Source organism: Pyrus communis, chromosome 5, assembly GCF_963583255.1.
Source record: "Pyrus communis chromosome 5, drPyrComm1.1, whole genome shotgun sequence".
Classification (NCBI taxonomy): domain Eukaryota; kingdom Viridiplantae; phylum Streptophyta; class Magnoliopsida; order Rosales; family Rosaceae; genus Pyrus; species Pyrus communis.
Genome location: NC_084807.1, coordinates 17,239,531 through 17,311,619, shown reverse-complemented (window position 1 = coordinate 17,311,619; position 72,089 = coordinate 17,239,531). Strand labels below are relative to the sequence as shown.

General features: G+C 38.3%; 3 protein-coding genes and 1 non-coding gene across 5 annotated transcripts; 3 read left to right on the top strand and 1 right to left on the bottom strand.

Moving 5' to 3' along the window:
* Nucleotides 1–33,727: 33,727 nt before the first annotated feature.
* LOC137734764 (uncharacterized) lies at nt 33,728–35,757 on the top strand. Its single transcript, XM_068474049.1, has 5 exons — nt 33,728–34,141; nt 34,220–34,425; nt 34,517–34,615; nt 34,720–34,793; nt 35,258–35,757. Exons 1-5 carry the CDS (start codon nt 33,847–33,849, stop codon nt 35,481–35,483), a joined length of 900 nt encoding a protein of 299 aa, XP_068330150.1. The 5' UTR covers nt 33,728–33,846; the 3' UTR covers nt 35,484–35,757.
* Nucleotides 35,758–50,175: 14,418 nt separating this feature from the next.
* Nucleotides 50,176–50,286, top strand: LOC137735817 (small nucleolar RNA R71). Its single transcript, XR_011068721.1, has one exon. It is a non-coding gene; the product is annotated as a small nucleolar RNA R71 (small nucleolar RNA).
* A 3,610-nt stretch (nt 50,287–53,896) lies between these two features.
* On the top strand, nt 53,897–59,079 carry LOC137734144 (ascorbate transporter, chloroplastic-like). Of its 2 annotated transcripts, XM_068473438.1 has the most exons (12): nt 53,897–54,191; nt 54,833–55,121; nt 55,227–55,425; nt 55,790–55,897; nt 56,180–56,335; nt 56,745–56,960; nt 57,385–57,594; nt 57,815–57,952; nt 58,056–58,157; nt 58,259–58,324; nt 58,534–58,618; nt 58,724–59,079. In XM_068473438.1, the coding sequence occupies exons 1-12, from the start codon at nt 54,137–54,139 to the stop codon at nt 58,819–58,821; spliced, it is 1,722 nt and encodes a 573-aa protein (XP_068329539.1). In that variant the 5' UTR covers nt 53,897–54,136; the 3' UTR covers nt 58,822–59,079. The 2 variants fall into 2 exon arrangements, with proteins under 2 accessions (XP_068329539.1, XP_068329538.1); XM_068473437.1 differs by having other exon boundaries at nt 54,833–55,425.
* A 300-nt stretch (nt 59,080–59,379) lies between these two features.
* LOC137735214 (cytochrome P450 86A8-like) lies at nt 59,380–61,597 on the bottom strand. Its single transcript, XM_068474619.1, has one exon. The coding sequence runs from the start codon at nt 61,358–61,360 to the stop codon at nt 59,750–59,752; it is 1,611 nt and encodes a 536-aa protein (XP_068330720.1). The 5' UTR covers nt 61,361–61,597; the 3' UTR covers nt 59,380–59,749.
* Between the last annotated feature and the right edge of the window lie 10,492 nt (nt 61,598–72,089).

The window sequence follows — 72,089 nt, the reverse complement described above, 5'->3', positions numbered from 1 at the left end:
ATGCTTTAAGTTACATATTCACCAAGAAAAGCTTAGGCCGTCTCTAACCAATCTGGCTAGAGGGCAATAGGGCTAAAAATAGCCCGAAATGACATGAAAGTCGTCTCCAACCGAAGGCTAGGCTAAATGGCTTGTGGGCTTCATCGGGCCACAATTGTACAATTAGGCCAACCGACTGGCCCGAACCAGCCAGCCAGCCCTGGGCCGGTCTAGAAATTCAAGCCCAATAGCTGACGCTAACTAGCAACGGCTAGCTGACGTCATGTTGATGTAGGTAGGCGTTCGATTTGAATTTTTTTTTTTACAAAATAAAAAAAAAAATTAAAAATTCTAATTTTTTTTTTCCCTATAACTACCTAAGCCAGTAAACAACTTTAAATAACATTAAATAACATTAAACAATATTAAACAATATTAAACAACAATAAATAACATTAAACTTAAACAACATTAAAGAACACAATATCCACCCTAGTACTAGTTGGGGAAGTTATTCAAACTTAAACAACATTAAAAAAAAAACATTTAACAACATAAAACTTAAACGCTTACTTTATGCTTATTTTGGCCCAAAGATGTTTAATTTAAGTAACCATATTAATTTAATAAAAATAATAAATTATCTTTGGTCTATGGCCCTTTGACGCCTTTGGTTGGAAATGGTTTTTTGTCACAGGGCTATGTTTGGTGACACACCCCGACCTAGAAAGGTCAAAGCATGTTGGCCATGGGTGCATATTTTCATATATTTTTATCATATACTTCCTTTGGATTTTGTATATATGAATGGGTTAAATGCACTAATTTACATTGTTTTAATTTATAGGCATTAAATACTGGAGTTATGCAAAAATGAAGTGAAAAATGAGTTTTTTGGTGTCTAGAGTAATTCCAGTGGAGCAAGAGGCTAATTAACTGCACCAAGGCATATGCGTTCCAACAAGAAGATGAGACTGCAGCAATTTTGGAAATCAAATGGACATGGGAGTGCTATTCAATGGATTTAAGAAGAGACATAATTATTATTTTTTATTATTTCCGTTTATTTTCTTTTTATTTAATAAGAACTTAAGGTGCAATAGTTAGGATTTTAGTGGGGTTAAATTAGTTTTGTTTTTGTTTTTTTTCTTGTCTTTGCCATGGGTGTTATAAGGAGATTTCTTCTCTTTGTGATGCATTACTAAAAGAAAAACATCAACAAATTTTCCCATGGGGGGTTGTTGCAAGGAAGGGCGAAGAGGAAGAGCTACATTGGAGTTTTTCTTGACTAGGGCTACGATGTAGCCTAATCACGAATACTTAATTGCCTTGTGGCATTGTTATTATCAATTTTTTCATCTTTATTGAGTATCTTTTGCTAATCCTAATGCGCTTGATTTTTATTTAGATGCTTGATCACCATCTAGGTTTAAATTGGGTTGATTTGATGCAAGTTAGAGTAGATGCCATACTTAACTTTGGTGTAGCTTCTTGCAATTGATACCATAAACGCCTATTTGTAGATGCCATGCAATTAGGGTTTGTGTGATTTTCCAATGATTTCCATAGAGCTTAATGGGTTCTTACTTGTTTAAATCCATCTAGATGCCATAGAGGGTTAACATGTAAGGATACTTTTGATGTAACAAGATGCCATGGTTGTCGAATAATTTAGGGAAAATGGATCATCAATATTGGGGAACTACTTGAACATAACATATTAAGAGAATTAAGTAGGATTGGTTACGGTGAATTCGGATGCCCTAGTTCTTCTTTTCTTATGTTTTCAATTTATAATTTACATGCATTTTATTTTCAAGCTTTATTTTATTTTAGTTTAATTTCAAAGTTCCATTCTTTTCCATTAAAGCTTCTCCACTATGATTTGTTTCAATTTAGTAAGTAAGACTTTAGAATCAATTCGATATCTCTGGGACGATATCCGTGCTTATATGCTATACTGTCATTTGATTTGTATACTTGCGAGCACAAAAATTCGAGACTTAATGAGCATAATTTCAGTTATTTAATTTTCGCAACAAGTTTCTGGCTCCGTTGCCAGGGATCAAATTTGATTCTATTACTTAATTGGATTGTTACATCTTTTAGTAGGTTTAGCTTTAATGTTAATTGTTAGTTTTTTTTTCAATAAAAAATTATTCTCCTAAGTCTCTTGTTTAGCTTACCCATTGTTTGGTGTTTTTGTAGAAAACTAGAGCCACCTAACCATGTTGCCGGTAGGAAAATTCAAGTTTGGGGGTGGATTGCCATCTACATCTTGGTTTGCCTGTCTCCTTAAACCCGGGAAGTTTCCTTGTCCAAGCGCTTTATTTCATTTATTTTCTTTTGTTGTCTATGTTCGTTATCCTCATTTTTTTCCTTTCATTGTTTTCGTTTTAGTTTTGGAAAAAAAAAACAAAAATACATACAAAAATATAAGACTTGAGAACCCAAAAATATTTTTCTTTGAGCCTTGTTTTTTTTGCCTACTTCCCCATTCACTGATGAGATACGATCTTTACGTTTTTCATAACTTTCAAGAAATTTAAGTTTGACATTAGTTCTTTACATTATCTTTGTTTAAATTATATTTTTTTGATGATCATGACTTGGAAAAACAAATGCACATAGCCTTGTTGGTGTGAAACTAGAGCATGATTTAAAGTTTCATATGTGAATCTAGTGAGCTAATGTAACCATTGTGAGCTTTTGAACCTATTTTATGATTGAACCACCATGAATCAATCTCGTTTATTCTTGTACGCATGATCTCATTTTTACATGTATCTCTAGAACTTGCTTTATACCTCTCGTTTCATTCATCAATTCACATAACAAACTTGGATGTGATTTAGGCATTTGTTTCTTTCGTTTGAGCCTTTCTAGACAACCATTTTAATTGTTTTCCCTAGTTAGCCATTTTGTGATTTTTTTGTTCTTAAACCTAAATTTTCCCTACCTAGCCTTGTAAAAATTTTCTTCCTGTCTAAAAAGCTTGTAGGGTAAATTTTGTTTTTTTAGAGGAGAGAATTCCAAGTGTTGGGGCTTAAATATTATCATAGAAAGGAAAAAAAAAATGATGAAAAGAAAGACAAAACCTCATGAGAAAAAAAAATGAGAAGAAAAAAATAAAAACGGTTGTGTGCTTGAAAAAAAAAAAAGAAGAAAGAAAAAAAAAAGAGAAATGTGATGTAAAAAAAAAAAACGTTTCAAGATTTAACCAAATGATCTATATTGGTGCTCAAGTTCTAAAGTGCGGGTTTAAATTTTCTCTATCTCTCAAATACAATTGTGATGCTCTACAAGTTGTTTAGATTTTGTGTTTTTCCATACTCTTTTCTTGTGTAACCAATTAACCCCTAACCTCGTTATAACCTTGTGAAAGACCTTTTGATCCAAGAAGTTACTTGATATTGATACCGAGTTAGGTGGACAAGCAAGCATATGGCGTCATGTATAATGAGATCATTTGAGTGAAACACATTAACCTACAAATATGAGTGAATGAGTGTATGCCTTGTGAGAAGCTCACATGTATGCATAAGATGATTTTAAGAAGCTTGGAATTGCATTGACATGGCTATTACACACACTACACTCCAAGTTGGTTCATTAAAATTTGGTTAAAGCTTGGATAATGTCTTGAACTACTGTTGCTTATTTCTTGAAAGTTATCTCATGGTTGGTGTTTTCTCTAAGATTAAAATTAGGGAATTTAGCTAAAAATTTGTTGTGTTTTATTTTCTTTTGTTTTGCTCGAGGACAAGCAAAATCTAAGTTTGGGGGTATTTGATGGGTGCATATTTTCATTTATTTTTATCATATACTTCCTTTGGATTTTGTATATATGAATGGGTTAAATGCACTAATTTATGTTGTTTTAATTTATAGGCATTAAATACTGGAGTTATGTAAAAATTAAAGTGAAAAATGAGCTTTTTGGGTGTCTAAAGTAATTCCAGTGGAGCAAGAGGCTAATTAACTGCACAAAGGCATATGCATTACAATAAGAAGATGAGATTGCAACAGTTTTGGAAATCAAATGGACATGGGAGTGCTATTCAATGGATTTAAGAAGAGACATAATTATTTGTTTTTATTATTTCTATTTATTTTCTTTTTATTTAATAAGAACTTAAAGTGCATTAATTAGGATTTTAGGGGGGTTAAATTAGTTTTTTTTTCTTGTCTTTGCCGTGGGTGTTATAAGGAGATTTCTTCTCTTTGTGATGCATTACTAAAAAAACAAAACATCAACAAATTTTCCCATAGGGGGTTGTTGCAAGGAAGGGCGAAGAGGAAGAGCTACATTGGAGTTTTTCTTGACTAGGGCTACGATGTAGCCTAATCATGAATACTTAATTGCCTTGTGGCATTGTTGTTATCAAGTTTTTCATCTTTATTGAGTATCTTTTGCTAGTCCTAATGCGCTTGATTTTTATTTAGATGCTTGATCATCATCTAGGTTTAAATTAGGTTGATTTGATGCAAGTTAGAGTAGATGACATACTTAACTTGGATGTAGCTTCTTACAATTGATACCATAAACGCCTATTTGTAGATGCCATGCAATTAGGGTTTGTGTGATTTTCCAACAATTTCCATAGAGCTTAATGGGTTCTTACTTGTTTAAATCCATCTAGATGCCATAGAGGGTTAACATGTAAGGATACTTTTGATGTAACCCGATGCCATGGTTGTCGAATAATTTAGGGAAAATGGATCATTGATATTGGGGAACTACTTGAGCATAACATATTAAGGGAATTAAGTAGGATTGGTTACGGTGAATTCGGATGCCCTAGTTCTTCTTTTCTTATGTTTTCAATTTATAATTTACATGCATTTAATTTTCAAGCTTTATTTTATTTTAGTTTAATTTCAAAGTTCCATTCTTTTCCATTAAAGCTTCTCCACTATGATTTGTTTCAATTTAGTCAGTAAGACTTTAGAATCAATTCGATCTATATGGGACGATATCCGTGCTTATATCTATATTGTCATTTGATTCGTATACTTGTGAGCACAAAAATTCGAGACTTAATGAGCCTAATTTCGGTTATCTAATTTTCGCAACATAAGGTGACATGAACATTAGGGTAAGTGATGTGAAAAGTGGATAAATTTAAAACTAATTAGAACTAATTATACTAAACAATGAAAGAGTGCGCAATCGTGGGAATAACCCACTACAATTATTCAAAGCATAATAGACAGTACGACTACCGTAGAGTAGTCAAAGTAGCTAAGTACACTTATTACACAACAGTGGATAAGTTCATATTTCTAAACCAAAGAGAATGTCAGAACTACCAAGATACCTCGAATGCCACAAAGAGTACAACTATCTAGGTCCTGGAGGGATGAAAAACAAAGTTGAGTGGGTAAGCAAAACAATGCTTATACGAAAACCTTTATTTTCGAATACAGTAACCCATTGCCGTAAAAGAAGTATAGTTTCCTTAAAACATACTACGTAGGTATGTAACAACAATATAACCAGAAAATATGCCAAGTCATGATATATCAATGCCACAGTAATAAAAATCATGTGATAATCAAGTATAGCTAAGTGCTCATCCATTTAAGCTGACACACGAGTTCGAACAGATAATCTCTAACACGAACAGGACTGGGTGTAATCAATACGCTTTAGTACTACGATCACGTGAAGGTTGGTGCAAAAGCACAGTCAAATACAAGTCGGATTGCCTAATGTAATCTGCCCGACAGGACTGGCACCAAACTTGGATCCAAGGTGAGTGAACTGTGCGATGTGAACATACACGTGAAGGACTGGCCCTGGCCCTGGGGCGAGTACTAACACCGGTGCAGCAAGATAAGCATGTACAAATATGTATGAATGTCATGACAGTAATATCCCAACCATATAGTAGCATTTATCACATTTAATATCACAATAACGAATACTTGGCAATATAAGTGTAAAAGTGAAGTAACTACGCATTTAGGGAAACTATAAATATGTATAGGTATAAAATAAATTGTCCACTCACAAGTACATCACAGGGTCGTAGCCCCCGAGTCTAGCTTGGCCCCGTAGGTCTTTGGGATACGTTTCCCCTATATGTGAAATAACTATAATAGAACTAATTAAAGCACATATACAAAAACTTAAATCAAACCCTCATAATTTGCTCAAACCTAGGGTGTAAATACATGAAATCAATTTACTCGAATTTACTCGACATCACGAACCTACACAAATTTTCAGATAAATTTTTGGACCCCATGAGTAGGCACGTGCCGTCAGTGTGACTGACGCCGTTAGGAATATTCCGTTAAAACCTTAACAGAGATTAACGGAATTACCTGATGCCGTTAGAATATTTCGTCAACTTTGATGGAATATTCCCTGTCTTCTCCGGCGAGCTCCATCGTCCGCCGTCATCCTCCGGCATCGGTGCTAGCGCTGCCGTTTGCAACTCGAATTTCGCCTATTTCTGGAAAAAATTCAAACCTGCTTTATATGGTTTTAAAGCTTATAAAGAGTAGAATCATGTTATTCCTCTTTGGAGTTCAAAAAGAGCACAGAGGTGATCGGAAATCACCTCGAAAGTTCCGGCCAAAAGTGAACTCCTCGAAACTCGGTTGTTTCGATGCCCAAGCTTCTTCAAAATTGTCTTAGAGGTCTCAGGAAGTTGTGGGAAACTTCCTCAACCTTCAAAACTCCTTTACTCGGCCTGAAATTTGATGAACTCAAACTCACTAAGTTTGGACCTTCAAAGTTCGACTTCCAAAACTCGGTCAAACTAAGGTTGGTTGGTATGGTTAAGTTCGTGAAGATGAGATGAATGTAATGGTGAGGTTTTTAAGCTCGATCTATGAGCTTTGGTGCTCGTTCATGGCAGTTGCAGAGAAAAAGAGCTTCGGGAGGGGGAGAGAGAAAGTTTTTTTTTCCTTTGCTTTTCTAATTAGGTGCCGTGATGAGGGAATGGATGGGATTGGTGGGAGATTTGAGGGAGTTGATTGGTGAGGGAGTGAAATAATGGGGAGTGCACTGGTTGGCTGTAAAGAAAACCAAGGATAGGGTTTAGATTTTGTACATAAAAGAGAATCGAAAATCTATCCAAAATAGTGTTTTCACACTGATAAAAATTCTCGTACTCTCGCAACAACATGTACAATTTAAATGCGATATAAACACGTCCACGTCACTTGCCTACAAGGGCATAATAGTCAATTCACATACCTGTGAGGAATTACATAGAAAATTAGGGATAGGTCGTCACATTTGGCCTATGGCCCTTTGGCGCCCTCGGTTGAAGATGGTAAGAAATATGGCATGACATTGTCCATTAAAATATTAATTTCTTGGAGGACTATAGGGCTAAAAGAAGCTCTCTGGGCCTCATTCGATTGAAGATGGCCTTAGTGAGAAACATAGCACGATTGCGATTGTGAGTGCTTCATAGATGGTGTAGTCACTTCATGGTGCATGAGTATATATGATTATACTAGCCTCCACACACGAGCTCACGCGCGTTCAGAAGGCATTTTTTGAATCATGACGTGCTACGCGCGATTTACATGTTTTAAATGTATTTATCAATGTAGATGGAAATGAATGATAAATACATTTAATAAAAGCGGTCTTTTAACTAATCAAAGTAGCTGAATCTATATTAATAAAAGCGGTCTTTCAATTTCCATCTACATTTTATTGAATTTACATTAAGATTGAAAAAAATAATATTTAATAAACAACTGATTGCTAGCCCATTGTGAGGCTAAGCCCACTCCCTCCTCTTAGTGTAGATAACATCGTTTGTTCAAAAAAAAAATGATCATTTGACAACTAATTGAATCACATTATTATGTGCGTGCGAGAGACTTTTTTATAACTAGCACTACGCACCTCTTAAGTGTTTAAAAATTGAGAAATAATATTTAATAAACAACCGCATGCAAAAGAAATTTTTTGAATCACAGCGCGGCACATGCGACTTAGACATTTTAAATATATTTATATGCGTGAATTGCTTCAATATTTTTTTTTTTTCATTATTTTCTTTTTTTATCACCTGCTCCATGCGCCTCTTAAGATGTTTTGAACACAATATTCATGATTTTTCTTATTTTTTTATTATATTTTTCTTCCCCATTATGTGAGCACCATCAAATTTGTCATTTGTTTATTCATTTATCTCTTCCTTTTCATTTTTTTATTATTTTCTCTCTCCCCATTTATATTTATATTATATTTTATGATGACCAAATTACCAACTTACCCTTGCATGATTTGATATATTATTTTGTGCAGGTTTTGAATTTTTTTGGCTACGGGGCAATTTGGTCCAATTCTTTTTGTCGAAGCCGGTGACGCCAAATTGAGCCTCCGGCTTTATTTATAGATATTTGGTTCTTGTCGCATAATTAGGCTAATAGACACAGAGAAAAACTGTTTTAGCCGTGTGATTTTAAAAGACAAAATTCAGTTTTTCTTCACTGTTCTTATTCAGACTTTAATTAAAATCAATTATGAACATGTGCTTGTGATTTTTATAATTGGGTAATTTTGAAAAATCATTTCACCTGACATATATTCTACATGATTGTGTCATTCTCTTACAAAGTTTTAGGAGATAGTGATTGACGGCCGCGTTAATGTCATGCCACTTTCACTCGAAGGCTGACAAGAGATCAAGTAGCAAAACACGGAGACAAAACTGCCTATTAGTATGCATGTCTAGTTAATGATTTTTGTAAGTCTTTCTGTACTCATTTCTTTTAGTGTTTGTCCAAGCTTGGGAGTTCGAGAATTTTTCCAGTGGTGGGCCTTGCCTCGTTAAATCCTAAATCCTGTGTGCACATTTTATTTATCATTTTAATGCATATGAGTGATAATTTGATATGTATTGTGGATATAAAAATGAAACTGAAAATTGAATTGGATTTTTAAGTTGGAACCTATTCAGCTCCCTCTAGGTTAAATTAGTACCCATCTTAGAACTTTCATGCCTTCCTCATCCCACCCTTTCTCCTTGTCACTTTCTCCCATTTCAGATGAAACCCAAAAGCCACTATACTTTTCTCCGTAGAATATACAATTGCTCTCTCTCTTAGTAAACGGGGTTTTGAGATGGGTTGGCAGGATGAGCATTTTTTAAGCAAGTCCTCAGATACTTTCTTTTTAAGTGAGTCCTCCTAAATTTTTCCTAGCTTTAATAAAAGGGCTTCGACTAAGTTTAATTCAACCAAAATCCATACTATACTATTATTTAATCAAAAGGGCTTCACATGTAATCATAAGGACAAAACAAATCTATATCAGACCCCACAAACATTTAACACACATGGGTCGAATTAAAAGCCCAAGTTACTCCAACTTCTTGTTATCAAAGGATTGTCACAGATGGGTTAAGTATGCATTAAGTTTTTTTCTTGCCTTGTAAACAAGGACTTTTAGTTCATAATCTTGTATGTTCGAATGAAGGGAGTCCAGAGCCCCTTAAGTTATTTGTTTGGTCCTAGACTGCTCTTAATGAAAACATATCCATTAAACTAACCGCATCCAGATGCAAATGAAACTCTTAAAATAGAAAAACAGGTGGAAATAACTTGAATAATGCTGGAGAATGCATTAAGCAATAGATCTACTAATTTAGAAAACAAACAAAAAGCTTCGGGCAAGATTTCACCTTGGCAAGGTTGAACTTCTTGCAGTCACTTGTCTTTGTATTTATAGGGTTTATATGCTAAAAAGGGATGGATAGTAAACAAGTTTACTCGAGGGAATCGATACTACAACACTAAGGGAGGTAGCAGAGCTTTTATACTAGACAAGAGATAGCATTTTCAGAGAACTATCGCTAAAAATGATTGAATCTGGGTTGATTTCAGCTTTTGGATGCAAATTTGGCTTGAAAGCAGAGTTTATATGTTTGTTTGCTTGATTGGTTGAGTGTTCTTGTCCCCGTTGTCTCTTCTTCCTTTTATAGGTAGTTTGGTCCGACTGCTGTAGCTTTGCTTTTGCCTGAAAACACTTTGAGGGTAGTGAGTCATCAACTTTTTACTAGCAATGCCACTGGAAAGTGTTTTTTGGCTAATAGTAGGTTAGTCTTCATCACTTGTCATTTCAATTATAGACATGTGGCTTGTGTTTTGGTTTGAGAAGGCTTCAGTTTGCTCATGGGCTTGATGTTGGGCTTTGGGTAAGTCATCCTTTAACCAATATTTAAATATTAACCCAAACAGTGCCCCCTTTAATAATTGTTGAGCTTGCAAATCAAGGCGTTAATGATGATTAAACAGTCGTCGCATGCCTTCACTCGGGACATGCACCATTTAAGACAGCCGTTGTTAACTAAACCTTTGCACTAACGCATGATTTCCAACGTTAATTAACCATTTACTATATAATCCTCACTTAAATCCTTTAGCCAAGTACTTTAGCAATCTCAAACCTTCGAATTTCCATAACTTCCCAGTACTCTCTTGCTCTCTACTCATTCTTGCTCTTTGCTTTCAATTTTTTTTTTCTATCTTCTCTAAGATTATCCAATGTTACCCAAAGTTGCTCAAACTCAAACTTTCTACGAGATTGGTGAAAGAATTGCCACTATGGGTCGTTTCCTTAACAGCCTTTACCACCATCAGGCTGGCATTCAGACCTCACTTTTCTTTGAAGAGGGAGGAGTGCATTCCTTGGGACCTGCATGAACTTCTCAGGTCCCCATTGTCGTGGAAAACAACATGCCCAAGGCGAATTGGTTCACCCCAAACCCATTTTTGGTCGAAGTTGGCATTTCTTCCTCCAAATGGTCTACCCATCGACGAGGATTTCCTTTGATGAATGATAAAGCTTGGGTGCAGTGGATAAATAAGCTCAAGCCCACCTTTAAGAAGAAATGGATGAACAATGGTATATACAAGCTAATTATGTTGTCCAAGATTACTGTAATTGCTAAGCCTGAACTGTTGACCACGGATCTCCTCTTCTGGAATTCGGGGTCCAACACTTTTAACTTCAGGATGGGCCCCATGTCCCCGACCATTCTTGACATGGCTCAAGTCTTCTGGCTAAGGCCCTCGGGTAGAGTTGTGGATGTCATCCACGACTGGTCTCCTCTTTCTTGCCCAATTGCTGAGAGTTCTGGCACCTCTGATCTAATGACTCGTCTGGAGTATAATTCCTCTACTTTTAAGAACTCAAGGACTTCTTTCAAGGGATTCATCCCATTTGTTAAGAAGAACTTTGGCCCCTCATCTTTTAATGCTAACCGAGACCAAGAACACATGTACTTCCTTCTGTATTGGCTCAATAAGCATGTCTTCCCCAACAAGTCCAAGGGAGTGAAGGTCGAGTGTATCCCTTTGGTGGAAGTTTTCCATCACTTTGATGATGTGGCCACGAGTCCCTTCCTCCTTGCTTATCTCTACCATCTTTTGTATGAGGTGACCAAAGACAAGCCTTTTGAGATCAATCTCATCGAGTCGACTTGGATGATTTAGTTATGGATGTAATGGTACTTCCCCGAGCTTTGGGCACCCAAGCTGGAGTTCCCTTAAGGTGTTGCTCCTGCCCAAATTTTGGCTGAGGCTTCTTCTACCAACCATTATACCTTCTGTTGCCTCTACTTTTTCAGAGTTTGTAGGACTCAAGCAAACTTGGAGCGGGGAGCTTCAGTGCTTAGGAGATATCCTTGGTTCTCTGACCAAGCCTCTTAAGACACTTTTGGGGAGGATGTTAATGCCTTCTACAAGGAAAAGTTCATCAGTTGCATCCAGTAGAGAGACCTGGCTTGGGTGTGAAGAGCGATTCCTATGAACGCGGGCTGGAGGTCTAACATCCAAACTTTAGCAGTAGGTAGCTAAGCTTTTGGTAAGCTATTCCAGCCCTATTTTTTATTCTGTGCAATGCAGCACGTCCTACCGTCTTCACTCTTCACAAGAAGTCATATTTCGAGTTGCTTGACACAATCTTAAAGTCATGAGCAAGATTGCCTGCAAGTTTATAGCTCTCAATTTTGAGTGTACTCCAACCTTCTCTACTTGGTGGGAGACTAGGTGGTCCAAAAAGTATGGAGGTGACTTTATAAAAGCCCACAATTGTCTCTTCGAGCAACTATCTATCAAATCATTCCCTTCCTCTGGTGAACTTGAAAACTGGAAGAAGATGGTCCATCAGAAAAACCAACTTTTTCTAATAGGTAATCTTTGTCATTTCTCATTTGTATTTTATGATTATTTTATAATATGTTTTCCACTAATCCTTTCTTTGGTTACTTTGATCTTGCAGCCCAAGGTCACACTAAAGAGGGGTGTCGGGCTAGATGAAGAAGTTGCAGACGTCTTCGTCCTCCAAGAAGCTGCAGTTGAGGTGGAGAGACAAGGCGCTGGGGAGGGTGGCAATGTCTCTGAGTTATTTGGAGAATCAGAGGGCAAGGTTGAGCCTGAGGTGGAGGTTCGGTCTACTAGGTGGGCAAGAACAACCATGGTGGAGACTTTGGAGTCCGAGCCTGAAGAACAGCCTACACATCGGGCAACTCCAACTAAGAAAAAGGCAAGGGCACAGGTTTCTAAAGCTTCGAAAGCTCCCTCTGCCTCTACCACTTCTCCAACTAAGGCGAACAAGAAGAAGCAAAAATCGTCTAGTAAGCAATCTTCTATTTTCCTTTGCTGGTTTCACTTTACCTTGGAATATAAATTGACCATTTACTGCAACTAGGGCCTCAAGGAACCAAAAAACCAACCTTTGTTTCAAGGGAAGAGCCATTGGGAGCAAAGATGTATCAGAAAGACAATCCCATTCTTGACTCTACCCTTAAGGAATTGGAGGTACAAGTTCGATTCTTTTAAGTACCCAACTCCTTTTCATGTTTATTTCTCTCAATATTTGCACTAGCTCCTCACTTGTATTTTTCAATAGGACACTAGAGGTGAAGGGTCCATTCAGCCCGACACTTTTCCTCCTCCTACCTAACCAAAGCATGTTTCCCCTTCTCGGGCTAAGCCTTCAAAGGTATATCTCTTTTTCACTCTTTAAACTTGTATTTTCACCACTTTTAGAGTTTTAATACTTGACTTTCATTTTTTGTAGGCTAAGGTTGGAGTAGCTGCACTCTCTGTCGGGCAAAGCTCTATTTCTATTCCTTCAACTTTTCCTCCCTTGGTGATGGCTCTTACTTCCCAGTTTGACCCGACAACTGAGGAGATGCTGCAATTCGTGGAAGACGATAATAATTTGGTGAGTACCTTTAGCTTGAATCTTTCTGTTTTAACATCTTTTATTTATACTTATTTTTCTTCTTGTTTTTTTTTTTTTAGTCATCCCTAGCACAGGAGTTTCAACCACCGGCAACAACAGCCTTCGGGAAGCCCATAGTCCTTGAGATCCCTGTAGTCTTAGAGGTACCTAGCCCGCGGGTTTTTCCTTAGACAGTAGCAATCACAGAGGAACTTCTTCCTCCCATTAAAGATCCTGCTTAGGTATAGAAGTATCTTTACTTCTATTTTCTTTTCTCCATAAGTTAATTACAAACATTTGCCCTTTATCCTTAATATTTATTTAGTGAAGGTTCGGGCATCATTCCTCCTCCTCAAGTAAGTGAGAATGATCCTCCTCAGCCATTGAAGGAAACAACTCATCCTCCACCTCCTTCTAAGGCTTCAGGTTCCATTCAAGTAAACCAATTTTCTTTATCTTGCATTCCTTTACTTTGAATTGTAGTCTTTCTTCTTAACTTTGTTTTCCTTGGTTTTGCAATAGGGTCTTGGAGAAATTTCGGGTAAATCTTCTTCGCCCTTGGTGCACAAGGCAAATCTTCCAAGGCCTCCCTTGATTTCTAGGGTCATGGGGATTCCCATCCCTCAGCTTAAGAAGAAGACTAAAGTTGCTGATGTCACCTCCATTTCTGCCTCTGAGTCATTTCCTTCTCTGCCGATCGAGGCTGCTCTTTCTGCTACTGCTGAAGGTATTGGAGGGACACACCCACCTTTGGTATCTACTCCTTCAGCAGCATCTTTGCCCAAACTGGTCAAGAAGTTCGGGCAGATCAAGACAAAGCTACAGTCTCTATTATCTTCCTCTGAATCACCTATTCTTCAAAATGCTCATCAAATCTTCAAGGATTGGATGAAGAGGGACTTCACTGCTTCCTTCAGTCTCAAGATCCTTCATGATGCTGAGAAAGCCTTGACCAAGCTTTACAAGGTTCAGTTACTATCAAAGGCTCAGTACGAGTCATTTCTCAACTTTTTTGAGAATCTGCGAGCGTTGAGGGATCAGCATCGGAAAGCGGAGTAGGCATCCAATAGAGTTAAATGCTTCTAAGAAAAACACATGAAGACCTCAGCCACTTTCCAACAGTTGTGGAGGAAGGATAGTCATGGAGAACTGGATTACCGTTATAGATTCTGAGTTTCAGAGACTGGAGGAGCATCTTTCTTTGCTGAAGGCCGAGAAGATGACCCTTACCAACCATCTTTTCAATAAAGTAAAAGAGATGGAGAAGATTTCTCAGGAAGTTGAGGACTCAAAAACCCAACTTGCCAATAGCAACATGCATCTAGGGGAACCGGGCATAATTTTCACCATTATGCAAACTTACTATTCTAGAATAATTGCCTTGGCTGAAGATGCAAAGTTGTTAAGCTAGGATCTTTTGTAATCTTTTATGAAATGAAATGAATCTCCTCTTTTCTTTGTCTTGTTTTACCTCTTTTTGAATTTTTAGCTGTAGTATCCTAAGTCCAACCCTTCTCTAACTTACTTAGATCTCTTCAATATAACAATCTCTTGCATCCCATAAAGTTGGATGGTATATCTTTAAAAACTTAACATTAACTGGGTACCTTTGTAAGTTCCCTTCTAAATTTGCCAAGTAATATCCTCCCTTATCCAGCACTTGATTGATAATAAACTCCCAAGTAGGGCTCTACTTCCCAAAACCTCTAACTTGAGCTCCTAAGGGCAAAATGGCCTTCCAAACTAATTCTCCTTCGTTGAAGGTTTTCAATTTCACTTTCTTGTTGTATGCTCGAGCAACAACTTTTTTCCCTTCTTGAATTTTATTTAAGGCTTCAATTTGGGCTACATCTAGATCTTCAACTCCTTGACACATAGCCTGAATGTATTCTTCACTGTGCTGCCCAAACTGGTTTTGAATCGTAACAGAACTCACATTAATTTCCATGGAAAGCACAACATCTTGCCCGAAGGTTAGGGCATAAGGAGTAGTTCCAGTTCCTGCCCTCTTGGAGGTTTTGTAAGCTCACAAGGTGTCTCCTAACTTTTCATGCCATTTCTCTGGACTATCTACCACCATTCTCTTAATAATATTCACCAAGACCTTATTGTTGGCTTCTGTTTGACCATTTGATTGGGGGTAGTAAGGACTAGATTGGATCATCTTTATCTTGAACTTGCAAATTCCTCCACTTCTTTTGAAATAAAAGATGGCCCGCAGTCTGTAACAATTGTCTCGGGCACTCCGTATCTGTGTAAGATCTTGGTTTCAATGAACTTCTTGACTACATTTAAGGTTATAGTCTTCACAGCTGAAGCTTCTACCCTTTTGGTGAAGTAATCTGTTGCCACAATTATAAATGTATGCCCCTTATTAGAAGCCGGGTAAATTTGCCCAATGAAGTTTATTGCCCATCCTTGGAAGGGTTAAGGCTTGACCATAGGGTTCAAGGGTACTAAGCACACATGTTGGAGAGGTCCATGTCTTTGACATTCTTCACACCCTCGAGCATAAGCCTTGTAGTCTTTCCCCATATCGGGCTAAAAGTAACCATATCTCCTGAGCAACCACCTTATTTTAGTCCCAGCTTGATGTGCTCCATATATTCCTTCATGCACTTCAGCCATTACTCTCATTGATTCTTCTTGGCCTAAGCATTTTAACAAAAGTCCATATGGAGTTTTTCTTAATAGATTCTCCTCCCATAAGACATACTTAGTTGTTTACCATCTATTCTTCTTACTTGTGAGGGGAAAAAAGGGTTTTTCATGTATTGGATCATAGGTGATCTCTAATCTTCTGTCTTTGGCTCCTTAACCATCATATCTAGGCTGAATCTTCTATCAAAGATAGATGGGAGATTTCTCCTTTGCACCTCCACCTCTACCTCGACTCTTATTTCTTGGATTTGTGCTCCAGAAGCCAAATGTTCTATCTCATTGGCCATTGCATTTGATTCTCTGAAATATGGTTGACTGATATTTCAGCGCCCCAATAACTCAGCAATTGAGTAGCTGCCAGGTAATAACCAGTCATGTATTCCCCATTTAGCTGATTGATACCAATTCTGAGTCACCAAATGCTTCAACTTCAATTGCCCCTAACTCTATCAAGATTTCTAGACAAATTATTAGTGCTTCATACTCTGCTTGATTGTTAGTAGTCTCTTGATAATCCAAGAGAAATAAATAACAGTGATGAGCATCCTTGGGATTAATGATGACAATTATGGCCCCAACAGCATTTTGAGTGCAAGATTCATCAAAATACAGCTTCCAAGTTATGATCCAGAGGCTGGTTATCTTCTTTATTTCTTGCTGAATCCATTCTTCTTTGCCCGATAAGGCTTTGTTTGGTAGGAGCTAAAGACTAGCCATCTCTAGAGTTCCTGGGATTTTGATAAGCTTATCCTGTGATTCTTAGTGCTCAGCCAAAAAGTCTGCAATTGCTTGCCCTTTTATTGCTCTCTGAGGTACATATTGAAAACTGAACTCTGATAGTGCTAGAATTCACTTTCCAATCCTTCTAATTAGCATTGGTTTTGACAGCTTGTATTTGATCACATTAGTCTTGGCAATAATATGGTTATGGCAAGGCAACATGTATTAGCTTAGCTTGCAAGCAATGAAGTATAGAGCCAAACATAACTTTTCCATTGGGGTATATCTTGTTTCTACCTCAATAAGGATTCTTCTGAGGTAGTATATCGCTTGTTCTTTTCCTCCTTCATTGTTTTGAGCCAACAAACTTCCCATTGACTTTTCAGAGGCAGAAATATAAAGCTTTAAAGGCTTCCTTATCTGAGGTGGCATGAGCACTGGTAAAGAGGCTAAGTAAGCCTTTATTCTGTCAAAGGCTTCTTTGTATGGTGGACCCTAGTCGAACTTTTCTTTGTCTTTCAATCTTAACAGAGGAGTTAGCGGTTGAATCTTGCCCGCCAAGTTAGCAATGAATCTCTTCAAAAAGTTGATTTTCCCCAATAGCCTCTGTAGTTGTACTTTATTGGTAGGAGGAGGTGATTCCATTATTGCTCGAGCTTAATTTTTGTCGATCTCTACCCCTCTTTGATGAATAAGGAATACCAAAAAGTTGCCCGACTTTACCCCAAAAGCACATTTCTAAGGATTCATCTTTAACTTATGGATCATCATTCTTGTTAAGGCTTGTCTGAGGTTTACTAGGTGCTGTTTTTCAGTTTTAGACTTCACCACGATGTCATCAATGTATACTTCCATGTTATGGCCAATTAAGTCATGAAAAATGGCATTCATTGCTCTTTGATAGGTTGTGCCAGCATTTTTGAGCCCGGATGGCATAACCAAGTATTCATATGCTCCGACACGGCCTGGGCACCTAAAAGTTGTTTTATGTATACCTTCCTTAGCCATGTTTATCTAATTATAACCAACATTCTCATCCATGAAAGATAGAATTTTGTGTTATGCAACTACATCTATAGATAGGTCAACCATAGGCATGGGATACTCATCTTTAGGCGTGGCTCCACTAATGTTTCTATAGTCAACACAACATCAAACTGCATTAGTTATAGCTTTTAATACAAGTACAATGTTAGCCAACCACTCGACATATTTGGCAGGCCTAATAAATCTGGCCTTTCAATCTTTTCTTTGACTTTTCCTTCGATCTCTTTTGACATTCTTCGTGGTGTTTACTTTACAGGTTTATATCCTTCCTTAATAGGCATTCTGTGTTCTACTAAGGTTGAATCTAAACCTGGCATCTCAGTGTAATGCCAAGCAAAACAATCTTTAAACTCTTGCAAAAGACTGACTATCTTTACTTGATTTTTAGTTTCCAACAGGCCACTGATCTATATAGGCCTTGGATCTTCCTTAGTTCCTAAATCAATGGTTTCTAACGGGTATTGTACCTTTAATGGTGGTTTGTCAAGTTCTGCACACAAAAATTTGACTAGCTCTGGACTCTCAAGCATATTCTCTGGCCAATCTAAGTCATACATTCAGCCATTTGTATGGCTACTTCCAACTCTTTTCTAAAAAACTCTTATTCTCCTATGTTCTGGCTACTTGAGGCTCATTCTTTCCATTCCTCTTGTTCTTTGGCCGAGCTCTCATTTCTTGCTTTCTCTCTCTCCCACACACCAACAGTCTTTTGATTAAGGACCTAACTGTAACTACTTGGTCCTTTCTTCTTTCTTCTGACATTACTGGTGTTGGGAGGTTGGGACGATATAGGATCTATCCCATTCTTCCATTGTGAAGAACAGTCCTTGCTCCAAAAGCTTTAGGGTCGTCAACTTAGTCGGGCAGCCGTTCTCATCAGCTCTTAAACACTGGAGAATCCCAACACTGGGATTACAAAAGCTAGCTTCTGCAACATTGGCAGTAAGGAGGAATGCCGTGATTGGGCCTCTATCATCTCCCAAAACCTTGGTCTCATGGCCCCTTCATCATGGTAAACAGCTATTTGTTGATGCAAAATGGATGACATAGAGAGACTCTGATGAATCCAATCTCTACCAAGCAACGCTCCATAAGTAGAACTATTATCCACCACGAAGAAAGCCAACATGATTTACTTGGAACCCAGGTTTACCTCCAGGGACAATATCCCATGAATTCTGGTAATGGCTCCAGAAAAGCTAAAGACTGTCAAGTCAGTAGGAATAAGATCTTCCTCGCTTCTTCCCAATTTCTTCATCTGTTTTAATGGTATTACATTGGTTGCAGCTCTTCCATCAATCAAAACCCTATTGAAGGGTACTCTCTCCAAATGAGCAATTACATATATGGGCTTAAGATGGTTAGCTAGGGCCAAACTCGGGCGACTGAAGACCATTGGATCTGAGTACACCCCATCAGACTCTTTCTTTGTGAGCTCTAGCAAACCTATTTTACCTGATTCCCCTTTTCGTGCTTCCTCAACACTAACATGTGCCATCATAGGTTCTGTTGCCAAGTGATTACCTTCCATCGTGGTAGGTTGATCAGGCTTAGCGCAAAACATGTCAGATATAACATATGTTATGTTTACGTGGAAGTTGTCAAATTCAGATAAATCCTCTTTTTTGTCCCTAATATGGTTCATGAATTCATCTAACCAAGCGTATGCTTCTTTTGGCATCAGAAGCTCAGGCAATTTTTCTTCCCGAGTTATACCAAAGTTCTGCACTTGCTCTAGGACTTTACAAAGAGTATCAACCAGAAAATGTGAGGGTATTCTCCTCTCTCGTGAGATCGTTCCAAAACATATAGGTTATGGGCTCAATCTTGGAGTTGGCATCATTACCATATCCTCGTGAGCTTTCCTTAAGATTCTGTATTTTCCCGGATGAAGGCTTTGTGGCACATGAACTCTCTCTCCTTCAGTCATGTTATTAGCCCTCCTTACCTCCTTTTTGCTTCTCCAGTAAAGTCGATTTCTTCCCCCATGAGGTACTTTCCCAAACTTCACATTTTCAAAGGTTTTTTATGTAGCAGGAACTTTTAGTGAGTTCATATAGGCTTTATGCAGCCTCTGAACTCTCTTAATCATAAAAGCTCCCATTTCCTTGACAAGTCTCCCATCCTTTCCAACTACATACCATTTCCGCCCGAGTCGGGCAGATTCCTTTTTGGTGATTGGGGATACTAGGTTCTTTATTCTTCCCCTTAGACATTACCACTTTCATAACTTGATTGGGGAGGCCTAACTTCCACCCATTTTGGTATCTTGGCCTCTTTATCTTCTACCTCTTCCGAGGTTTCGTGGTCTCTGAATACCTCGGACAAGTTTTTTGGCTCAAAATCTCCTCCTAACCTTTGAAAAACATTTCTGAAGGTTTCATTCTCAGCTATCCACATGATGCTTTTGCGGGTTCTTGCTCTTCTTTCTCTCTTCTTCTGATCAACTATTGATCAATAATAACTCCTAATGCTGGTACTTCTAGCTCACATTCATATTGGCACTTGCTACACAACACAAGCCCTTTAACTATGGTTGCTTTGGGTTTCTCAGGCAACTTGATGACTCTTTCTATAGGTCTGTCCACTTGCCTTCTTTCCGCTTTTACTTCCCAAGTGGCTTTTCCCTTTCCCTTTTTAGCCCATGTCAAGTTGATCATGTTTATTAGGGCTTATGGGAAAGGATCTATGTCAATCATCATATTAGCCTGAGGTTTCTCTAAGAGCAACTTCCCTTTGACTATGAGGTCTTGTATCCAGTCCCTGAACTGGACACAATTAATTATAAAATGGTTGAAGGTATAGTGCAACTTGCAATACTTTTTTCCTCTTAATTCTTCTGGTTTAGGCATTTTCTTGGTGCTGTCGCGCACAATTACTCTTGCATGCACCAACTCTTTATAGATTTTTGAAGCCTTAGTTAAATCAAAAGAATAGCTCTTGTATTTAATGGGCTTCATAAAGACAAATCCACCATCATTCATCACCACTTTTTTATCCTTAATTGGCTGAACTAAACCCTTTACTGTCAAAGGTTTGAAAGGGGTGTTCATCTCTGCTGCATACATCTCAATTTCCTTTCCTCCATGACCATCACTTTCTTTTGGCTTTGCTTCTTCAAACTCTACTTGGTGAATCGTAGCTTTATTTTTGTAGAAATGAGGTACCTTGGATGAGTGTTTCACTTTTTGTTCTTCAATCAACAGCATCTCGTACTTTATGGCAGTAATCACCAACTCCTGCAGGTCACTAAACTGTACATCATAAAACTTTTTTCTCAAAGGCAGCCTCAATGCCTTCTGAGCAATGGATATAAGTTGAGCATGATTGATAGGGAATTGGCACCTCATCCTTGTCTTTCTAAACCTCATCATGAAGTCTTCTGTAGTCTTATGCTCATATTGCTTTACCTCCATTAGATCATTGATAGTCATCTTGGGCTCTATCCTATAAAACTGTTCATGAAAAGTCATCTCCATTTGGCCCCAATTAGCAAAAAAATTGGGGGGCAACAAGGAATACCATTGAGACGCTAAGCCAACCAACAAGTTCCCAAACAATGTTAACTTATAGTTAGGATTGTCTTCAAACGCCACACAATAGTTGGAGAAATTGAAAATGTGATCTCTAGAGGACACGTTGCCATCTTCTCTACTAAAAGTGGGAAACGCGGGCATCTTGAAGTTAAGGGGAAAAAGATTATGCTAATTAATATACTTGGGATATGGCTTCTAGTAGGTGATCCTAAACAGCGGACAGGCTTGAGGTTGAGCGTTCTGGACCACCATCATTCTTAGTTCGACCAACTCTTCTTTAAGTTATTGGTTGGCTGTATTATTTGGTGGGGTAGGAGGAGGTTCCCACTTTGGGCTTGATAGGAGCATATTCATGCGACTTAAATGGCTTGTTCTCGTGCATTTACGTTATGTTTCTTTAGTTATTTTAGTACTTTAAGCTATTTTCGTGTGTTTGTAGGTCCAAAGGGCTAAAGGAGCAAAAAGATGCATTTTGGAGACTTTTGGAGCACTTTTGGGCTTAGGATGGATAGCTTATGCTTGGAGCCAAAGTGTTGGACGAAATTGAAGACCTAATTGAAGACCAAAGTGTTGGAACCTTGTTCCCTTTAGTTTTAGGACATTTAAACCTTTCCTATATCCTTAGCCGTGCATAACATTCCAACATACCACTTATCATATCATTCACTTATCTTATCATTCACCACTTATCATATCATCCACTTATCATATCATTCACTTATCTTATCATTCACTTATCATATCATTCACTTATCTTATCATCATTTACTTATCATATCATTCACTTATCATATCATACACTTATCATAACCATACACTTATCACTTATCACAACAACAACCTTGCACATGCACATTCATCCACATGCACCCATAATCATTCACTCATCTTTAATCCACATGCATCTTCCATAAATCAAATCAGCCACATCCACATGCACTTATTCCACTTCATCATTACACCACATTCTCTCTCTTTAATCCACATGCATTCATCATCATTCACTCTAGTTTTAATTCCACATGCATTTCCACCCACATGCAACCATAATCATTCATACCTATCAGCCACATGCATTCACTCTTCATAAATCAGCCACATGCATTCAATCATTCACTCCACACTCATTGCACATGCATTCCCTTTCATTTCTGTCAAAGCACATGCATTCCCACCCTTTAATCACATGCATAAATCAGCCACATGCATCTCCCATCACCATTTCAGATTTCCACCAAGTTCCTAGCTGTCATGTTCCCTCTCTTTCTCCCTATAAATACCATACACACTTCACACAACATTCATTCATTCTCATTCACTCTTCCATATTCCAGAAATTCGTCAAAACCTCTCCACACCCTTGCAGCAGCCACCAAAACACTTTTCTCCTCCATTGCAGCCACTCCAACCACTCCCCAAACCATTCACACCATCAAATTATCCTTAGACCTTGTGCTACAACGAAGAGGAAGATAAGAGGGCCTAAACGTTCATACAATTCAAGTTTGAGTTGTTGGAATGTTTAGGTGTTTCTTTGATTTCAATGTTTAATTTCAATACTCTTTGTTTTGTACGAATGAGGAATGGAAGAGAAGAGGGCCTAAACGTTCATACAATTCAAGTTTGAGTTGTTGGAATGTTTAGGTGTTTCTTTGATTCCAATGTTTAAATTCAACTAAACCCCCCTTGGCTAGGGGGGAATTCGAAATATATGTTTATGCTTGCATTTTGATTTGATTACTTCTAATTGCGTTTCATAAGTTGTGGATTCAATTCGTTTAACTGTTTGATTGATAACTTATTTATGTATGTTTATTGAGAGTGCACACTTAATTTTCATGCATGAATATGACGCTAGAATATAAGTGAGTTTCACCTAATAGTTACGAACTTATATTCACAAGTAGTGGAGGTTGCTTATAAACAATCGCGTTAAACGAATTCTTGGCATAAGTTTCATGCGTATTCCATAGTAACGAATGCCTCGTCAACACTTATAATTTTCATAGAGCGTAATGATTCTTGCTTGTATCTCTATTATGCAATCATGTAGGGGACTTGTGGGGAATGTTTTGGGTTGTCGTATGCAATCATCCAATTCAATAACGTTAGGAAGATTTGAAAGTTAATTTAAGCGGACCTAATTAACTTGGAGCATTGAGAATTCATGGTTTATTGAAATGCAATTGGAAATCGTTTTATTATGCAAGTGTAACATGTGTGGAGATGAACCACTTAGCTATTCTATCATCCATTCATTCCATTTTATCATTTTCATATTTACATTCTGTTTTAATTAGAATTTGTTCATTTATTTTAATTTCGTCCAAAACTCAATCCCCCTTTACTTTATTGTCCAATTTAGTTAGAAAGTATCTTAGTTTATGTTTCTAAGTGTTTTGATTCAATTTATTACACAAATTCGTCCAAATTCACCAAAGTGCTCAAAATTGCCCAGAAAGTGATTTTAAGGCAGTTTTGAGTGTTTTGGGTGATGTTTGAGTCTTTTGATTTGTTTTAGTGTTTTAAAGTTTAGTTTTGCATTCTTTGAGTCTAGTATAGTGTTTTATATTGTGTTTTTACGTTTTTGAGTCAAATCCAAGTGATTAACAATCCCTCATAATCCCCGGTCCAGAACGATCCCTACTTATACATATACTACAATTTGACGAAAAGAGGGTTTAATTTGTGTGCGTATAAATCTCGCATCAGGGCTACGATCATTCTAGGAGGAGGTTCCCACTTCGGGCTACGATCATTGCCCAAGAAAGTATCTTTTCTTAGTTCGGGCATCCATCTGGCCCCTCCTCCCTTATTAGCCAATGGTGGTGACCTATAAGGGGGAGGTTTATCCACAATTGCGAGCTCACCTTTCCCACTGGATTCTCTGATTAATTGGGGCATCTTATACTTTTTCTTTCTTGCTCACTCTGTCCCTGACTATCTAGTGAAAATAATAGGGGGTCAGGCAATTCTGTTTCCAGGATTTCCTCCAATACTGGCTGACTAACTCCAAATTCTTCCTTGTTTTTCCCTTTACCCTTCTTTTCTTCAAGCAAAGGAAATAGGGGAATGACGGGTTCTTTCTCTGAGCTTGCCTCTCTCATCATTTCCCTAGCATAACCATTTTTAGGAGTAGAGTAGTCTAGATCTAATCTTTTTTATAGACTCCTTGTTAAGGAACAGAGTCTACTCTCTTCTGGTTTCTAGAGTAATCTTCTACATACTTTTCAACACTTGCACCATGGTGGCTTATAAGTCTTCATTAGTTACCTTTTCTCCTCATTTCTTAGATAAAGTCGGGCTCTCAAAGTAACCGGTCCTCGTAAGGAGGGGAAATCTTCTGGATGATCTGTCATGCTTGATCTTGGTAGACATTGGGTTAGCTCATATTCTGTGTTCCACATACAGGTTATCTCCTTCCTTTTCCTTCTTGGCATACAAGACTGATAGGGTCCCAGTGGGCGTGCCACTGCTATCTCAGTATATTAAGTCTAGAACAAGTGTGTTTTAAATTGATTACTTGCGTCCCAAGTTACTATAACTTCTTATTATTAAATGATTGTCATAGATGGGTTAAGTTTGCATCAAGTTCTTTTTCTTGCCTTGTAAACAAGGACTTTTAGTTCATAGTCTTGTATGTTCGAATGAAGGGAGTCCAGAGCCCCTTAAGTCATTTGTTTGGTCCTAGACTGCTCTTAATGAAAACATATCCATTAAACTAGTCGAATCCATATGCAAATGAGACTCTTAAAATATAACAACATGTGGAAATAACTTGAATACATGCTGGAGAATACATTAAGCAATAGATCTATTAATTTAAAAAACAAATCAAGAGCTTCGGGCAAGATTCCACCTTGTTTGGGAAGGTTGAACTTCTTGCAGTCACTTGTCTTTGTATTTACAGGGTTTGTATGCTAAAAAAGGATGGATGGTAAATAAGTTTACATGAGGGAATCGATACTACAATACTAAGGGAGGTAGCAAAGCTTTTATACTAGACAAGAGATAGCTTTTTCAGAGACCCATTGCTAAAAATGACTGAATCTCAGTTGATTTTAGCTTTTGGATGCAAATCTGGCTTGTGAGCAGAGTTTGTATTTTTGTTTATTTGATTGGTTGAGTGTTCTTGTCCCCGTTGTCTCATCTTCCTTTAATAGGCAGTTTGGCACGACTGTTGTAGCTTTGCTTTTGCCCGAAAACACCTGGTGGGTAGTGAGTCATCAACTTTTTACTAGCAATGCCACTGGAAAGTGTTTTTTGGCTGATAGTAGGTTAGTCTCTATTGTCATTTCAATTATAGACACATGACTTGTGTTTTGGCTTGAGAAGGCTTTAGTTTGCTCCTGGGCTTGATGTTGGGCTTTGGGTAAGTCATCCTTTAATTTTGGCATCCTTGGGCTTTCTTTCATTTAAACCCAATATTCAAATATTAACCCAAACATTATTCAATTGGGATTTTGAGGGATTTTAATGCTTTTAATGAATCTAGGGGTATTTAGTCAATGCTTTTAATGAATCTAGGGGTATTTAGTCAAGAATTTAAGTGATTCTTTGAAATTCAATGTGTATTCAATCAAGATTTTAAGATAACTTTAATAAAATCCTTAGAAATCCGGATGTATTCTGTAAGATCCCACATCGTCCAGGGAAGTGGATCCTGTAAGCTTTATATGTATATTTCCATCTCTACTTAGCACGATGCCTTTTGGAAGCTCACTGGCTTCGGGTTCCGTAGGAACTCCGAAGTTAAGCGAGTTCGTGCAAGAGCAATCATAGGATGGGTGACTTACTAGGAAGTTGCTCGTGAGTTCCCAGAAACAAAACCGTGAGGGCATGGTCAAGGCCCAAAGCGGACAATATCGTGCTATGGCAGAGTCGAGCCCGAGATGTGGTAGGGGCCCGGGCCGAGATGTGACAATTTAGTATCAGAGCCAATCACTGGCCGAAAGTGTGCCGACGAGGACGTCGGTCCCCTAAGGGGGTGGATTGTAAGATCCCACTTCGTCGAGGGGAGTGGATCCTGTAAGCCTTATATGTATATTCCCATCTCTACCTAGCACGAGGCCTTTTGGGAGCTCACTGGCTTCGAGTTCTGTAGGAACTTTGAAGTTAAACGAGTTCGCGCGAGAGTAATCACAGGATGGGTGACCCATTGAGAAGTTGCTCGTGAGTTCCTAGAACCAAAACCGTGAGGGTGTGGTCGGGGCCCAAAGCGGACAATATCGTGGTATGGCGGAGTTAAGCCCTGGATGTGGTAGGGGCCCGGGCCATAATGTGACATATTCAATTAAGATTTTAAAGAAGTTTATAACATTCCAGGTATATTCAATTAGAATTTGATTTTAAAGAATTTGACAAAGTTAAGGAATTAGCGGGAATTGGAGAGATTTTGCAGTGTATTTTTAGCATCCACAAATCTCACATCTCCCCAAGAGATTTTGAGGGAATTGAATCAAAATTTTACATGAAATCTCTACAAATCAATTAGACTCCATAAAAATCCATACATTTATAAATCCATTAAAATCTTTCAAATTTCCAATTGAATACGCCTTCCTAATTTTAATGGTGAGGCAACTTCGGGTTTTCTAATTAGAAATTTAAATGGTCACATTATTATAGCTAGGTGATTTCCTTTTAATATCGAAGAGTTTACAAGATCATTATTCAGGCCATAAAGAAACATGTTTAGATTCCTTAGAGATTTGCTTCAATCACGCAAGACGTTTGGCATCTTCTTGACCAAATTCCTCAAGAAGTGAATATGGTTGCAGAGGCTTCGCAGCTGTTGGTCATTTTTGTGATCACTCTTATACCTAGTTCAATAACTTTCTCAATTTAAAGTTTGTTTTGGAATAAATTATATTATATAAAATTAAAAAAAAGGTGTAAGTTATTTTGGTTTAGTTTCATAAATAGCATGGGTTATTTTGCTATAGTTCCAGAAATAATGTGGGTTATTTTGGTTTAGTTTCATAAATAATGTGAGTTATTTTGTTATAGTTTCAGATATAGTGTGATTAATGTTGGTTCAATTTTAAATAGTGTAGATTATTTTGCTATAGTTCCAGAAATAGTGTGGGTTACTTTGGTTCAGTTTCATAAATAATGTGAATTATTTTGTTATAGTTCCATAAATAATGTGGGTTATTTTGAGTCAGTTTCATAAATAATGTGGATTATTTTGTTATAGTTCCAAAAATAGTGCGGGTCATTTTGATTCAATTTCATAAATAGTGTGGGTTATTTTGTTATAGTTCCAGAAATAGTGTGGTTTAGTTTGCGATGGTTCCAAAAATAGTGTGCGTTATTTTGGTTCAGTTCCATAAATAATGTGGGTTATTTTGCGATAGTTCCAGAAATAGTGTGAGTTATTTTGGTTCAATTTCATAAACAGTGTGAGTTATTTTGGTTCAATTTCATAAACAGTGTGAGTTATTTTGTTATAGTTCCAGAAATTATGTGGGTTATTTTGATTCAGTTTCATAAATAATGTGTGTTACTAGGGGTGGAAAAAATTCCCAAAAATCCCGAACCGAACCGAAAAAATCCCGATCCCAAACCAAAAATTTCCCAAACCGAAATTCCCGAAATTTTCGGGATGCTATCCCGAACCGATCCCAAAATTTCGGTATGGGATTCGGGATTGGCTTCTCGATATTTCGGGAATCCCATACCGAACCGAAAATATATAATATTAATTATTATATATATTATTCTTTTATAATTGATGCTAGTAGTTTCTAATTCATGCTCTGCAGCCTGGAATGCCCTACACCTTGCATATTTTTCATGTTTTGTTTGATATGCATGTGGATTTTATTATTGCTGCTGCCATGACTGATGATTTTAGAAGGCTTGATTCTTTTGTCTCTCAACATATTGCAAAAAGGGTTTAATTAATTTGAATTTTGACTATGATAAAAACAGTCAGGCATGCCAGTGGTCAATTAAATGGTAGTGTGAATGAAATGAAATTCCTAGTTCATGAATGTGTTCTTGAATTATATATTTGAAGAACAATTCATAATTTCATATTTCAATTCGTGATTCCCGATTTGTCCCAAAATCCCGAAAATATTTCGGGATTCCCGAAATTTGAGATTCCCGAAAATTTGGTTTGGGATTGGTCTTCAAATTCCCGTCCCGAAAAATTTTGGTTTGGGATTCGGGATACTAGTTTTGGTATGGTATCCCATACCAAACCACCCCTATGTGTTACTTTGTTATAGTTCCAGAAATAGTGTGGGTTAATTTGCGATGGTTCCATAAATAGTGTGAGTTATATTGGTTCAATTTCATAAACAGTGTGAGTTATTTTGTTATAGTTTCGGAAATAGTGTGCGTTATTTTGATTCAATTTCATAAATAGTTTGGGTTATTTTGTTATAGTTCTAGAAATAGTGTGGACCATCTTAGTAATATAGGAAAGGTGATGGGTAAAGTCAATTAAGCTATAAGGAAAATGAAGCTAAAAACTAACATAGATTTTTAGTTTTTAGTTTTTATGTTCTTGCTAGAAATAGAGGCTTACATGAAACTGGAGGGATGAATAAGGATATAGGAAAGGTGATGGCTAGGATACACAACAAATGCAGATGGAATCGTACACAGCATGAAAACAAAACTAAACAAATTTGAGTAGGTTGTCTTTTTTCTGTCTTGTTTAGCATTTTATGTCATTCCCTGTGCATTTCTTCCTCCTACCACACGGTTCACAACAATTTTTCTTTTTTTATAATGAAGGACTGGATGATGCTTTCGAGTAGAACAATGTAGGAGCGGAGACAAAATATATTAATAAAGAGATTGCATTGCCACAACTACATACGAAAAGTGAATCAACAAAAAACCAGATCGTATCCATTAGGCCACCCACTGTGGAAGTATGATATACGCCGGTGCGGCGATCAATCACGAATGTAAATGCAATTTGTAGCATGAAACAGGGTGGATATCAAAAATCCCAATGAGGTATTATTACACAAGTTAATGACATTAAATTTATAATCCGACTTGTAACGTAAGCACCACTTCTATGGGATTTAAGAAATGGAAGAGTTGACAAAACAACTCATTCAGAAATCAACAAAAACATCACCACGGATGTAGTCATTATCTACCAAAATCAACAAAAACATCACCACGGATGTAGTCATTAATATAGCCAATGCAGATTTCTCCATGTTGAGAGTATAAAGATGCAATGTCATAATACCATGAGCCAAAATCTTCTTGCACATCTCGGTTCCAAGGTGAATTCCGTATAATCTCACAACTTCTCCGTTGTCCTCAATAGGCTCCAAGGCAGCGGTAACCTTAGTTGGTATCTACAGTGTGCCATTTTCTTGTTTGTAAAGTGGGGTGATGAGGAAGAAAACAGCAGAGTGAAAAGTAACTCCAGGGGCAATGGGACAAGTAATTCCATTTGGCTACAGTCATTCACCAAGTTGGCGACAGTCATTCACGAATTCAGGGCGCCATCATCAACCTTTCTCTTCGAATAAGGTAGATCACTCTGATACGCTTCTGGAGAGGCGAGCCCATCAGCTGCAATGGTGTCTGAGTGGCTCATCTTTAACTACAATTTCTTCATCCTCAAAGGCTCCTAATATGGTGATTCAAAAAAATGGTGGAACACTGAAATTCGAATGGAATTGAAAATGAAAACAGAGATGAGGAGAGATCGAGAGAGAGAGGGGTAGAGAGATCAATCCGATTACAAAAGTGGAGGAATTGTTTCTGTGCAGAGGAGAGATCGAGATTAGGAAGAGAGATTGAGAATGAAGATCGAGAAATAGGAATTAGGTGGAAAGACTGAGAAACGGAGAGAGGATCTGACGTGAAAGGTTTGCTGTTAGGGAAAATTGGAAACTCATTCCTTGGGCCGGCCTTATTGTGTTGGTTTGATGTTGAGCTTTGATTTCACCATTAAATAAACGTATTACCTGGTTTTTTTTGTTAAGATTCAAAGTTTTGAAATCATTTTTATTATTTTTTATTTTTTATTTCATTAAATCTTTATCATTTTTATTGAAGTTTAAGTTATTTTTATTAAATAAAATCATAAGACGATTTTTGATTAAAATAAATTTAACCCAAACCTTTTTCATAAAAGCTTTCTAAAATTAGAGCTTGAATATGTAGAAAGTGTAGTATATGGTGGAGAGTTTATTCACTATATTCATTATTTAAAAAAAGCTTGAGCGATTGCGCAAAATAATTAGAAATTAAATTTTAATTGTTGAATTCAAGAAATTAAATATTAACAACTTATTAAAAAAATATTGACTACACAGGAAACGAAGATTGATGACAATAATGACGAAGCACAAGCCAACAAGGGATACAAACGTAAACCTAGGCCTGGCATTTTTAACTCGACCCGACCTGATCCGTTAAAATTAGTATTCGGGTGAGTGATAAATGGGTCGGGTGGTTAACGGATCAACCCGTTAACACCCGTTATTGAGGACTTTTGTGTAATTTCAATAGTCCTAATAGAAAAACCTTAGGTCCCTCACGACTCTCTCTCACGCACGTGTTGCTCTAGATTTATGTACTCCTTCCCTTCTAGCTTCGGTTATCTCCCTCATCTTACCGGTATGTTGTCTGCAATCTCATAAATTTCACAGTGCAAATTAACAATCCAAACAAAGCTTGAACTTTAAATTTCCATTTTCCGTTAATTTCCTAGAGAGAGAGGGGGGAGTACCCGACGGGGTTTGTATCGGCAGTTTGTACAGACTGCACCGATTTCTCTCTCTCTCTCTCTCTCTCTCTCTCTCTCTCTCTCAAACTAGAAGGCAGAGCTTTCTATTTCTCTTCAAGTTTCTTTCATCAAGCTCACCAGAAGGCAATGGAGTCTTTCTGCAGATTGGATGGAATGTAAAAAAAAAAAATATTGTTAACGGGTGAGACGGGTGATCCGTTAGCTTAACGGATTGGGTTCGAGTGATCCGTTAACTTAACGGGTTGAGTTTGGATGACTTGTTAACTTAACGGGTCGGGTTGAACTCGATCCAAACCCAATAAACCCGACCAGTTTACAGGTCTACGTAAACTATTGAAGAACAATGTTCTAGAATTCACCAGTGTGCAGGAGAAAACCGAAAGGTGTATTTGATTAATTTTGAATGTGTATTACACTAGAAGCCAAAAGGCTTAATAGACTTAAACTCAGCCCCGTGTAAGTTTAGTGGTCCTATGAAAATTGAAATGACATAAATTGGACAAAAAACCAAAAGTTCGATTTTTATTACAAACTTTAAAATGATGTTTTGAATGCCTAAATGACATCAGATGGTTAAAATCCACCCTATGTGACAAAGAAACAATGAGTTTGAAAAGGGATGTCATGCTCTTTCCGGAAATGTATTATGCGCCCAAAACGAAGCTCGGACGCCAAATTTTTAAATTCCCGGTGCGTTCTTTTTTCTTCCTTCGGTTCGTTTCGTCTTCAATCCACTCGGTCATCTGTTCTATATCAATAATCACAATAATCAAATAGTGACGTCATAAATAATTGTTCATTTTAGTATATTTTCCAAAGAGCTTAACATCTAAAAAGCATAAGAGAAGAAGAAAAATAATGAGTGATGATGTCAACGTATCTTCTTTGTTTTGTTTTACTCTATTTCATCTATGAAACTTCATTTATAATTCATAACAAAATAGTTTTTTAATTTAATGAGCGTTAAAAAGAGAAGAAGCATGTATTTGTGAATAGAAGTGTTATTGACACTCCAAAAATCTCATTCTACATTTCTCACAAGTGTATTTTTCTTTCCAGATATATAAAGTTTAGAGTGTACAATGAGATTTTTGGAGTGCCAATAACAATTCTCTTCGTGAATTGTGATATACTTATATGAAATTAGTTATTTGTAGGACCATGTAACCATAATGAGTAACGGGATTAGAGAACCATTATTATATTTTAATAGTTTCAAATTTTTCTCTTTCCTCCTATTAATGGTAAATAAAGGCACATAAGTTTTGAGTCAAGAGAATGGAAATACATTTAGTGGCACGTTTACGTAAGGGTAATCGGAATAAGGAAAGGGAATTGAATTCCGATTACGGAGCATTCCGATGTTTACTAAATATTAAGGAATAAAAAAAGTGGTGGAGCCCACACGAAACAGGGAATCCAATTCCTGAAATTGGAGGAACGGGATTCCCTAGTTTTGTGAGGTATTTGAATTCCCTAAGGGTAAGGAAATCGGGAATACATCTTTTATTCCTATTATACCCTCACTTGTTTCTTATTATCCCAACATTGCCCTTCATTTGACACTCATTATGTCATTTTTAATAAATAAATAAAACCTATTTATATATTTTTATATAGATAATTTTATTATATAAATTTAATTAAGAATTTAATTTAATTAATTAGTATGAAAATAATTTATTTATGTAAGGGCAATTTAGTCATCAATTTAGTTTTCATTCCGATTGAAGTAAATTAGTAAACAACTTATATGGACTCAACATCATTCTTGTCATCTTTTAATAAATAAATAAAACCTATTTATATATGCTTATATAGATGAATTTTATTATATAAATTTAATTAAGAATTTAATTTAATTAATTAGTATGAAAATAATTTATTTATGTAAGGGCAATATAGTAATCAACCTAGTTTTCATTCCGATTGAAGTGAATTAGTAAACAACTTATATGGACTCAACATCATTCCTACTCTGATTCCAGATAGTTTTAGTAAACAACTTCAACAGGAATTTGATTCTGATTCCACCTCAATCCAATTCCCCCTCAATCCAATTCCTCTCAATTTGATTACGGATTAGTAAACGTGCCAAAGATTGTTCTAATTCAAATTATTAAAAAAAAAAAAAAAAAAAAAAAAAAGGGGAACTCTAGAATTTATCTCAAAACATCCAAAATCTTTTTTCACATAATTGAAAAAACAAAATTAAAAAAATATTTTTATACAATGTGATAAATATAAAAGGACTCTCCCATCTCCATTACAGAAAAATATCTCATAAAAAATTAACCTAAAACATCTCTAGGGGCGCTTAACGCCCATAATAACAAGAAAATTTTCATTGTAACAGGAATATAGATGGTACATCACATGTTTTTATGTGAGTGATGAGAAATTTTATTTTTTAAGTTATTAACTTTTTAATACACATATCTCACTATTTGTATAGTGACACGTGATGTACCATCCCGTGTTCTGATCACATTGAAAAATATCTCTATAATACTAAGAGGCCTTCCCAGCGTGCAAAGGCGTGTGCAATAAGGCTTAGTTTAATATGATTTCTTGTTTAAGTTATTAAGTAAAAATATGGGTGGGCTATCCATATGTCTTTTTTTACTTTTCACACAATATGTGCTAATTTTTGTCATTTAATATTCTTAAATTTATTTAATTTAAAAATCAAAAATTAGAAGAATACGTAAAATGTAAAAAAATGTGCATGAATAGCACACCCCACTAGTATGAGTAATCACGTGACCGGCAAGGATATGTGAGACAGGACTTGGAAACTTACAATGCTACACCGAACCGTCGTCGTTTGTTAGCCTGTTTTATGGGGCCGAAAGGAGGGCCGAAACGGTCGTCGTTTGGATCCGAACATTTCCGGAGACAAAACCAGAAAGAGAAAGGAATAATTCTCCGGAGTTGGGAGTGGAGACTGAGCGATGTATTTGAAGAAGCCGCTATGGAGCGAGGGAATAACACCGAAGGCCTCGTCCGGATCTGAACAAGAACCGCCATCCACCGCCGTCGGCGATCTGGTCAACTCGTTGACCCAGCAGAGAGTGTACCGCGAGGTCACGCTCGCGCTCCGCAGCGGGCTGCGCGACGTTCGCGCCGAGTTCTCGTTCCTCCGTGTCCGCGGCCTCCGTGGTCTACTTAAGTTCCTCCGATCGGTCGCCGAGACCGACTCAACCATCAACCTCTTCTCTCAGACCCAATCGCTCCCCGAGCTTCAAGGTAACCAGAAAGTTACAAACATCGTAATTTCTGTTTAATCTTCTGATTATTGCAATTGATTTAATTATTGTTTTACAGTGGTGCCGGTGCTGTTTCAGCACTCGCTGAAAGATTCGGGCGATGAGATCGTTCGGAATTTGGATCACATTTTCGGCGTTGAGCCGCTGAAAATCACGAGCCCTTCAACCGATTCCGAGGTCTCGCTCGCGCTTAGGGTTTTGGAGGGTTGCTGCCTGCTTCATCCGGACAGCGCGGTCTTGGCTCACCAGCACAAAGCCATTCAGGTACTCAATGTAGCCACAACGCTCAACCAAAATCTGTGGAGGTTGGATTTCTGAGATGAAAATGTAGTTTCTGTAATTGTTTTTTGTGTAGGTGTTGATGAATATATTACCGACTCGCGGCGTGATTGAGCAAGGAGCTTGTTTGGATGCTTTGATTTCTATTATGTTGGATTCATCGGCTAATCAAATGGTAAAGCTTCAAACTTCAGTTTTGGTTCAATTTTATTGTGCTTGGTTTTGGAGTGGTGATGGGGTTTTATGCTTCGATTGTCTTTGTTTTTGTGTAATGCGCAGGATTTTGAGACTTTTCATGGCATTGAGGAGGTTGCAGAGCTCATAAGAGATAAGCAAGTTGATGAGAATCTCAGGTTTTGATTTATTTTCTCTTGTGCTTGCTTTATTTTTTCTTATGTTAATTTCAAGTGCACAATATCTGGAATTATGATGTTGAGATGGTGTTCTCATTGTCCTGAATTGGGATTTGAAGATCTATCTGCTTAGTGTAGTTTTTGGGGGGTAAAGTCTTTGCAATGAGTAGTCCTCTTGATAAATTCTGAGGTGATTGGCAAAAATAGGTGTGGTAGCCAGACGATTGCTGTGTCCTGTGTGTGCTAGTTCTTCATCATAATCCTTGCATCTTTATCATGAGTTATGCCATTTTTCGGCTTGCATTGGACGAGTCTCGATAAAATCCCGGCTTTCCTTACCTTGTAGGTTTTAAGTTGAGCTATGTCGTGTTGCTCATTTTCATGTTTGTCAATTGAGTAACGAGGCCGTCTTTCGTTGCTAATATAATGCACACTGAAGAAAAACACCTGTTGCATTTGATTAGGTTGAAATGTGGAGAGTTCTTGCTGCTGCTCATTGGTCACGTAAATGGGAGGGATAGGCCACCCTTGGCAACTGTACATGAGGACATAAGGCGGCTTTTGGGTGAGAAATCTGCTTCCTTGATATGGGCAGCCAGTCAGTTTGGTTCGACTCTTGATCCGGAGCAGAGACTAACTGCACTTCACATCCAAGCTCGTCGTGTGATAGAGTCCTTAGACTTGTACTGAGTCTGAAAGTAGAACGCACTCTAGGAATTTCCGTTTGTTTTTCAGTGAAATCACATTTAATCTGTAACCATGTTTTTGTCCATTTGCTTGTCTATTAGTTTACAGTGGCTGATTTTCAAGAATGTTAAAGAAAATGAGTTGGAAGAAAATGTGTTTCATAAACGAAACTAGTGTAGGGTTGGCTCGAAACATTTCGAGCTCAACTTGTTTTCGTCTCGTTCCAGCTGGGTTTGTATATCAGGCTTGCTATGAAAATGAACCGAGCTTGAGATTCTGGTATTTTAGGCTCATAAATCCAAATATTACATTCATTTTCTTAAAATCGAATGTCTTGGAGCTGAGCCAAACTGAAGTTCGAGCTTCTCTACAAAATCAATTCATTCAAGCCAAACAAAGCTTTGAGTTCCGATTAAAAACGAGCGAAACCAAGCTTTGAGCTTGAATTATTCATTTGAACCAAACTTGAAAATAGGTCTACGAGCTTATTCGGGCTGACGTTGTGCAAGGAGGGCCAAAAGGCCATGTTTAGCTTTATAGCTTTGTAAAAAATTATATTTTAATGAACAGTGTTAGATTATATTTTATATCACCTCCAACCTAAGGGCCAAAGGGCCATAGGTCAAACATAGTCATTTGACAAAAAACTCATCTCTAACCGAAGGGGCCTAAGGGTCAGGCCAAACATAATCCCCTCAACAATTTATTATTTTAATTGAATTAACATTGTTTTGATCTTTCATTGCAGTTCGTCTTGAGTTAGAAAATGGTCCATTGAAACACCATTTTGCACCTGCCACAAAGTCAAGCTTGACATTTTGATGCTAATTATCTGGGTTGAAGGGCTGGCTAGAAATGGCCAACCCTCTGGCCTGATTTGAGGGTTTTGGCCCGGTGGAGCCCACAAACCTTTTGGCCTAGCCCTCAGTTGGAAATGATTTTCATGTCATTCCGAGCTATTTTTAGCCCTATGACCCTTCGGACGGGTTAGTTGAAGATGGCCTTAGTACTCAGCTTATCTCGTTTACTCCCCTATTTGAGCTAAAACAATAACTTAAATGTGAAATTTTTTTTTTACGATATTCTTATTTGGTTGGTTTATAACATTGGCGGCGTTGAGTCACTTAGTACTATGGTCTAGTGGTATTCTTCTTCAACTCTTAGGTTAGATTCTCACTAAAGGCGAATTTGAACCACATTATTGCTAATGCATTGTGAGGTTTTGCCCACTCCCTCATCCCCTTAATGTAGATAATATTGTTTGGTAAAAAAAAAAAATTATATATATATATATATATATATATATATATATATATTAGCGGTGTTGAGCATGGACAATTTGAAAAATTAGAACAAAAATAATAAACACAACCAAACACCAACATATCTCTTATTAACTTGAATGGGAGTCGATTTCGAGAGTTCATGGAGTATCCCACCTTAAGAGCCTTTTCTTAGCATTTCTCTTCAATTGAAGACACCTTGATCAATCTCTATTATGATTGTTTTGGTGGCCAATTTCCAACTTTATCTCATCAAGAATGACTTTAATCTCATCGACGACTTTAACAGTGTAGAAAATATATCTCAATTCACTACTTACAACAATCTCAATAATAAATGCTTTTGATTGGCTAGAACTGGAAGCAGTTAAAAAGGGCATGTTTGGTAACGTACTACAAACGGTTTTTGAAGAACCGTTTTGTAAAACGAAAATGACAAATAGGATTTGCAATTTTATGATCTAAGAACGCATTTGGTAGTTTAATCTGAGAAAGATTTTTTTGAGAAGAAAAACATTGAAAACGAGCTGGGTACCAAATGTAAAAAAATATATAATAAATTTGTGTTTCCATTTCTCCACGTTCTTACAAAATTGTAATGGAATTGCCATTTTTCATTTTTGGCCAATAATTTTTGTTGACGGAAAAGAACGGGACTCAATATCAACACAGCTCACTAATGAATTTAGTAGCTACTTATAAAAACCAAAATTATCATTGGTTATCATCAATTCGTGATCCCATATTCTCAAGTGCATGCGCATGCATAAAAGTTTTTCATTTCTTTGGATATCCATTGCCTCTTCAAGGGCATTACATTATCTCTTCTAGGATAGTCATAATTTAGAGAATGCGGATCATAACCTCCTCTTGAGCATTATAGAACTTGGATTTTAATCTCCACTTCTGGGAGTTGAGTCACTGGAACATATACGTCTATCATGCTTCATGCATGAAACATCAAAATTCTCATGTTCGCGGATTGTCCTTTTTGGGACTTGTATCCATGCATCAACTATTATACTTCTGGCATGCAACAGTTATGCTTCGAGAATGCAATAGTTCAGTAGTGTCATATTCTTTTTCTTTCAAATGACTAAACCTTTTGAGTCTGAAGGTCTGCCATGCTTTAGGCGTGTAACAAATAAATCATTTACTGCCTCACTATATTGTCCAACAAAAACATTAATTCTTGTGGGCACATTTGCAATAAGTGTATGTGATTTCATCACTTTCGTTACATCATTCAATTATTCTTACTTCATTTTCATATTGATTGCTTCGTGAATCAAAATAAAACAAATTCTCTTCATTCTTCTGGAATGGTCTTTTCTGATCATTCTTCTGCAATGATATTTTCTCATCGTTCTTCTGGAACGATGTTATTTTCTCCACCTAACAACGGGAAAATTGTCTTATCAAAATGACAATCCGTAAACCACGCAGTAAACATATCCTCAATCAAGGGTTCCAAATATTGAATGATCGATGGTGTTCAACATCAATGCCCAATATGCGATGATGCTTCATTTCAGCACGTTATGGCAGTGCAATAGGCACAAAGATAACACAACAAAAAACCCGTAGATGTGTAATGTTTGGTTAGTGCCCAAACACGAGTTGTATTGAAAAATATTCATGGTTGCCAACATGTCTCAACCGAATTAATATTGCATCATGTAAAATGACATGTCCCTATGTAGAAACTGGCAATTTCGTTTTCATGAGCAGAGCGCGGGTAATCAATTTCATCCACTTAATAAATGCTTCTGCTAAACCATTTTGAGTATAGATATAAGGAACTTCTGGTCTTTGTTTAATAGTATGTGGACTAAGATTCTTATGGCTTTTATTACAATTAAGTTGAGGCACTGCGGCACTTCAAACTTACAGTACTCATCAAGGAACTTCATATCCTGATCTTAAGGATCAAGGGACTTCATGCCCAATCTTTTTGTATGATGGAACTTTGGGTCCAATCATTTTATATGATGACGTTCAAGAAACTGCAGGTTTTGATCTGACCAAGGAACTTCAGGTCCTATATATACTCATCGTAACAAAAGAAGTACAATAAATAAATTAAAGCAATAGGCGGTAATTCCAGCCATAGTAAATAAATTGCATATAAGTAAATAAAGCTTGTAACAAGAACTTTAATTTAGCACCATTCACATAAATCAAAACTTAAAGCAGTAACGGTAAAATCGTCCATGATAAATAAATTGCTTTAAAGTAAATAGAACTTGTGAAATGATTTTAAGCCAACACCATTCATATGTTCCCTCTTCTTCTTTCTTCTTTTTTCTTTTTTTTTTTATTATTTTTTTCTTTGTTATATTTTCAAAAGGTCCCATTGTTTTTGCCTTATCCTCCAGCTCCTCCACATAATACTTCTTCCTTTGCTTAGAAAGCTGAGCACTTTCTCTGTTTCTCATCAGTCTAGCCTTCCTCGTTTAGTGGTGTCCTCAGAGTACATATCAGCCGCAAAAGGAGCAACAGTAGCTACACCGCCCAACCTACTCATTGATTGTTGTCTTCCTTCCTAGTGCTAAAATAGGTTTAGTATAATGGCACAAGTAAGGGTGTCGAATCCACAGGGACTAATTGGACCTATATAATCACTTGTTTTGCAAGTACTCTTTACTAGAGAAATAAAACTAATCAATGTAGGCAGATTTGTTGTTGTAACTTGAAAGCATAAGGAAATGAAGTAAACACAAAATGAATGAATCAACAGCTAATAAAATGAGATAGTACCAATGGAGATGAAGCTAGGGATTCGATTTTACCATTGCTAACCCAAGGCCATGCTTGTTGAATCAGATTATACTCATCCATCTACCTATTTCTTGAGTTTGTTTCACTTAGATATGATCAACCATATGATGTGTGGATTTGATCAAATGTCTCTAATCATGAGCCTAATTGTGATGTGCAACTTTGGTTCCTAATCAAGAATATGTAGTGCACAAGAAACTTTCACAAAACCAAAGGGAACACTCGGCAGGATGTTTGCAAAACATTCCCTTCATTCATTCACATATCCACCAAGATTATGCATGATGTGTGCTTTAATCTTGGCTAAACAACCTGTGGTTAATTCAAATGATGATCAAGCATTAAAATCAACACACTAAGTCACAATTAAATCGGAGAATGAAACAAGAAATAGATAGATTAAATGAGAATTCTGAATTAACTACATGGCAATCTTGCAAGGCTACATCGAATCCCTAGAGAGAGATTAGTTACACTTCATGTTTACAAAAGGTTTGACATAAAAATATATAACATGAGTGAACATAGGATTAAGAAGAAAGAACCCTTGAAGCAAAACTAATGTCGAAATCCCTTAAGAGTTGCCTTCGGTGTTGGTGCTCCAAGTGTGTTGTAAATGAAGGTGGAGCGGCTAAGGTTGAATGGTTTCTGCGAATGGGAGAGTGTATGGACAGTTTCTGCGAATGGGAGAGTGTATGGAATGGAATGAAGCCGAGAAGAGATTGTGTAGAAATGGAAGGGGATTTGCGGCAAAGGGGGAAGTGTTTGTGTTATCTTGTGTATGAAAATGAGATGAGTTTAGGTAATGGGAATGCAAGGGTATTTATAGGAGGAGTGGAGGTGTATATGGCTGTTTGTTTAAGGTGTTTGTGGCTGGTTAATGATGGAAAAACAGCTAGGAAAGCATGTGAAAGCTGGAATTGCATGTGGCAAAGTGTGTATGTGCTGGAATGGTGTGTGTATGCAAGGGTTTGGGAAGCTTTCTTGCTGATTTTCTGGCTGCATGATGAAGAGTTAATAAATAATGCAAGTAGGTGGCTGCAATGATAAAGAATGAGAGCTGGAAATGAAAGGGAAAGCTGGAAAGACATGTGAAGATGCTGGAATTTCAATGTGAAGTGCACGGCAAAGGGTGAATGGGAAGAGAAATGGGAGTGCATGTGTGTGAATGTGTGGCTTAATGATTAAGTGAATGAATATGTGGCTGCATGTTTGAATGATTAAATTGCATGTGGGTGAATATGTGGCTGAAATGATGAAGTAGGAAGGTGGAAATGCATGGGGAAGTGCAAGGCACGGCAATGGGTGTTTCTTGATGGTTTTGGGGTTGTGATGCATGTGAATGCATGTGGCTAAGGGTTGTTGATTGGGCTAGAGGTTTTGCATGGCTTAAAGGATTGTTTGATTGGGCTAGGCCCTTTGTTTTATGTCCAAAGTGCATACAAGGCTTTCAAATTCGTCCAACACTTTGGCTCCAAGCATATGTTATCCATTCCAAGCCCAATTTTGCTCCAAAATGCATCTTTTTGCTTCCTTAGCCATATGAACCTAAAAACACACGAAAATGGCTTAAACTACTAAAACAACTATGAATTAACAACATAGATGCACGAAAACAAGCTAAGTAAGTCGCCTAAATATGCTCCTATCAAATTCCCCCACACTTAGCTTTTGCTAGTCCTCGAGCAAAACAAAATAATAACAAATAAACAAAACGACACTAAACAAGTAAAACACAACCTAAACCTTCCAACAACCGTCTTAGGGATTTCCAATGCACATGACATGTTAAAAATCATCATTCCCACAGATTTTAGTCATCTTTACACTTAAGTACATTCTTAATCATAGTCACCACATACTAGTTCACAATTAAGCAATTAAAACACATTTCAAATGTAGTAACATGCTTTAGAGAATTTACTCAATTCCTTACTAGAATGCACTCTATTTTCACACAGATTTTCTGACTACACACCCTACACTAGTTATATGTGAGAGATTGATGTAAACATGAAAGACTAGTATCTCACATATGTTATAACAAAGAAAGCATTTTCTGGATTTACGATAATGACATGAATATGATCTCATGAATGGAATGCTACTACTTAGAATGAGAACTAGTGATTCCATAAGCTCATATCAAATCCACACTCCACATTATTGAACACATAACGATCAAGATAGAAGTCAAAGGGGTGTAACGAGGCTAGGGTATTGGCTAACAATGAAAGGTGAAGGATAAACAAACATTCTTAAAGCAATAGTGAGCAAAGTATTGAATTAGGCACTTAGAATTCCCTTTAGAGCGCGGAAAACAACTTTTAGACTAATAGGGGAGATTCAAACAACTCTTATTTTTCTTTTCTTTTTCATTTTTTTCAAAAAAAATTTTTCTTTTTTTTTTTTTAGCCGTGCCTATGGCACAACAACTCTCATCAATAATCCTTCTCCCACACTTATTTTCTGCAACATATTAATCAAAAGGAATTCATTTTCCGTCATGCTTACTATGCTTTAAGAACAAAGGCATGGATGGTCCTATTCTAGGCTAGGTAAGGATAACATGGGTTAACAAAGAACATAGGCTAAACAAGGCTCAAAGGGGTTAAAACTTACAACAAATACGAAATATGGGAAGTAAGGCTATTTGGCTATGGTGGCAACTACACAACTTTATCTTGATATATGTTATGCAATTCAATGTCATGCTTTGAATGCAACGGATATAAGTTCTAGCATTTAGTTCTAGCATGATACAATTGCATTCTAAGTAGCAACCAAGCAAGGAATAATGAGATCATGCAACAACTTTAGAAAACAAAGAATCACAGAAAATAACTCTCCAAAGAATGTTTAGGCTCAAGTTCTCACAAGGTTGTAGCGTTTGTTTGAGTTCCTTCCTTCAAGCATGTTACAAAAACGAATTTTTCTTTTATGATTGCATGTGAAGTCATATATTATAACCATAACCAAGCATATACCAAGAGTAAATCAAACTTTCATCCATGTTTATAACTCTTTTTAACCGTCATGCAATTACAAGCCAAATCCTTATCATTGTGTTGGAAGGTACCCTAAGACACAAACACACAAAAAAACGACTCAAAACACTCTTTTTAGGCTTTTCAAAACATTTTTTTCAAATTTTTATGTGATTTTCGGAGTTATAAAACAAAACACACTAAAACACTCTAAAACAATTTAAAAACATCTTAAAACAGCAAGGAACAACATTTGAAGTTATGGGTGATAAAATCCCACGAATTTGCATTAACAACATTAGTTACCCCCCCCCACACTTAAATCAAACATTGTCCTCAATGTTTTAAGCATAGATTCACACAAAACATAAGTAAACACACAAAAAGCACTTAAACATACTAAACATGGCAAAATGTAATTAACAAAGAGAAGAGTTTAGGGACGCAAATCTGGTTATGGAATGTAAATTCCCTCTTCTCCTTGGTGATTGCATTGAGGCATTGATCTTGGTGATTCCACAGGCTTTCTCTTGAACTGGTTTCTGCCCATCGTTGATTTTCCTTTGTGCTACTTCTTGAACTGGGCAGCAGGATTCTTTTGGTCTTCCCCGAAGGTCTGAGCTTCCTCCTTTTATCTGTTTCTTTGTTCAATCTTTCCAATTCGTATTGAAGAGGGTTAGAGGATAGCTCAGCATATGCAGTTGTTCCTTGTCTCCACATGCTTCAATGTATCATTTTCACTTGCCTTACTTGCTCCGTTGAAGATGACTACTCGAGAGCAACGCTAGGTAAGCAACCAGGAATAGATTCTAGGCAGTTGGCTCCAGATCGAAAGACTGACTCCAAGTGCCGGCTGATTGCTTCTTTCACTTTGCCATGCGAGTAAGAACAAGGACAAAGAAAAAGACAGGGAAAGAGCATGATATGAGATACTTTTGCTTTTGACCTTGATGATATGAGATACCTTTGCTTTTGAAGAAGCGGTGAATGAATCAGCACATGTATTTGTTGTGCTGTTTCCTCCTGGGTCATCTGTACTCCAGGCATCTGGTATCATCTTTGAGAAAGAAGAAAAAAAATAAGTATTTCGAAAGGCTTTGCGGCCTCAGAGGTGAGGAAGAGCTGGCCATTTTCTTCAGGTCTGCCTTGCCATAAAAGATGAAGGTCGACATATATAGAGATAATAGCAAGTGGTGGTACTGTTCTTTTACTCTTGTCGACAAACGTTTTGATCCCGCAAATCCGGCTTTTTGAAATAGTGGCGCCTCTTCGATCTTTGAAGACGCCTCTTCGATTTCTGAGCAGGCGCCCCTTCGCTTTCTGAACGACACGGAGTAGTGTGGATGCAGCTCCTTTTGACAAAGGTGCACGCGTCTTCTGAAAAGCAGAGAAAGCGTCGCCGAACTTTGCGCTTGTCGGCTAAAGATGTGTAGTTGCGATGATGGCCTCCACGTGTTTTCAGCTTTGTCAGAAATCTTTTGACAAAGTTGAACGCGTTTTCTGAAAAGCAGAGGGAGCGTCGCCTAACTTACGCCGGAAAATCCGGCTCTTTGAATCGGTGGACGCGCCGCCTTGGCTTTTTATAGAGCTATCGATCACCGCCAACATACACACTCTGAAGATCTCCCATTCTTGAAAATCGTCTCCGGCCCTTTGAAAATTTACTTCATCCACCCCTTCTCTTTGAACACTTTTGAAAAAAATGGCAAACTCATCGAACCTTAGCTTAGATTTGAGTCTCAGCAGCGATCTGGTTGCGCCCCGTCAAGGTAATGTATGGCGCCCTTCTTTTTAATCTTCTAACGGTCTTCTTACAGGTGAAGATTCCGTGATGCAGGACGCCACAACAGCTACAATAGTAGCTAGGAACCTCCTTACTCCAAAAGATAGTAGGCTGCTTTCAGGACGGTCCGATGAGTTGGCCGTTCAAGAGTCCCTCGCTCTCAGCGTTCAATGTACGGGCTCTGTGTCCAACATGGGCCAACGCCTGCTTGCTCGGTCCCGCCAAGTGGAATCGTTGATGGAAGAGGTGGAAAGTCTTAAGCAGGAGATCAAACAGCTTAAGTACGAGAATAGAAGTTTGCATGTGCTTGCAAATAACTATTCGTCGGGCATGAAGAGGAAGCTTGATGAGCTGCAAGAATCTGAGGGTCGAATTCACAGTGACCGTCAAAGGCTTGCGGCTTATCTCCAGAGGCACCTTTTTCCTGGGCCATCCAGCGTTTGGCCAAGTATTGAGGCCTGGAATGCTCTAGCTCCGATGCCTCCAGCTTCGATGCCTCCTGCTTCGATGCCTTCCGCTCCGACGCCTTCTGCTCCGATGCCTCCTAGTGGGGCTTCACGTAAACATCCTTTGTGAAGGCTCCATCTTTCTGCCATGTTTATTTTTATTCTTTTTTTTTTTTTTTTTTTTTTAATCAAATCAAACGGCATGGAATTGATCTTTGAATGGAGGGTGATACTTGAAATGATCCGGTAATAGTTTAAATTCTAGAGTGGATGCCTGAATCATTAACAACATATTAGTATAAAAGAAAATTGAAATTTGGGGAGGCGGCTTACCTTTGTGCTCCGACATGAACTTAAAAATAAACACCCCTTCGAAAGTTATGACATGTCCCGTGTCATAAAACCCTTTTTCATAGCAACCCAATAGTTTGTCTACAAACATAGCCCTCATATACATTCGTATTAGTAAGCAAAAACACACTTAACCAAAACTAACACAACTAACACAAAAAAAAAACACAAACCTTCCATCCCACACCCAAACCTAACCAAAGCATTGTCCTCGATGCTTAAAATTGTATGTAATGCAAGTAGGCAAAGAATCTGGAATGGTGACAACATAAACACAAAATGAGGAAAGAACACAAACCACACTAGGTTGCCTCCTAGTAAGCGCTTTATTTAATGTCTAGGCAAGACATGGTAGCTTGTTCACGGTGTTGTAAACTCAAGAAAATCTACAACTTGATAAACTTGCTCTTCCTCCACTTTCTCCAAATATGGTTTCAATCGCTGCCCATTGACTTTAAAAGAGGTGCCATTCTTCATGTTCTCTATCTCCACAGCTCCGTGGGGAAATGTTTGCAGCACCTTAAATGGTCCCACCCACCTAGACTTCAATTTACCTGGAAAAAGTCTCAAACGTGAGTCATACAACAGTACTTTCATACCTTGGTGAAACTCCTTCCGTAGGATGGCCTTGTCATGATAGAGCTTAGTCCGTTCCTTGTAGATTTTGGCATTCTCATATGCTTCATTTCTGAGTTCTTCCAACTCATTAAGTTGGAGCTTCCTTGCTATTCCAGCATCCTTGTAATCAAAGTTGAACTTCTTGATGGCCCAATATGCACGGTGTTCAAGCTCCATTGGCAAATGACAAGCTTTCCCAAACACAAGGCGATAAAGACTCATGCCAATGGGGGTCTTATATGCTGTTCTATATGCCCATAGTGCATCATTCAACCTCAGTGACCAATCCTTCCTTGTAGGGCTTACGGTCTTCATCAAAATGTTCTTGATCTCCCTATTGCTAATCTCCACTTGTCCTGAGGTTTGAGGATGGTACGGGGTTGCCACTTTGTGGTTGATGTTGTACTTATTCATCAAGGATTCAAAGGGTTTGTTGCAGAAATGGCTGCCACCATCACTAATAATAGCTCTTGGGGTTCCAAACCTACAAAAAATCACATTTTTAAGAAAATTCAAAACAACCTTATGATCATTAGTTATTGTAGCAATGGCTTCAACCCATTTGGATACATAATCTACTGCCACTAATATGTATAAGTAACCAAAAGAGGATGGAAATGGTCCCATGAAATCGATTCCCCAAACATCAAAGAGCTCCACCACCAAAATGTTGTTCAATGGCATCTCATTTCTTCGGCTAATGTTCCCCATTTTCTGGCACCTATCACACTTAGAACAAAAATCAAAAGCATCTTTGAATAAAGTAGGCCAAAAGAAACCAGATTGTAAAACCTTTAGAGATGTCTTTTTGGCACCAAAATGTCCTCCACATGCCAATGTATGGCTGAACATTAGAATGCTTTGTTGCTCACTCTCTGGGACACACCTCCTAATGATTTGGTCAGGGCAATATTTAAACAAATATGGTTCATCCCAAACGTAGTGCTTTACCATGGCAAGGAACTTCTTTCTTTCCTGAAAAGAAAGGTCATTTCTAATTATACCACAAACAAGATAATTAACAAAATCAGCATACCATGGTTCTTTTTCTTGAATAACAAGGAGTTGTTCATCTGGAAATGATTCATTTAGAGGCAAAGGTTGTCTAACTCCATGGTTTTCATTGAGCCGTGACAAATGGTCAGCCACAACATTATCACTTCCCTTCTTATCTCGAATTTCCAAGTCAAACTCTTGTAGTAAGAGTATCCATCTAATTAAGCGTGGCTTAGCATCCTTTTTTGTCATCAAGTACCTAAGGGCTGCATGATCAGAAAACACAATAACTTTAGATCCAACAAGATATGACCGAAACTTCTCTAAGGCAAAAACAATAGCAAGCAACTCCTTTTCAGTTGTGGAATAGTTAAGTTGAGCATCATTTAGAGTCCGGCTTGCATAGTAGATCACGTGTGGGAGCTTGTTCACCCTTTGCCCTAAAACTGCACCAATAGCATAGTCAGAGGCATCACACATTAATTCAAAAGGTAAAGACCAATCTGGTGCCATAATAATAGGGGCCGAGGTTAATTCATGTTTCAAAGTATTGAATGCATCCATACAAGCTTTATCAAAATGAAATACAACATCTTTAGCTAACAGATTGCATAATGGACGAGTGATCATTGAAAAGTTCTTAATGAAACGACGATAAAAACCCGCATGGCCCAAAAAACTTCTTACTCCCTTAACGGTTGTGGGAGCTACCATATTGGTGATGATGTCAATTTTGGCTTTGTCCACCTCCATTCCTTGGCTAGAGATTACATGCCCCAACACAATTCCTTGTTTCACCATAAATTGGCATTTTCCCCAATTGAGAACCAAATTTGTTTCCTGACATCTTTGAAGTACTAAAGAGAGATGGTTAAGACATTCATCAAAAGAGGAACCAAACACTGAAAAGTCATCCATAAATACCTCAATGAATCTTTCTACCATGTCAGAAAAGATTGCCAACATGCATCCTTGGAATGTTGTTGGAGCATTGCAAAGTCCAAAAGGCATTCTTCTATATGCAAATGTGCCAAACGGGCAAGTAAAGGTAGTTTTCTCTTGATCCTCCGGAGCAATTGCAATTTGATTGTAACCTGAGTAACCATCAAGAAAACAATAGTGTGAGTAACCTGCCAATCTCTCAAGCATTTGATCTATGAAAGGCATAGGAAAGTAATCTTTTCTAGTGCTAGAATTCAACTTCCTGTAATCGGTGCAAACACGCCAACTAGCCGTGGGCTTTGTGGGCACAAGCTCTTTGTTTTCATTCTTCATCACCGTGATTCCCACCTTCTTAGGTACCACTTGAATAGCACTCACCCATTTGCTATCAGAAATGGGATATATGATCCCCATATCTAACAACTTCAACACTTCATTCCTCACAACTTCCTTCATGTGTGGATTGAGCCTCCTTTGTGGTTCACGGGTTGACTTTGCTCCTTCTTCCAAAAGAATCCTATGCATGCACATGGTAGGGCTTATTCCCTTGATATCTGCAATAGACCAACCAATAACTGATTTGAACTCTTTTAACACCCTAATTAGTTTATCTTCTTCATTTGGGGTGAGGTCAGAAATTATGATAACTGGAAGAGTTTCAAATTCAGCTAGATATGCATACTTTAGATGTGGTGGAAGTGGTTTAAGTTCAAGTTTTGGTGCCTTAACAGTGGAAGGGGTTAAATGTGACCTCGATGGTTCTAAAGGCTCTAAAAGAGGTAAAATATTCAAAGGATACGGTGCCAATGCTTCCAAGGCAGCTACCTCTTCCATGAGTGCATCTTCTTCATCAAACTCATCTTGAGATTGACTCAAAACAGTTTGTAATGGTTCATTAGATTGTGCCTGCAAGAACTTAGAGAAAACAAGCGAATCAAGCACATCAATGGCATAACAATCAAGAGATGAAGAAGGATGTGAAAGAGACTCAAACACTTTGAATTGAACGGTCTCTCCTAGCACTGTCATAGTGAGGAGTCCATTTTGCACATCAATGATGGTCTTGGCCGTGGCCATAAACGGTCTCCCAAGCAAAATAGGCAACTCTCGGTCATGTATAGGAGCTTCTTCCATGTCCAACACTACAAAATCCGCAGGCAAGATTAGTTTATCAATTTGAACTAGAATATCCTCTACTATACCTCTTGGATATTTCACAGATCTGTCCGCAAGTTGTAATGAGATGGTGGTGGCTTTCAATTCCCCCAAACCTAGTTGAAGGTACACGGAATAAGGCATTAAGTTGATGCTAGCACCTAAGTCAAGCATCGCATTCTCTACCTTCTTGTCCCCTATGGTGATGTTGATAGAAAAACTTCCTGGATCCTTGAGCTTTGGTGGAAGTTTTCTTTGCAACACGGCACTTACATTCTCGGACACCACTACCTTCTCATATGGTCCATACTTCATTTTGTAGTTGTTTAACTCTTTGAAGAACTTCCCATAAGCTGGCATGTTCCTAATGACATCAAGCAAAGGTAAGTTAACATTTACCTTACTTAGAATATCAAAAATCTCTTTAAATGACTTATCCTGCTTGCTCTTGGCAAGTCTTCCAGGGAATGGTATTGGTGGAGTGTAAGGTTTCTCAGCCTTGTGAAGATTTGGTGCTTCAAACGAGGGAGTAGCATGGCTTGGTTCCTCATTTGGTTTCTCATTTTCTCCTTGAGTAACCCTTGCATTCACATGATCAGATTCATTAGTAACTTCATTGCCAACTCTATTATTGATAACCTTACCACTTTTAAGTGTAGTGATTGCTTTGGCTTGCTCTTGGTTCCTTTGGAGTATCACAGGTTGGCTTGGAAACTTTCCAACTTCTCTTTGGCTCAAGGCATCTGCAATCTGCCCCAATTGTGTCTCCATTTTGGTTAGAGCCGCCGAATGTTGTTGGAGAGTGCTATTGGTGGTTTGTTGGAATTGCAAGGTATTTTGGGCGAACAATTTAACCGTATCCTCAAGAGTAAGTTTTGGAATTGATTGTTGTTCTTCCACGAAAGATTGGGATGATCTCTCCAACTTGGGTTATATGTATTGGAATACACATCATTCATTGGCCTTTGCTTGTAAGAATTCATGAGGTTCACTTGCTCTTGGACATACTCGGGGTAAGCCTCCCTAGATGGACATTGATGAGTAAGGTGGCTTGGTATGTTGCAAATGGCACACACTTCACTTGCTTTTGGCACCATGTTGAGCACGGATTCAAGCTTCTTTTCTAGGTTAGCTACATGCGAAGAAAGATCATGATTAGAGCTTGTTTCATATACTCCAACTCTCTTACCCCTTACATCTTTGTGTTGAGCATTAGATCCCAACATCTCATAAATGTTATATGACTCTTGAGCATTCTTTTTCTTCAAAGCTCCACCTGCTGCATTATCAACAGTTGATTGACATGTTTGGGTTAGTCCATCATAGAAAAATTGCATTTGTAAGTGAAGAGGTAACCCATGGTGTGGACATTGCAACAAAAGGCCTTTAAAGCGCTCCCAACACTCATTGAAAGGTTCTCCATCATCTTGTTTGAAGTTAAAGATTTGTCCCCTTAATGTGGCTGTCTTTTGAGTGGAAAAGAACTTTTCCAAAAACTTCTTAGCCACGGCATCCCATGTGGTGAGTGAACCAGGTACTAGAGTCATTAACCAACCCTTGGCCCTATCTTTCAAGGTGTAAGGGAACACTCTCATCCTCAGATTTGCTTCACTTACTCCCTGTAAAGGTAAACCACTCACAACATTGTAAAATTCTTTAATATGAGCTAAAGGATCTTCATTAGGTAAGCCATAAAAAGAAGGAAACATATGGAAATGTGAAGATTTAAGATCATAGTTTCTAGCTTCTGTGGGCAGCAAGATGCATGAAGGTGAATTTGGTATGATTGGTTGAGCAAAATCCTCCAAAGCTCGAAGATCATCTTGGTTGCCGGCCATCTCTTCTTCTCTTTCCCAATTAAAGTGCTCAGATCCTTCACTTGTTGGACTAGACGGTTTCCCTTCCTCTTCTTCACGGACAATGGAGGAACTTGTTGGCACAAAGCTTTCCAAAGTGTTGCCCTTTAACCGTTCAATTCTTTGGCCTAATTCAACAAGTTTATTTGACATATACTACCTGAAACAAGATAAAACAAGTTTGAATAAAAATCAGAAATCTACTTAAAATGAAAAGAACAAGGTTTAATATCAAAACAAGCAATTATAAGGGACTGAAATCAGTCCCCGGCAACGGCGCCATTTTGATTGTTGTCTTCCTTCCTAGTGCTAAAATAGGTTTAGTATAATGGCACAAGTAAGGGTGTCGAATCCACAGGGACTAATTGGACCTATATAATCACTTGTTTTGCAAGAACTCTTTACTAGAGAAATAAAACTAATCAATGTAGGCAGATTTGTTGTTGTAACTTGAAAGCATAAGGAAATGAAGTAAACACAAAATGAATGAATCAACAGCTAATAAAATGAGATAGTACCAATGGAGATGAAGCTAGGGATTCGATTTTACCATTGCTAACCCAAGGCCATGCTTGTTGAATCAGATTATACTCATCCATTTACCTATTTCTTGAGTTTGTTTCACTTAGATATGATCAACCATATGATGTGTGGATTTGATCAAATGTCTCTAATCATGAGCCTAATTGTGATGTGCAACTTTGGTTCCTAATCAAGAATATGTAGTGCACAAGAAACTTTCACAAAACCAAAGGGAACACTCGGCAGGATGTTTGCAAAACATTCCCTTCATTCATTCACATATCCACCAAGATTATGCATGATGTGTGCTTTAATCTTGGCTAAACAACCTGTGGTTAATTCAAATGATGATCAAGCATTAAAGTCAACACACTAAGTCACAATTAAATCGGAGAATGAAACAAGAAATAGATAGATTAAATGAGAATTCTGAATTAACTACATGGCAATCTTGCAAGGCTACATCGAATCCCTAGAGAGAGATTAGTTACACTTCATGTTTACAAAAGGTTTGACATAAAAATATATAACATGAGTGAACATAGGATTAAGAAGAAAGAACCCTTGAAGCAAAACTGATGTCGAAATCCCTTAAGAGTTGCCTTCGGTGTTGGTGCTCCAAGTGTGTTGTAAATGAAGGTGGAACGGCTAAGGTTGAATGGTTTCTGCGAATGGGAGAGTGTATGGACAGTTTCTGCGAATGGGAGAGTGTATGGAATGGAATGAAGCCGAGAAGAGATTGTGTAGAAATGGAAGGGGATTTGCGGCAAAGGGGAAGTGTTTGTGTTATCTTGTGTATGAAAATGAGATGAGTTTAGGTAATGGGAATGCAAGGGTATTTATAGGAGGAGTGGAGGTGTATATGGCTGTTTGTTTAAGGTGTTTGTGGCTGGTTAATGATGGAAAAACAGCTAGGAAAGCATGTGAAAGCTGGAATTGCATGTGGCAAAGTGTGTATGTGCTGGAATGGTGTGTGTATGCACGGGTTTGGGAAGCTTTCTTGCTGATTTTCTGGCTGCATGATGAAGAGTTAATAAATAATGCAAGTAGGTGGCTGCAATGATAAAGAATGAGAGCTGGAAATGAAAGGGAAAGCTGGAAAGACATGTGAAGATGCTGGAATTTCAATGTGAAGTGCACGGCAAAGGGTGAATGGGAAGAGAAATGGGAGTGCATGTGTGTGAATGTGTGGCTTAATGATTAAGTGAATGAATATGTGGCTGCATGTTTGAATGATTAAATTGCATGTGGGTGAATATGTGGCTGAAATGATGAAGTAGGAAGGTGGAAATGCATGGGGAAGTGCAAGGCACGGCAATGGGTGTTTCTTGATGGTTTTGGGGTTGTGATGCATGTGAATGCATGTGGCTAAGGGTTGTTGATTGGGCTAGAGGTTTTGCATGGCTCAAAGGATTGTTTGATTGGGCTAGGCCCTTTGTTTTATGTCCAAAGTGCATACAAGGCTTTCAAATTCGTCCAACATTTTGGCTCCAAGCATATGCTATCCATTCCAAGCCCAATTTTGCTCCAAAATGCATCTTTTTGCTTCCTTAGCCATATGAACCTAAAAACACACGAAAATGGCTTAAACTACTAAAACAACTATGAATTAACAACATAGATGCACGAAAACAAGCTAAGTAAGTCGCCTAAATATGCTCCTATCACTCATGCTTAGAACCTTGACTTGGAGCTTGGTTCATCGCTGCCCCTGCACCTCCGTAGTTCTGTGCTTGCAACTGACCTCCCTAAGGGTGGTGAAAATTTGGAGACTGGAATTAGTAGCTCCATGCAGTGATGCACTAAAGCCATTGAACAGAGATTGAACTAAAGAAGCCCCATGGCCTCCCACTTGATTGGGGATTTGAAAAATGAGCCGTTGTAGGTGGCGGAGGAAGTTGTGTTTCCACTGACACGAGCTTCTCGTGCTGATAACGCGTTGTAAAATCGGCAATGGGTGCAGTAGAATAAATAAACAAGGCACAAAATTTACGAGGTTTTTCTACAGTCAATGTGACTGAAGTACATCCTCGGGCCAGCAATGGTGCTTTCATTATAATTTCGAATAATAGAAGTACAAAAATAACTCTCTCTATTCTCTCATCTCTTCTTCCTCTCTTTCCTTTCTTTCTCTTCCTTCCTATCTTTGCCGCGAGTCTCTCTACTTTGGTGTTGTGTGAGGTTTGTATTTATATAAAAAATATGAGTCATAGGAGGCGCAGACAGTAAAAGAGCAATTTGCCCATTATTTAATTATTTGAGTAGACATCTACAACAAGCAAATATTTAGTAAAAGGTTAGACGATGGGAGTGAATTAATAAAATCTCCAGATTGACGTTACATTACGATCCCCACTTTCCATGTATTGCGCCGATAAAATTTAAACAAAAATAAACACAATAAATAAATAATGTGCAATCGCGACGGGCTGATTGCTTGGCTGGTTCCTATTTTTGGTGTCAATTCTCAAAAATACCCGTACTCCTTCCCTCTAATTATCCTTTCGCCCTTCTACATCCACTGGATATCCAACTTGAATGGAGGGGTATTTGGATATCTTTGTCCTCTTCCCTTCCTCTCCCGAAGATGATATTCCACGTGTCAGCCTGTCAACCCATCTTCCTTCGACTACAACGCCCACCCAATTTTTCCCGCTTGTTTAAATAATAAAAAAGAAAAAAAAAATGTTTGTATGAGAAAAAAGCGTCTGGTTATCCTCTTAATCGTCGGGAGAGAGTGAAAACGACCGAGAAGCAGCGAGGCACACAGAGAGAGCCCCAAAACGGCGTCGCATGGAATCGTCTCTCACAGTCACTGCCTCTAAGCCTTCTGGTCGTTCGACTCTCTGAATTCCGAAATGGAGTGAGAGTTTCGTTGAACCTGCAGCTGTTGATTCACTGAGATTATAGCTTGCTTTTGGTTGGGGATACATTCAATGGCGATCGGCGGTTTGATATCGAACCGGAATTTCGGTTCTTTTGTCGGTTCAGGTTATTAGATTCATTACCTTGTTCTAAATTATTATTTTTAAAATTTTCCAGTATTATTAATTTTGGTTGCATTTTGTGAATTCTTGCTTGTTTGTAGTGGAATTATTGCATGCATGTCGTTGAATTTGATTGCTGTATTTTTTTTAATTTTCCAATTTTATGAGTTTAACAGTTTAATCTAGTTGCATGTTGCTTTTTCTGCTTTACATTTTCTGTGGATAATTTGGATATGTTGATAGATTTTTAAAGAAAATGGTTGAATTTACTGCTTAATTGTCCTGTGAATGTAATAATTTAACTGAAATCTGCTATTAAATTCAACAATTCAATACAATCCGCGGGAATTTTCGGTGCATGTAAACTTTTTCCTAATAAATTTAGATGGGTTTCTTGTTTTTAAACTGACATGTATGTATGTATGTATGTATAAATACATGCACTGAGAAAATTTGGGAATACTTCTATCTTTCTGAGTTCATCAAGGACTTACTAAATTTGGCTTAAAAATAATTTAGACAATTTTTATACCAGGCTAGAAAATAATTTAGATAATGGGACAATTTCAGATTGCTTATACTGTCAACATTTTGATGCTTCGGAGGCGATTACATTGTTACTTTATGACTCTTTGATATTGGCAGGGAAGGCATGTCAAACGAACCACGCCATTGTGCATCACAAGGGAAAGCGTCTGTATTATCAGGGGAAAACAATTTACCCAACTTTACGTACTTCTAGGGCTAGTGGTTCTATATCTGGATGCTCGTACAGCCCTTACCCGCATGCAATTGGCTCTTCAGATACAAACATTCTGAAGGCAACATGTAGGGTGCGTGATGAAGGCGAAAACCCTCATCTAATCTTTCTGCAATCTGCTATAAGGTCTCAGAGCATCATTACTAAACAAATACTTATAGGAAGTCGTAAAAGGTATCTTTCTTCGAATCACTTTTTTAGAAGTTGTTTACAATCAAGAAAGCTGGATAAGCTTGATTACGGGAAATATCATAAGTATAAACATGCTAAGGTTAACAGGACCTATGCTTATTACAAGTCGGAGGATAATGACATAACAGAATCAGAGGTAGACTCACTCACATCAATAGAGGGGTCAAGTGAAGCTGTTTTGGCAGCTGGAAATGTGCTTAAATTATCTTCTTGGTGGGAGATTCCTAAGCGCTGGGTGATTGTACTCCTTTGTTTTACAGCATTCCTATTGTGCAACATGGATCGTGTGAGTATTTTTCCGTTTTTCATCATAGTGCATATATGTTGTTTGAAAGGTTCAAGATATATATACACAATGATACATACGTATACACACACACACACACACACACACACACACACACACACATATATATATATATAGCCTCTTTCCTCACAACAGATACTCTTGTATAATTAGTGACAAGGTGTCTTACGCTACCAAGCCAATTTCTTTCGAGATTAAATTATTTTCCTATGTGGTAGTAACCTTGATGTTACATCATCATTAAACATAAGAATTGCAAAACTCGAAAATCTGTTTTTAGGGTGTTGGTTTTTTTATGTGATACATCTCAATCAGCTAACAATGTTAAAATTTTATATTGTAGGTAAACATGAGCATTGCAATACTTCCCATGTCACATGAATTCAACTGGAATAATGCCACAGTCGGCTTGATTCAGTCCTCTTTTTTCTGGGGTTACCTACTTACTCAGGTTTGACTAAGTATACTAACATGTGTGCATTACTCAAAGATAAATTACACCTTAATTCTCAATCTCCTCTGAGAAGATTAGCTTGCATCTAATCATGATTGTATTCTTAAATGGTTTAGGGATACTGTTTTATTACAAATAGTTGGCTCTGCATATATTTTGTGTTCAAGATACATATATGATACATGCATATATCTCTATTTCCCATCCAGATGTGCTTAGATTTCTACTCTCAGTTCTCCTGTATGATCGTATTAACTTTATGATTGCTCTTGTCAATAGATTCTTGGAGGCATTTTGGCAGATAAAATTGGTGGAAAGCGTGTATTGGGTTTTGGAGTGATCTGGTGGTCAGTAGCGACAATTTTGACGCCAATTGCAGCAAAAATCAGCCTTCCATTTTTGCTTATCATGCGTGCTTTCATGGGGATTGGTGAGGTCCGTCTTTTCTAGTGCTTTGCTTCAGATCTCTAGTCCTTTCCGACTTCAACTCTGCATTGTAATATTAATTGAAAGTTTTACCTTTTCGTTTAGGAATTGGCTTGTATTGTATTATTCAGTTAAGAAACAAGACAGGAGTAAAATAAATAACCTAAAACGATTACCACTTAAAACTTGAAAACTTGTATTTGTGTGACAGGTTAATTTCAACGCCAATTGTATCGTCACTTTGGTAGTTTAGCACGCAGAACTTTTCCTTCAGTTTTTATGTATAATTATTTAAATTTTCTCATTTGAGTTATTGTATCTCAGCTTCCTTCTTGAAATAGGATTTTTTTTCTCTTGGTAATTCAAGCAAGGGTTTTCGTTGCTGAACAAATTTTCCTTTTTCCTTGTTTGTTCACAGGGTGTCGCTATGCCTGCTATGAATAACATACTCTCTAAATGGATTCCAGTGTCTGAGAGAAGCAGAGCACTTTCACTAGTATATACTGGCATGTACCTTGGTTCTGTCATTGGGTTGGCTGTCTCTCCGATTCTAATCCAGAAGTTTAAATGGCCGTCTGTGTTTTACTCGTTTGGCTCTCTTGGTAGTATCTGGTTAGCATTATGGCTGAATAAAGTAAGATCTTGCTTCCTTCAACATTTGAGATACTTGAATTACCTTGTCTACTCTTGATTAGGATAGACTATATTGAGCATAGATAAATAAATGTTATCATATCTCCAGGCTGTTAATATGTTCTTGTTTGAGCTGTGCAATATCCAGTAATTTTTTCCCTTTCATTTCTGGGATTGTGTGAATGAACTGCTACCGAGTACTGAGTCTAAATTTTAAAAGTAAAAGTGTACAGAATTATTATCACTTGTCTTTTGAAATATGAAATCATATACACTAATTGTTTCTCATGCCCATTTGTCGTACGTAACTGGTGATCTTCTCCTGACACCATGAAAATGTATGAATGAACTGCCATGAACGGCAGTTCAGATGTTGTTCCATTAAAGTTAACTCTAGAACATCTTCTTTATTGTTGTATCACTAGGCATATAGCACACCAAAAGAAGATCCGGAGCTTAGCGCAGAGGAAAAAGAGCTTATCATGGGTGGAAACATATCTAAGGAACCTGTTAAGGTCATTCCTTGGAAGCTAATATTATCAAAACCACCTGTTTGGGCTCTTATAGTCTGCCACTTTTGCCACAATTGGGGAACATTTATTCTATTGACATGGATGCCAACATACTACAATCAGGTACGGAATTGATTCCTCCAAAATTGAGCATACAGGCACTCATATGTATAGGAAAAGATATGCAATCTTTAGATGTAGAAACTAAAAGTAATGTCTCACGCGAAACCTAACCACATGCAAAATCAACAATTTTGACCCAAAACAGAAGCAGATTTGATGTTAATCCTATCAATAAATTGTTGAGTCACTAAAATCTTTTTACATTGTCTTGCATCTTCAGGTTTTGAAATTCAACCTCACTGAATCCGGGCTCCTCTGTGTCTTGCCATGGTTGACAATGGCTATTTTTGCAAATATAGGAGGCTGGATTGCAGATACACTTGTCAGCAAAGGTTTTTCTGTAACGACAGTTCGTAAGGTAAGGACTAAAATAATTCTTGAATTATTAAATGTGTGGTCAGGTGCCGACTTTCCTGTTCTGCGTTTCTTAAGATTTCTACAAATCCGTTTTCTGTTGACAGATCATGCAATCAATTGGGTTTCTGGGACCAGCCTTTTTCCTTACGCTGCTGAGCCGTGTCAAGACACCCGCAATGGCAGTGCTATGCATGGCATGCAGTCAGGTAAAAACTAGTTGTTATCAATTCAACCGAGCTTGAATATGTGTTGTTTGGTAAGTATTAGTCCTACGATTATCTGTTCACACGTTCTTTCTTATTGACAGGGATCTGATGCATTTTCACAATCGGGTCTCTACTCCAACCACCAAGACATCGGACCTCGCTATGCTGTGAGTTGCTATCTTACGAAGTTATAAACCTATGGCTACTTGACGACATTTTTCCACTTCGGAGTTTTGTGGGGAGCAATATTTCATTATCAATTTTTAGTCTATTAATTTAACAAGGTTATTTGTGCTTTGAATCCCTTACCGAAGAACTAAACAAGTAATCAAATTGTCTGAATCCTGTGCAATCAAACTTATAAATACAATTACAGGGAGTATTGCTGGGACTCTCAAACACAGCAGGAGTTCTTGCTGGTGTCTTTGGTACAGCTGCAACCGGCTACATACTGCAACGAGGTACAATCAAATGCTTTACTTAATTCAACCTCTCCTGAATTCGCTTTTTGCACTCAAGTTCCGGTTTCCAGTTTAGTATTGACTTGTTGAGCTTCGATTCTGCAGGTTCTTGGGATGATGTATTCAAGGTCTCTGTTGTATTGTACATCATGGGCACATTAATCTGGAACTTATTTTCTACCGGAGAGAAAATTATTGACTAGAGAAACGCAAGAAGAGAAGGAACGGAATTATGACAAGATGGAAGAAACGCAAACACATGAAGGGAAATCCGGCTAAGCGAAGTAGCTTTTTAAATACCGCCATCGATGGTTTTGTAACAACATATGAGGCCCTCTCTGGGTGGGCTTGAGACCCTGCTTTTTACAGGTTAATGCCTTGTTTCGTTTCAGTGCATGGCTTGTACTGTGGAGAAGTCATGGGTAACTTGCACCCATGAACCTTTTGCTTTGCCCATACAATGCTAATAGTTTCGTATAGCTGTTAATTTCTTTCCTAATTATAGTTCACAGATTAATCAGAAGAAGAAGAAGCATATGTATTCTATTTCAAGTTGATGGAATATAAGAACCAGCTACATCTGTCTTTCTGACTACCAACATTGTCGCTCGCTCAAGTGGTTAGAATCACAAGAGTTTACCTCAACGGTTGATTCATTATGTATAATAAAGTTGCAATAATATCAAATCATTGATCATATACAATTTTTCTTAACAAAGCAATATACTCTAAGCTTTCAAACTTAAGTGCAAGAGAGCGATACGAGATGTCTTGCAAATGAATAGTAATAAATGTTGATAAAAGTAATTTATGAAATCTGAACAAACAAGAACATAAAGAATATTAAATGTAAATAAAAACTTGCAAAGCTTTTTGCTTACAAGGGAAAGCTAGATGCTCTCTCTCATGATTGGACCCGTGCCTTCTTGTGCTGTTGTTGTGGCCCAACAATATAATTGCAAACACTTAATTGAAACCACAATGGGCTTTGCTTACCAAATTCCCATTATACCCCTGAGTCCCCTCCCATTTCCCATGGGTTCCACCACTCCATAAATACACCACCCCAAAAATTAAACACCCTCTTAGGCCACCCCAACCACCGCTCCACCGCCACCGACGCCGTTACATTTAACGGCCACACTCTTGCTCTTCCCCTTGCAATTGTCCCTCCATTGCCATCTCCCTTTCAATGCTTGACACAATTGCCCCCAGCTCCCTTTTGTGCACATTCACCATGAGTCCATACTTCATGAACAACGTCAACGACATCTTTTGCTCCACCTTGTGGCCCGGCACCACCGTGAGACGGTGGCGGAGCAAAACCGACGTGGTTACCGACTTCATTTGCAAGTAAGCCAAGTCCTTCCCTAGACATATTCTTGGACCCGCGTTGAATGCTACAAATTTATTTGAGTCATGCATTATGAACTTACCATCGGGAGATAGCCACCTCTCCGGACGAAACTCCAGGCAATCGTCTCCCCACGTCGATTTCATCCGACCCGTTGCGTATATGGAATATGTCACCGACGATCCGGCGGGCACGAATGTGCCGTCGGGCAAAACGTCGTCGTACACCACATGCTTTGAGTCCTCCGGTACGGAAGGGTACAACCTTAGGCTCTCGGACAATGCTGCCTTAAGGTATATCAATCGGTCAATTTCCTCAAATTCTAACGGCTCGTCCAACCAACTCGCCACGTCATTGCCACGTGTCTCAATCAGAACAGTGCAAATTTCACGGAGGATTTTCTCTTCAATTACTGGGTTAAGAGTGATCAACCAAAAGAACCAGCTCAACGCAGCAGATGACGTGTCGCGTCCAGCTAGGATGAAATTGAGCGCCACGTGTTGAAGAAAAGTGTCCGAGTAGTTCTCTTTTTTCTTCATGAACCGTGACAACAAATCATCGTGTGGATTCCCATCTTTCTGCTGACTCAGCAACTCGAGCTTACGGGATGCAATCACGTCGGATAAATACTCCTCAATATGCACAAGGCTTCGGCTCAATGTGACTTCCATTCCAAGCCCAAGCCATTTTTTCACCTTCCACAACACCTCGGGCAGAATAAACCGCTGCAGCGAGGCTTCGGTGGCTCGGTCGAAGGCTGTGGCAAAGCCGTTGTCGGGAAGACCCGGGGCGCACGTCTGCGGGTCCTTTCCAAAAGCCAAGCCGCATATGTTATCGAAAGTAAGGCGAAGTAACAAGTCTTGGAGATCAACCGGCTCGGCTTGAAGCTCAGCCGACTTGAGAATTGGGCAGAACCTGAGCTTGATGGCTCGGCTGACCCACCGAGCCATGGCCTGGCGCAGCGTCCGGGTCGTGAATTCCAGTGCGGCCGTCTTCCTCTGAAACAGCCACGTGTCGCCATCCGAGTTGAAGATGCCCTCGCCCAACAGCTCGTGAAACACGGATTGCCAGGTGGGGCCCTTGGGATAGTTGTCGAACCGGGTCTTGAGTATGTGCTCCAGATTATTCGGGTCGCATGTGACGGTCACGAGGCCTTGCTTTTTGGCGAGGAAGGGGATGGCGCAGATGCAGGTTTGGTACGTGCCGCCGCAGGCGCGTAGGTTGTCACAGATCCAGTCGTGCAACCGGTCCGAGTTTTCGATGAGACCCGGGAGACTACCCAGTAACGGCCAGACACGTGGACCCTTTAGCGACCGTGAGATGAAGGTGAACCAAAGGAGGTAAGCTGTGATCGCCGTCAAAACCAGCAACGCCGTGCCAATCTCCATATTTTACTTGTCCGCCACGTAATGCTAAACCAAACCCAAAAACTCAAAAAACGGCGATGCAAAATCCGCACTCAATCACTGAACCAGAACCTGTTTTCCTCCAAAATATTTTCCCGAGAAAATGTTGTTTTCCGGGAAAGTTGCTTTATTGGTGTGAGTTATTGTGAAGAAGTGGAAGAAGCTACTGCAAAACGTACCTTAGAGAAAAACCCAGGTAGGGAGTTTCATGAATGTTTGAGAAAAGGAAGGGACATTGAAATTTGACGGATCTAAACAAAAAATGGGTAGAGAAGAATAATAATATTGATGATTGATGAAGATTATAAGGTGGCGGTTTGGTGTTGGAGTAGAGAAGAAGCAGGAGAGGAAGCAGAAGATATTGAAGTGGAGGTGTGTGATGTGTGGTAGTACAAAATGGAGTATTATAGAGAGAGATTTATAGGTGAGCAATTTATTGAGGCCAGACTGGTCCTTGACATTGCTCTTTCTCTCTCTCACTGTATTTTTCTCTCACTAAAAATTAAGCTGCACAGCACAGCACGGCACAGCACAGGCGCCATAAATTTCTTCAGAAGTCGTTGAACTTTTTAAAGCTCTCTCGCTCAAAACCTTTCTTCTCTCTCTAGAAAACCAGTGGCTCTAGCAAATTACGATGCCATTCTCTCTCTCTCTCTCTCTCTCATGCACACACAAGGAAACACACACACACACACTTACACACCTACTTTTACTGGAAATGGAAGAGGAGATTTAATTCAAGAGCATTGAATGAAGAGGAAAATTTAATGGGATTAGTTGAGGAACTCTATACATGAGAGAGAGAGAGAGAGAGTGACCAAAGAACAAAACCAAACAATGATAAATAGGTCATCCATTCCACACGACACAACTATTGTAAAGTCTAATCGGATCAATAGTGGGTTGTCACCCTAGCTTGGCCCTTTTTTCTTGTAAGTTATGTTCTTTCATTGGAGCTTTATTTTAATCCAATCTAATTTAAAGGGTGTACCTTTATTATTATGTAACATTCAGTATTACAGGTGAGTTGATCGTTAAATTTAAAGTTCTCAATTGTTATATATATTTTTTTTTAATATCAATCATTCATTTTTTGTACCACTCAGTGCTATGTGTCATTGAAGAAAAATTGTTAAACAAAAAGAGAATTCGAACTCATGTGCAAAAAGAAGAGCACACTGATCTACAATTTGACTACACTCACATATACACATGGTGTTTTAAATTTTAGAGTAAAGTACAAAAAACTACCTTAATTATTGGTGTCACGACACTTTCATACCTCATCTTTTAAAATTGACAATGTCATACTTTATCTTACGAATTTGTGCCAATGTTATACCTTCCGTTAGCTTGGCGTGAATTTCTCAGTTAAATGCTGACGTGACTTGATTCAGGGCCTACTTTCTATTAAAAAAATTAATAAAATATTATTAAAAACAAAAAAAAAATCATTTAATATTTTTTAAATATTAAAATAATAAAGAAAAGTAAAAATAAAATAAAATAAAACAAAACAAAACATTTCATTCCTTTCCCTCCCTCCCCCGTGTACCTGCTGCAAGCTTGCAACCCAGAAAACAAAGGAAGAAAAAATAAAATAAAATAACTTCATCCCTTCCCACCCCCCCCCCCCCCCCAACGTCCTTCTTTCTTCTCCCCCACCCCCTATTTGTTAGAAAGTCATTGTAACTAGATAGGAATGTTTTATTTAATTGATTTGTAATTGATACTTGCTGTTATCGTATTCCTAGTTTCTAGGTCTTCTTGTTGTACAAGGAAAGGTATTGTATATATTGAGCATTCTATCAATGAAAGGATTATTCTGGCTAAATACTGTTTTCACATGGTATACAGAGCAGGTTCCAAACCCTAGCTCTTTTCTCTGCCGAAACCACCAGAACTTTTTTTTAGTTCGTTGTCCTCCTTCTCCATGGCTAACAGCGACAACACCATTATCAAGAAGGGCGACGGCGAGAGTTTTGCCGACCCTTATTTTCTTCATCCTTCAGATCATCCTGGTTTGATTTTAGTCTCCAAAAAATTAACTGGGGACAACTACAACACTTGGTGCCGAGCTATGGAGATTTCTTTAGGTGCCAAGAACAAAATTGGTTTTATTAACGGCAAGGTGAACATGCCATCTGAAACAAAGCAACCCGATGCTTACGCCGCATGGCAGAGGTGCAATAACATGCTGCTTGCATGGATCATCAATTCCATTGAATCTGATATTTCAGATTCAATTCTTTACTTGAAGACAGCCTATGAAGTTTGGGAAGATCTTCGGGAAAGATTTTCTCAAAGCAATGCTCCACGAATTTTTCAGCTTCAAAGAGAGATTGCCTCTCTCACCCAAGGCCAACAATCTGTGGCTATTTATTACACAAAATTGAAGGGTCTTTGGGATGAGTTAGCATCCTATAGTTCTTCAACAATCTGCACTTGTGGCGCACAACATGAAACCAATAGACTTATGCAGTTCCTCATGGGATTGAATGAGTCTTACAGTGCTATTCGTGGACAAATCCTATTGATGAATCCACTTCCCTCCTACCGACAAGCGTATTCCTCGATCATCCAAGAAGAAAAACAACGGGAGTTAGGCACTGGATCCCGCAGTCTAACTGAACCAGCAGCCATGGCGGTTCACCATCAGCAGCAATCTTACAAGAAGCAGCACCAACAGTCGCAGACCAGCAGCAACAGTCGACCTCCTCTTCACTGCTCTTACTGCGACGCTAAGTATCATACCATTGAGACTTGTTGGCAGAAGAATGGTTATCCACCAGATCATCCCCGTCACAATCCCAACAAGACACGCAATTCCAAACAACATGGTGGTGGCAGCGGCTTCTCTCGTGGAAGTTCTTCTGCTCATCACGTTGCTTCTACTCCCACCATCAAGGATCTTCAAGCTGCTGTGCCCAACCTGTCCGAGAAACAATATGCAGACATCTTTTCTGCCTTGACTTCCAAGAATGACAAACCACAAGTTGCGAATGAAGCACCACAAGCCCATGCCGCTCTCACTTCTCCACCACTCTCAGGTTTGTCTCCGTTGTTCCTGGTCGATGGATCATCAACAGCAGAGCAACGGATCACATCACTTGCTCGTCTAGTTTATTGACAAATTCCATTAACAATACCTCTTTGCCGCCTATCTCACTGCCTAGCGGAGAGAAGGCTTCTATTACTTCGATTGGCAATATTCAATTAAGTGATTTACTACAATTGAAAGATGTTCTATGCGTGCCTTCTTTCCAAGTTGATTTATTATCTGTTGGAAAAATTACAGATGGGTTACATTGTTCAGTGACTTTTTTCCCCTCTTGGTGCATTTTACAGGACCTGATTTCGAAGGTGACGATTGGTGTTGGTAAGCGACGGGGCAATCTCTATTACCTTGTGGCGTTGGCTTCTACTTCCTCTCTGCAAAACCGACCCTCCTGTCACCTCATTACCGTTTCTGCTGACCTTTGGCACCGCCGTCTGGGGCATCCTTCTCTTGGGCGTCTACAATATTTAGCAAATAAAACCTTAAATTTCCCTTTTGATTCAAGTCATCGTTGTCATGTTTGTCCATTGGCGAAACAAACTCGCCAACCTTTTAGTCGTAGCTCCATTTCAACTTCTAGTTTTTTTGAACTTTTGCATTGTGACATTTGGGGTCCTCATCAGACTGCCTCCCTTACTGGTGCTCATTATTTCTTAACTATCGTTGATGATTTTTCTCGTTTCACCTGGGTTTTCTTAATGCGACACAAACATGAAACACAACCTACCCTCAAAACCTTTTTTGCTTATATTGAAACTCAATTTCACACCAAAATCAAACAAATTAGAGTCGATAATGGGGGTGAATTTTATTCCATGCGGAATTTCTTCTCTGACAATGGGATCATTTATCAACACTCTTGTGTTTACACACCACAACAAAATGGTGTTGTAGAACGCAAGCATCGCCACATCCTAGAAACTGCCCGAGCTTTGCGTTTTCAGTCTCATTTACCAGTAAAGTTTTGGGGGGAGTGTATTCTCACCGCCACTTATCTCATAAACCGTCTCCCTACACCATTACTTTCCAGAAAATCACCATTTGAGATACTATACAACAAACCACCTTCTTATTCCCATATGCGTGTTTTCGGTTGTCTTGCCTATTCCACGTCTGTCCATCCTTCCTCCAAGTTCTCTCTGAGGGCTCATCGATGTGTCTTTCTTGGTTATCCCCCAGGTCAAAAGGCTTATAAGCTTTATGATCTTGAGACACATAAAATTTTCACCAATCGGGATGTTATTTTTCTTGAAGACACGTTTCCTTTTGATCCATCCACCACCGCTGCACCCTCCCCTCCCTTATCCGATTTACCTCATTCCACACCTTTACCCATTCCACTTGATCCCATCACCCTTGACCATTCCACCACTACTCCACTAGATATTGTCCCCCACACTTCCACACCGCTTGACCCACCGCTTGAACCATCCCCACCGCCTGACTCATCCTCACATCCTCCCACCTTTCACCCCCTCACGGACCCCCCCACGAACCCCACCCCTGACCTTCCTATTTCTCCTCAACCCACCCGTTTTTCCACACGCCACAAGGAGCCCAATGTTCGTCTCCGTGACTACGTTTGCTCGCAGGTGATGCTGCCCCCACTCCAATCTTCGTCGCCTTCGTCATCCGGTTCCACCAAAGGTACTCGTTATCCCATTTGTAATTCTATTTCCTATCACAGATATTCACCATTGCATCTTTCTTTTGTTGCTCACATTAGTCGAAGTGTAGAACCTTCTTCTTTTGCAGAGGCTCTTCAAGACCCTCATTGGCGCGCAGCTATGGATTCCGAACTTGAGGCCCTTTCTTCCAACAATACCTGGACTCTTACTCCGCTTCCTCCCGGCAAGCGTCCCATTGATTGTCGGTGGGTCTACAAAATCAAGCAAAATGCTGATGGTTCTATCGAGCGTTATAAAGCTCGTTTAGTGGCCAAAGGATTCACTCAAGCCGAGGGGATTGATTATCATGACACTTTCTCTCCCACCGCCAAAATGATCACAGTTCGCTGTCTACTTGCTCTTGCCGCTGGTCAAGGGTGGTTTCTTCAACAATTTGATGTTCATAATGCCTTTCTTCATGGCGACCTTCAGGAAGAAATTTACATGTCCCCTCCTCCTGGTCTTCGGCGTCAGGGGGAGAACCTTGTATGCCGCCTCAACAAGTCCTTATATGGTCTCAAGCAAGCCTCTCGACAGTGGTTTGCAAAATTCACAGAAGCTATCCTTGCCGCTGGTTTTACTCAGTCCAAAGTAGATTATTCTCTCTTCACCCAAAAGAACGGTACATCCTTCACAGCTTTGTTGATTTACGTTGATGATATTATTATTACGGGCAACAATTTAGATACCATTAATGCTCTCAAACGGTTTCTTCATACTCGCTTTCGTATTAAGGATCTTGGCAATCTGAAATATTTTCTGGGTATTGAAGTTTCTCGTTCAAAAAGAGGACTATGTATTTCACAAAGAAAGTATGCCCTTGAAATAATCAAGGATTGCGGCCTTTTGGGTGCAAAACCAGTAGGATTTCCAATGGAGGAAAACAAACTTTCAGATAAAGGTGAATTACTCAAAGACCCATCTTTGTATCGAAGATTGCTTGGACGGTTGATTTATCTTACCGTTACTAGACCAGACATCACATACTCCGTGCATGTACTTAGCCGTTTTATGCATCAACCGCGTCAACCACATATGGATGCAGCACTTCGAATTGTGCGGTATTTGAAGTCGGCACCAGGTCAGGGCTTATATTTTCAGTCAGATAATAAGTTAACTTTGAGAGCCTTTTGTGATTCGGATTGGGCTGGTTGTCCGATAACTCGACGTTCTACGACTGGGTATTGTATATTCTTAGGAAATTCGTTGATTTCGTGGAGGACTAAGAGGCAGAAAACGGTCTCACTTTCTAGTGCTGAAGCCGAATATAGGGCTATGGCTGGAACATGTTGCGAGCTCATTTGGTTACGGTATTTGTTAACAGATTTGCATGTACCTATTTCAGGACCTGCCATTATGTCTTGTGATAACCAGGCAGCATTGCATATTGCTGCTAATCCTGTCTTTCATGAGAGAACACGCCACATAGAGATGGATTGCCATTTCGTTCGGGACAAGATTTTAGACGACTCTATCGCTACTCGATATGTCAGTTCTTCTCAACAATTGGCAGACATATTTACAAAGGCCTTAGGCAAAGAAAAATTTTCATCCATGTTGTGCAAGTTGGGAGTTCTTGACATCCACTCTCCAACTTGAGGGGGAGTGTTAGAAAGTCATTGTAACTAGATAGGAATGTTTTATTTAATTGATTTGTAATTGATACTTGCTGTTATCGTATTCCTAGTTTCTAGGTCTTCCTGTTGTACAAGGAAAGGTATTGTATATATTGAGCATTCTATCAATGAAAGGATTATTCTGGCTAAATATTGTTTTCACACTATTCGCCCCCACCCGAGCCCCTACCTGCAACCTAGAAAAAAAAATATATATATTTCCCAGTTCGTCTTCCCCTCGCATCCACCCTCTGCACCCACCCCTCACGAAATCCACCCTCTGGGTTTTTTTTTTCTTCTTCTTCTTCTTCCTCCTCCTTTTTCTTTCTAGGTTGCAGAGGGTTGGATTTGTTTTGGGAGGGGGGGGACGAACGAACTGGGTTGGGGTTTTTTTTTTTCTTCTTCTTCTTCTCCTCCTTCCTTCTTCTTATTCTTCTTCTTCTTTTTCCTCCTTCAAGATGGGGAGAGAGAGAGAAGGGAGGAGGGAGGTGGATGGGATGAAAGGTTTTGATTTTTTTTTTTTTTAACTTTTCTTTATAATTTTAATATTTAAAAATATTAAATGATTTTTTTTTAGTTTTTTTTAATATTTTATTAATTTTTAAATAGAAAGTGGGGTCTGGATCAAGCCACGTCAGCATTTAATTGACAAATTAACGACAAGCTAACGGAAGGTATAACATTGGCACAAATTCGTAAGATGAGGTATGACATTGTCAATTTTAAAATATGAGGTATGAAAATGTCGTGACACCAATAGTTGAGATAGTTTTTTGTACTTTACCCTAAATTTTAATTGGGTCAATATTTAGGGAAAAGGATCCTCCTAGGAATCCTTAGAATCTCGTGATCGTGATCGTTCATCATACATCGTGCAATCAATTTTCGTTAGGTACTATTTATATTTAATTTTAAATTTTAAATTTTGAAATGATTTATGATCGCACGATGTACAATGAACGGTCACGATCGCAGAATCCCTAGGATCCCCAGAAAAAAGATCCGACAAGGATCCTTTTCCAATATTTAGTAGGTTGAAAATGAGTCACCCTAGCTTAGAGAATTCTCGTGCGCAACAAAACCAAGAACATATCCCTACATAAGCATTTCTATTCTCACGTGACATGTACTTATACATCGGATTGCAACTAAAAATTCTTCTAACTTAGTACTACGGTCTAGTGGTATTCTTCTTCATTTATAAGTGAGAGGTCTTAGGTTTGATTCTCGTCAAATGCGAATTTGAACCACATTATTGCTAGTCCAATTGCGAGGCTAAGCTCACCCCCTCCCCCTTAGTGCAAATGATATCATTTGTTCAAAAAAAAAAAGGAGGACCAGCTGATGGCTTCGCCATGCAATCCACCCCTTCTGAGGGTCAATAAGACTCACATAGACATTTCAGCCTCCCCCTGGCCACCATCATGCAATTCACTGGCAATAGGAGTCGAACCCAGGACGTGCCGTCTAGAATACAAGCCTAAAATTCTTCCCAACAACTAGGCCACCCTATGGTGGTGTTTTCTTTCTTATAATTAAGTTATATAATAAGTCCTAAACCCACCCCCATTGTGCCCTTGCATGATGGCGTGAGTTTGAACCTCATCAGTGGCTAATCTAACATCTAACTTACTAATGCTATAGCCCCACTCAAATAAAAATAAAAAAAGGTCTTGAAGTTAAATGAGGAAAATGGGGTTCTTCTGGTATAGGGTTGGTTGAGCAACCCACCCACAATTTAATACCGCAACCTCTCTTTATTTCTTTTTCTTGTGCGACTCTTTTTTCGCTGATTGGGTAGTCTTATCTTTGCCTTCTCATATAGATATTCTGCAGAGTTCCCCCCAGAGCTAATAGTAAAAACAATATTGTGGGATTCTTCACACACAGGTTTGACCCTCTCAGTTTTAATGGTGTTCAATCTGTATATCTGTACCATGAAGGAAAAAAGTCAAGCCCCTTATACAATATATTTAGGTCACCTGAATGCAGACCTCAATTTTTGCGCATTTTGGCAGACTATGGCAGTTCATCATATATCGGGACCTGGCATGCTTTGTATTGTGCTCTTGTGCAGCAGTAAGGGTTCACATTCCCTATCCTAAATTGCATTGAATTGAAGGAGGTCTTACAAGTTTGGACAATTTTCTCTTACCTGACTATCTTATAATAATACGTATGAGATGCATATTGCAACTGAAAATGTATATCATGCATGTGTTGTCCGATTATGGATATGATGGATAGTTCATTGGGTTGATTCTTACTTGAATGCCTTCTAGATTCACAGTTTGGTAATATAGGCATCAGTTCTGTTCTCTTAGACCCTAGGATTCAAGGAATTTATAAGCACTTACATTTCAATCCTAATCAAACGGTGGAGCAGAATAATGTTCCTTTAGTTTTCGTTGTTTTACTTTTTCCTCCACCATTAGATTAAGATCAAACGGTACGTGGCTCCAATTTCCTTGGACCTTAAGGCTAAGAGATCGAATGGTATGTGACCACAATTTCCTGAAACCCTAGGGTCTAGGAGAATGGAGTTCATGCTTATATTACGAAAATGTGAGTGTAGAACACATTCAAGTAAAAAGAGATGGCCTTAGTATAAGGAGTTTTCTACTTTAAAAGCATAAGTCAAATAAGAAAACGTTAATGTATGCATTTCTACGATCGTAAATGTGAATGTGGATGTGCCCTACGTGAGACTATATATCATGCATGTGATCTCATGAAATGGGTTTGTGCGACCTAACCATATATTTTGAACCATTCCACCATTTAGGTATGCTTAGCTAATCATCACGTCGATCATGTGCAATTCTGACAAAGCTTCACTTATTAGCTAGCTAGGTTGCGCATTGTATGTTGAGTACATACTACTACAATGGATTAGAATTTGTATATAAAACCTCCATTGATCATATCATTTTCCCCGAACTGCCATATTTGTGCTAGCTTTCCCCATCCGATTGAGATTATTCATTAGTCGCATGCAAGCTAATTTGACTTGTAAACCATAAATTGAAGACTATAAGTGTTATTTTTTTTCTTTTTTTTCAATTGTCATTTTAGTGTTGCAAGTCATCCTCTACCGCAATGATAAATATAAGTATTGCTCTTGCACCACGACATGAGTTTCAAACCCCGTCGATCGTCTCCTTAATGTAACATCTAATCTAACAAATTATTTATCATTTGTCCAAAAAAAAAAAATATTATCATTTTAGTGTCGAAATCATCAAATAATTTTGTATTGTCGAAATCAATCATTTGTATTTGATAGTGCATGATTCATTGATTATTCATGTTAGCAAGCCATGGAATTTTCAATGTAAATGACCAGTTGACCAATTGACTTACTAAACTTGTTTATGTCATCTCGAACCATTTCGTGTAAAACTTATCACATTGACCATGGTTAGATATTCTGCTATCTTACTTTGCACGACTTTCTATTTTGATAACTTTTTTAATGGATGATATAGAAATGGAGAGTGAAGTTTCAACTTCACCTCATATAAAACTCTTAACTTTAGGTTTAAATTGACAGATATCGTTGATATTCTAACACATTTGTTAAATATCGGAGAAATTCTTATATTCTGTCTAAACCCAATGTTTGAAATATCCTGGATATGCTCAATATTTCTACAGAAATATTTAAAAATTTAAGGACTTAATGATGGAGGAGATGAACAAGAATTTGATGGAGTTACATGCTTAAGCACGTTTATTGGTGAGTGTGTCTTTACTTATGCCACCTAAGATGAAGATCGTTGGTGTAGAGAAGTTGGTGTAGGCATTGGTGCAATTGAAAAGTATATGCAAAAGGCCGAATCAAAATGAAAGATTTACTATCAGTTTGAACTCCCTGAGCCTATGCATTCTTTATGGTTTAATTTCTTTATTCATGATGAAAATTTCAATTACTATGTATAATTTATTCGTTTTAGTGAAATGCTTTATTTTATTTTATTACTTATCATTAGAATGAAAACTAGAAAGAAGTTTTCTTTCTCACATGTCACATACTTATTTTTTACACAGTATCTGATCATTAATTCATGATTCATATGTATGTTGTGACCTAATATGACATTCCCTAGACAATAACTTTAAATTTTCATGTTTTTTGAGCAAATTCCCACCATTTCCATCAAAGGCAATCGATACTGATACCGATATATCCATTGATGTTTCTACAAATTTGTATATCGATATTTCCACATATACCGATATTTTAAACATTGTTTAACAATCCCCTAAAGTTTCATTTTAAATTTCAACCATTTCCATCGAAAGTAACCGATATTGATATCAATATTTAACATATCCGTCAATATTTCCACAAATTTATATATTGATGC

Bases quoted from the DNA above. Each gene is read 5' to 3' on its own strand.
- LOC137734764 (XM_068474049.1), top strand. From the start codon at position 33,847: ATGTATTTGAAGAAGCCGCTATGGAGCGAGGGAATAACACCGAAGGCC. The intron at 34,426-34,516 runs GTACTCAATGTA...TTTTTTGTGTAG, and splicing joins ACCAGCACAAAGCCATTCAG to GTGTTGATGAATATATTACC. The intron at 34,794-35,257 runs GTTTTGATTTAT...GCATTTGATTAG, and splicing joins CAAGTTGATGAGAATCTCAG to GTTGAAATGTGGAGAGTTCT.
- LOC137734144 (XM_068473437.1), top strand. From the start codon at position 54,137: ATGGCGATCGGCGGTTTGATATCGAACCGGAATTTCGGTTCTTTTGTC. The intron at 57,953-58,055 runs GTAAGGACTAAA...TTCTGTTGACAG, and splicing joins CTGTAACGACAGTTCGTAAG to ATCATGCAATCAATTGGGTT. The intron at 58,619-58,723 runs GTACAATCAAAT...TCGATTCTGCAG, and splicing joins CGGCTACATACTGCAACGAG to GTTCTTGGGATGATGTATTC.
- LOC137735214 (XM_068474619.1), bottom strand. From the start codon at position 61,360: ATGGAGATTGGCACGGCGTTGCTGGTTTTGACGGCGATCACAGCTTAC.